The sequence below is a fragment of the Mytilus trossulus genome, chromosome 11 (assembly GCF_036588685.1).
Source record: "Mytilus trossulus isolate FHL-02 chromosome 11, PNRI_Mtr1.1.1.hap1, whole genome shotgun sequence".
Lineage (NCBI taxonomy): Eukaryota > Metazoa > Mollusca > Bivalvia > Mytilida > Mytilidae > Mytilus > Mytilus trossulus.
The window spans coordinates 42,114,310-42,186,398 of record NC_086383.1 but is presented as its reverse complement, the minus strand read 5'-3'; the positions used below and the strand labels follow the sequence as shown (position 1 = coordinate 42,186,398).

The 72,089-nt window shown below is 31.9% G+C and overlaps 4 protein-coding genes across 4 annotated transcripts; 3 read left to right on the top strand and 1 right to left on the bottom strand.

Moving 5' to 3' along the window:
- The first annotated feature begins 17,317 nt into the window (after window positions 1-17,317).
- LOC134690060 (uncharacterized) lies at window positions 17,318-19,567 on the top strand. The gene is made up of 3 exons (XM_063550033.1): window positions 17,318-17,365; window positions 18,672-18,855; window positions 19,349-19,567. Exons 1-3 carry the CDS (start codon window positions 17,346-17,348, stop codon window positions 19,565-19,567), a joined length of 423 nt encoding a protein of 140 aa, XP_063406103.1. The 5' UTR covers window positions 17,318-17,345.
- A 6,461-nt stretch (window positions 19,568-26,028) lies between these two features.
- On the bottom strand, window positions 26,029-27,653 carry LOC134690368 (uncharacterized). Its single transcript, XM_063550338.1, has 3 exons — window positions 27,582-27,653; window positions 26,724-26,907; window positions 26,029-26,248 (listed from the first exon to the last, which is right to left on the bottom strand). The coding sequence occupies exons 1-3, from the start codon at window positions 27,599-27,601 to the stop codon at window positions 26,030-26,032; spliced, it is 423 nt and encodes a 140-aa protein (XP_063406408.1). The 5' UTR covers window positions 27,602-27,653; the 3' UTR covers window position 26,029.
- A 16,967-nt stretch (window positions 27,654-44,620) lies between these two features.
- On the top strand, window positions 44,621-47,988 carry LOC134690059 (uncharacterized). The gene is made up of 2 exons (XM_063550032.1): window positions 44,621-44,739; window positions 46,866-47,988. The coding sequence occupies exon 2, from the start codon at window positions 46,888-46,890 to the stop codon at window positions 47,986-47,988; it is 1,101 nt and encodes a 366-aa protein (XP_063406102.1). The 5' UTR covers window positions 44,621-44,739; window positions 46,866-46,887.
- A 10,907-nt stretch (window positions 47,989-58,895) lies between these two features.
- LOC134690367 (SLIT and NTRK-like protein 3) lies at window positions 58,896-63,197 on the top strand. Its single transcript, XM_063550337.1, has 2 exons — window positions 58,896-59,105; window positions 61,037-63,197. The coding sequence occupies exon 2, from the start codon at window positions 61,509-61,511 to the stop codon at window positions 63,192-63,194; it is 1,686 nt and encodes a 561-aa protein (XP_063406407.1). The 5' UTR covers window positions 58,896-59,105; window positions 61,037-61,508; the 3' UTR covers window positions 63,195-63,197.
- The last annotated feature ends 8,892 nt before the right edge of the window (window positions 63,198-72,089 follow it).

Below are 72,089 nucleotides of genomic sequence, written 5' to 3'. Positions count from 1 at the left end.
TGTGGTATGAGAGCCACTGAGACAACTCTCCATCCAAGTCATAATTTGTAAGAGGAAACAATTATAGGTCATAGTACGACCTTCAACACGGAGCATGTGCTTAAACCGAATAGCAAGCTATAAAAGGCTCTTAAATTTGTTATCATTTTCTCCACAGCCGGGAATTTCTTCAACTAGCTCCTGTATTAACTGATCTTAATCTTCAACCGAAATTTTTGAAACGTTGATTTTGTTAAATTGCTTTGTCTCATTTCCCCCATAAATTGAACTTTCGCTAGCGATTGACACATATTTGATCCGGGTTAATAGTTTACAGAAGCAGATCGGAATCAGTCATGACGTAGACAGTAATCATTCTAATCGTACTCATGTTCATTGACCATAACAACGATGAAAGCACATCATATAATGACGTTTCGACATCATATAATGAAGTTAATCTAACCACATAATATAAGATTACAAGCACATAATATAATGACACAACCACATCATATAAAGATGTTTGCACGTTATATAAGGGAAACTGCACACCATATAAGGATCTTTGCACATCATATAAGTATATTTGCACAACATATAAGGATCTTTGCACATAATATAAGTACATTTGCACATCATATAATAATGTTTGCACATCATATAAGAATGTTTGCACATCATATAAGTATATTTTCTCATCATATAAGTATATTTGCACATCATATAAGTATATATGCACATCATATAAGTATGTTTGCACATAATATAATGATGTTTGCACATCATATAAGGATATTTGAACATCATATAAGGATCTTTGCACATCATGTAAGGATATTTGCACATCATATAAAGGTTGTTTCACATCATATAAAGACAAGTGCACATCATATAAAGGTAAAAGCACAGTATATAAAGGTAAATGCACATCATATAAAGGTAAAAGCACATCATATAATGAAAATGGTCATAACAAGACAGTGTTGGCGTTCCATAGCAGTGTATTTTTTACTGTTGTGATGTATCTGAAGATCTCCACGATACTTCGAAATTTAAAAATCGACAAAAATGGGACATGACTGTGCACCTGTACTACAAGACGTATTTCTTTAGCCAAAGTAAGAGCTGGAGATGTCAAATCACCAGTATCCTGCTTCATGATTGATAAAACTTGACAACATAGCAAATAAGCAGAATAAAAGACACAGAAAGAAAGTCAAGAATCTTTTATCCTTGGAGTTGTGCTTTCCAAAATAATAAAAAAGATTGACGGCACACGGTCTGGCAGAGGTATTGTACCAATCTCAAAGCTTGCAGATCACGCTAAATTGTATAATAAACGCCTGGAACAACTTGTAGTTTTAATGGAAGGAAGGACTGATACAACGCATCTAACAAAATAGGAATGTAGCTAATAAAGGATATCTGCAAGCATACAAGCAAGATAAATTAGTTCTCTTGATTTTCAACAAAGGTATTCTTGAAGCTCTGAAACAGACCTGATAATTAAAGGGTAATCTCCATAGCCATAGCAGGCAAACTATATATGCTTGATACTTAGAAAAGCTTTACAGGGACACTCAACAACAGCTATTAACACGAATCGGTTTCCTTAGTATGAATGATACAGGATGGCCAAACATCGAGACACAATCCAGTAATATCGATGAGTGGAAGACAACACTCACCATTTCTCAGCTATAATAGTTCAATTGTGCAACTTGTCACCGAGAGGGTACAACTGCAACTTATCAGTCCTCCGATAGAGAGTAAGATGTCTCAAAAAATGTGGAACGGATTCATTTTGATAGCCTACAATGAATGTCCCTGTAAACCTTTCTATAGTAGCAAGCATAACTCTTCAAACTATTATAGTTACTTTGACTATGAAGAGGCCTTCCCCATCACGACTTAAACATTTTGTAAAAGACATGGCCTGTTTCAGAACTTCCCCAACATATTCATTGAGAATCCAGAGAAAGACGCTACCTTTCATGTGTGCTTGCATATCATCTATGGAAGCTAGTATTCAATTTTTCATAAATGTTGTATTAATCATTCCTTCCATGACAACTAATATTTACTAAGGACGTTTACTGTACCATTTTTCCATATCATCAATTTCAAATATTAAAACAATATCTGTTCCAGACTGTGAGCCGTCACTGTTTTCTATTATTTTGGCAAGCCCCATTGCAATGGATAACAGATTCTTGACTTTCTTTCTGTGTCTCGAATTCTGTCTAATTGCTTGTCGTGCAGTTTTAACACAAACATTTAGCATGAGATCGGCTCCTGCAATATTAATCTTCAGCACTGAGTCTGGCTAAAAGAACAATGGTTAGTAGTTCAAGTGACAGTCACATACTCTATTGTCGATCACAATTGTTGATGCTCACGTTTACAAAATGGCCACCATTCAAGATGGCCACTAAATACTTCAATAGTCCTCAGTTTATATTCTTTGTCATAAGAAATACGAAAGTTTATCAAAATTTGTTAAGTAACATATTTTTCTTATTTTTTCTAATAATTTTAATTGACTTTTTGGACATGATTTCAAAATCGCCGCCCAGAGCCGCCATTTTGATTTTCTGAATTGGGTCCATAGCTATAAATGTTAGTTATGACCGCAACTAACACTCTGCAAAGTTTGATGCTTTTACCACAATCTGAGCAATTGTTTCACATTTCGACTGGACTATAATACTATCTACGCAGAACAACGGGTTTATACCATGGAATATACGTTTTGACCACTTTCACTGTTTTTGGCACAATGTATCAATGCAAGTAAAGGCAATATGCGAAATAGAATCTAAGATAAATCTCACTCAAGAAAAATTTCCATAGAAAACCCCGAAACCTCTATACCATTTTGAGGTTTGTGAAGATTTTGTTGACGAGAAGAAAAATAATAATTAGCGTTTTCGTAAGAACAGACCACCACTTGCATATATATGTTTATTTTCTGTGAAGTGTCTAGTATCGGGGTTAACAAATGAAAGAGTCTATAGAATAAAATGTACTTCTTTTCCCCCTACATTTGTTTGTTTCAATTAATTTGCTTATTAATCAAACACAACAGGGAAACAATGGCAGTATCACACCAATAGTCATTCCCCCCAGACATCTTAATAGACCACTTTCGAGTTCATCCGTCACCGGCAAAAACTCGTCAATTATGCACGCCTTTGTGACGTCACTTACCAGATAGAGGGGCTCGCCTGTATCCCTGCACTATTTACGTTCATCAAGCGTCTTAGTGATCGTCTTTGTCCAGGATAAACTAGAAATAATGGTTGCTCTGTAGGTACTTACTGACAATTCCCTAATGACAGCAGTGTTGATTGTCAATTTTGAGAATTCAATTTGCCGAATAATTCGTACAATATAGAATTATAGTTTTCCAACCACTCGCTCAACATTGGAAGGAAGTGACGACACCCCTAAACGCAAAAATGACGGTGATAAAGGCGCGTATAATTGACGAGTTTTTTCCGGTGACGGATGAACTCGAAAGTGGTCTATTAATTTGCAATAAAAAAAAACAATTGGAGTTATCGTCCTTTGATATGTCTATTTTAAATTTTCTGAATTATTCATCAATAGAATATTTTTAGCCAATTATATTTAAAATTTAATTAAAATGACAAATAATCATCCTGCAAATGATAGCAAACTAACTTGAAATTTCTTCAGGAAGATAAAATTGAAAGAAATCAATTGTTAAAATACCATAGTAAACAAAAAATGTGTTGAAATAAATTGTTTCACTTCTAACAATTTGGTTGCTCCTCTCCTAATGAAGTTTAACTGAACCGACCTTATTTAACTAATCACCACAAATAGTTAAACATGTCAGTGAGTGAGTAGTTCTTCACCTGGACAGACGTGTTTACATTATGTCCTGGAAACTCTCATAATGTCTGATGATGGCAGTGAAACACACCAACAACAGCCCGTATTATCTGGTGATATCTTTACCATTTTGCATTTGTTAGAACACCAAGCCGCCGACTGGGTTTTATCAGCTCGGAATGGACGTTACAAACTTATAGTAAAATGGACACCAGGAAAGATGGCGGAAAGAGAGAGGTCCACATTACCACCTAAAAAGAAGTCATCAAAGTCCCGTTCTGAAAGGAATAACCGCAGGCTGAGGGCATTTTTGGCAAAAAAGTCTGAGTCAACTGCAGAGATTGGAACTCCAGCTCAAATGTTAGAAAATGACTCCTCAAAATCTGATGAGCTAGGCAATACCGCTCAACCAATAGAGACAGTTTCGGCAATGGACACACCGGCTGAGCCAATCTCGAAGAAAGATGAAGCTCCTCCACTACCAACAGCCACATCATCGCCTAAAGGTCCCGCTTCCTCTATTAATGCCGAGGGTACATCGACAACTGATAGAGTAAGAAAGGAACGCCGCAAACACAAAAAGGGGGAGATAATAATAGGAAAAATAACTCTAGACCTTCCACAAAAGACCTACCTACTAGAAGTGGAAGGAAAAACAACAATACTAATCGCAAATTGTGAAACCTTAAAAGAACAAGGAATGATAGAGAAAGAAGTCAATGAGGCCTTTTATAAGGATGTCAAGAGAAGCCATGACCATTGGTTAGATATCAGGGATAAGAGGAACTTTCTCTACTCAGAACAGCGAGTGAAAGACATTGAAAAGCTAGCTGAACTGAATAATTTGTATTTGAAAATATTTAAATAAAGGGCGAGATAAGCCCAGGCCCTATTAGATTGTTATAAAAAAAAGAAAAAAAAAAAAAAAAAAAAAAAAAAAAAAAAAAAAAAAAAAAAAAAAAAAAAAAAAAAAAAAAAAAAAAAAAAAAAAACTGAACCGACCTTACCACGAAACTGGTAGACAGTGGTCTTCTCTTGGAAATACTGTGTTTATTCATGGCAGAGTAGAACATTCACTGTCTTAGCCAGACACTTCAGCAGTAGAGGTAGTCCTATTCACTGATGATAAGCGGAAGGTCGTAACTAAAAGTTACGACCATCCGGAGCTGGGAGACAACTATAGGGATAAGTTTTTCGTGCACTACAAGGTTCATTTGAACTAAACCGCTTGTCTCGTACATACTATCCAGCAGTCCGGTGATATTAATACCAAATTTGATGCATTAAAACATTCCAGTTTCGTAAAATAGTCATTCAAAAATTCAAGCGTGATGGTCGTAACTAAAAAAACAAAAATATTGAGGATGGTCGTAACGTAAATTTGTGATGGTCGTAACTTTGTTTTAAATAAGACCGAATAAGGCAAGTCAAGAGTTTTAAATGTGTCTTTTATTATATCCGTACTAGTATTTTTTATGATGTACTTTTGAAGATTTTTTTTCATTTTTTTACATACAATGTAAAATAAAGCCATTTCAATACGTGTAACACTTATCAATTCAATTTTTTTTTTAAGTTTTCAAATATTAGTTTTGGGGAATTTTGATTAAAGTTCGATTTAAAATTCCAAATGTTTCAAATGTCTTGAACCGAACCAGTCAAGAGTTCTAAGCGTGTCTTTTGTATTATGAATATATCATATATCATATTATATATTTGTGAAGTTGTTTTCACCAAATAATAAAAACTAAATGGAGAGAGGAATACCCGTAAAGAAGAATCGAACAAAACAATACAACATGAAATGAACAGTCATATATGCTGAAAATATAATGTATAGAATTAACAAAGAGGCAAATAGTTGAATTAATGTAAGCAGTTAAATTCATTAACAATGTAAATTTCTCGAAAGTGTAAAACAAGAAACACAGCTCTGGTTATGATAATTCTTAGTTAGAAATAAATCGCACAAAATGTATCAAATAATTGTTTTAATTACAAAATAAATGAGTTTAAGAATAGGCATTTTTAACAAAGTGGACATCACATGAAATAACAGTATCCTGATTTTTTTTCCGTTTGGAATTTGCATCGATTGAAAACATAAACTTTTTGAGGATGTACCTTCTAGTTGATTTTTTTAAAAATATTCGATTTAAAAGTGATACATTTAGTCGAGAGAGCATTAATAAGGAGTCATAATACGCTTAAAATATTGATAGGTTATGAAGGGCGTTATCGAGACTAGAGGATACCCGCGAATTCACAGGTCCGTACCTGAGTTAAGGGAGTTCGCTTCTCAGTTTCAAAGTAATTAACTTTTCAAAACACTAGTTTATATAGAAAGGGGATTAATAAAGGAATCCAAAGAGTAAAAAAATATATAGGTCACCGTGCTTGTTTTCGAGATCTTAGCCATTGAAATTTTGGCGGGAAAATATCCTCTCTTGACTTTCCATAGCTTTATCATTGACAAGGTGAAGTTCTCAAAAATTGTTAAAAAGTAATTAAAATGTTATAAGACTTTTACAGATGGGTGTTTTGAGTAAAAAAAGGCAGGATGAGACACTTGCAAAAAAAAAGTCAGGACGACAATTTAGGTAAAAAAAGTCAGGATAAACTAAGAAAAAAAGGCAGGATAAACTAAGAAAAAAAAGGCAGGACCGAACAGAGTGAAACATAAAAAGGCAGGACCGAACAGAGTGAAACATAAAAAGGCAGGACAGAGGTTGCAGTTAAAAAAAGGCAGGACAGAGGATACAGCTAAAAAAAAATGCAGGACAATATTTTTCATCCAAGCCCCCCCCCCCCCCCCCCCCCCCATAAAAATCAAATGGTAGCTCCTTAAGTCTTTGTAACATTATCCTGGCTACAAGCTTCAGCCTGGCTACAAACTAGTATTTTATTTTACTCTAAGTCTTAATTTCAGTGCATGTAGCAGTGAAAAATATATATCAACAATATTCCTACTTTCGAGGTTAACACAATGTTCAATGCGACACCATGGATTCAGTTTTCATTCCGTACCAATACTAAGAACTAATATCAATGCTATACAGCAATATATAATCGTTATGTAATCGATAAAAAAAATAACGACAGCACTACGTAGCAGCTACGATATTGAACTCAACCCTGACTCAGAAGTGCATTTAAGGATTCTATTTCCTCATGAACGACCAAAAGACGAATATTTAAAGCCTAGTTTATAAGACAAAAACAATTTAAAGTCAAGGAGTAAACAAAGACTCAAAGACTCAAAGAACTGCAATAAATGATTTAAAGAAGATTGTTCAGAGTTTCAGAATTGTACGTTTAATAATTTCATCTGCCGTCATGAATGCAGATAAAAAAAATCGTAAATAAAAAACACTAAAAACAAATATAAAGAAATACACGTGCATTTAATAATTACATGCCTTAACGTACAGTAAAAAATATATTAATTCTAAACCCTAACATACGTTTTGTCTTAATGCGAGTTGATTAGTTTTCACTGTTATATGATATGATGAGCGTTTGAAATCCATCAGAAATGTGTATGTTTAATATTTCTCTAGCTTAATTTCTGCATATCATTACCAGAGTAACAAATAATATTGTGTGTAGCAAATCATATATTACATCTGAGTCTATTACCTTTACAATTAAAATACATTAATAAAAGTTTGTCTAAATACTCGAGTTACGGTCATCTTTTAAAGTTACGACCATCTTGTGTCGGTTACGACCATCATCCAAAATACTATAGTTGAAGTTACGACCATCACACATTTAAAGTTACGACCATCATGCTTGAAGTTTTGAATGACTATTTTACGAAAATTGGAATGTTTTAATGCATCAAATTTGTTTTTAATATCACCAGACTGCCGAATAGTATGTACGAGACAAGCGGTTTGGTTCAAATGAACCTTTTAGTGCACGAAAATCGGAAAAGAAAAAACTTATCCCTAAAGTTGTCTCCCATCTCCGGATGGTCGTAACTTTTAGTTACGACCATCCGCTTACCACCAGTGCTATTGGGTTGAACATTACCCAAGAGGATGTGAACGGAAAGGTAATATTTGTGTTTTGTAAGTAAAGTAAGTAAAAGAGATATAAGAATGACCGAGAGATGGTGTATGTGAGAGCGAGAGTAACTGTATTTGTGAGCGAGATGGACTGTGTGTATGTGTGAGGGAGCGGTTGCATGTGCTTGTGTGAGGTTGCTTGTGTGTTTGTGTAAGGTTGCATGTGTTTGTGTGAGAGAAAAAAGATGAGCTAGAGGAATGGATGAATAAAAGAGTGGATAAATGAGAGAGGATAAATGAGTAAGATGGGCGAGTGAGAGAGAGAGTGGAAGAATGAGAGAGAGGATGGATGAGTGATAGAGCAGATGGATGAGTGAGAGATAAGATGGATGAGTGAATGAGAAAGAAGATGAATGAGTGAGAGAAAAGATGAATGAATGAGTGATGAGAGAGGGGATGGGTGAGAGATAGAGATAAAATATGAGTAAAAGAGAGATAATATATGAGAGAGAGAGGAAGGATGAGTATGTGTGAGAGAGAGACAGGAGGGATGAGAGAAAGGATGAATGAGAGAGAGGATGTATGGGTGAGTGAGAAGGAAGATGAATGAATGGAAGATAGACTGGATGAGTGTGATAAAGAGAGGAAGGATGAGTGAGAGAGAAAGGATGGATGAGTGAGAGAGGGTGAACGAATAAGAGAGGGACTGATAGGTGAGATACATGATGGGTGAGTGAGTAAGAGAGATGATGAATGAATATAAGACAGAATGGATGAGTGTGAGAAAAAGAGAGTGGATGAGTGAGAGAGGATAGATAAATGTTTAGGAGAGAGGGCTGGATTAGTGAGGAGTGAGTGAGAGGACGGATGAGTGAGATACAGGATGAATGAGTGAGAGTGATGAAGGGTTTGATGAGTAAATGGTTTAATGATTGAAACAGTGAATGGAAAAATGCATCAGTGAGTGGATGGACAAATGGGAGACTGGATGAATAAATAAGTGAGTAGGTGAATGAGGGAGAATGGAAAGTTGAATGCTTGAGCTAGTGACTGAAAGATCCGTATGAATTATTAGTAGTGAGAGCTGGTGCAAATTGTGGTATAGGTTTATTATTTGGCACTCTATTGTTGTCAATTAATTGTTTAAATAGCATATAGGTTTAATTTAACCATATCATATCTACATTATGTGTTGTAGACATTTCTTTTTATTATGGTATGGTCAGTTTTTCCTAGTTTTATGATTTTCTCATTTGAACAGATAGTGTTGCCTACACGGTTATATAACTGTATGATGTTATAAAAGAATATAGTTCAAATATTTCAAAGGAAAAGCATTACTTTGAAATATTAACAGACAGCCTAAATGGTCAATGACCACGGCATTCTAAAACACGTAGAAGCCCAACTTGTTCAACTATAGAAGTATAATGCTTTATGGGTTGTATTCGTACGTATAATTGTCTTCTTTTATCATACATACCTTTTATTTGTAATTAGATACTTTATTTTGCCGTTCTTTTAAAAACTAATACAAGAACTGTCCAATGCACTCTAAACAAAGACGTTTCGAAACTACAAACAACAAATATTGAAGATATTAAAATATTTCATCGTGTTCATACACATTTTCAGGGTTCAAAATTCGGTTAAACCAGATTATACTGTGATCATATTTTCTTACAGGGCATGCTGAAAGAATGTTAAAGGATGCCATATCTAAGGATAGCAAGATGCAAATCCTATGCAAGTCGTGTATACATTAAAGCTGTTCGTGTCTGATATTTTTTTTTCTTTACAAAGACACGTAAGAATGAATGCAACCAACGCTGAGTGTGCAGTTGTTTTGCATGATTTAAAAGTCATCAGGTTATACCAATAAATTATAAAAATGAATGAAAAATAGCAATATCGTGTTATCAAAATATTCAGTATATGGTAATGTCGCTGGTAAAATGGGCCACAAACTCCAAATTCTCAAACGAGGAAAGATTTGCTATGTCAGCAAATCTATTTCTATGAGAAGATGATTCAAAGGATTTTTTGCATTTTTAATTAATGCTATTGCATCTTTCATGTTAAAACAAACATTCTATTCTTTTCATTCCGTAAGGATCACATATTGTTACATTTCGAATTGTCGAATATCTAACGATAACAAAGTGTGAAGACACGAATAAAATAAAGGATTTACTCTGAAAAGAAAGTGTATGTACATGTGTTTATGGTAACACTTATAGCCATACAAGTATTTGAAACATATTTCACATTAATTTTAGTTTGAAGTATCATATGACATTAAATCTCATTCATTTAAGAATAAGAATACACAGATTCTTTTAAAGAAAACAAACCAACATTGTATAAAAGAAATTAGAGAGCTTTTGATTTTGTCATGTGATAAATGACTTTCAATTATGAGTCTCATTCGGTAGTTTTCTGATTTTACTTTTTTTTAAAGGATGAAGGGTATAGAATAACTAAAAACGGTATTATACATTGTATGATGTTTTATACATTTATTACACATCACCGAGGTTAAAGTAAAAAAGCAAAACATACCGAAATCCAAGGTAAAAGTCTCATTGGTAATCACACATCTTGTTATTTTATAGCATAGGTCTAAATGTCAACAAGTACAGCAGTAAGCTTTGTGTTATAAAACAAACGAATATGTACGCTAAGAAAAAAAAGGACCAAAAAAGCCTATGCACAAAAAAGAAAAAAACAAGCGTACACAAAATGTCCACACTATAACCACACAATGACGGGATGTATAATGACAAAAAAAATGGGCAAACAGTACAAACATAAATAAAATATTTTTTTTTTTTTATTTTTACAAATCCCTGGTTTATCAACTTCTACTCACAGAGTAATGTTAGATATAAACACATTTCTTCTCTATTGAATTTGATTTGTTGGAGTTGGTGGCCCATTTGATGTATATTTAATTTAAAAAAACAAGACAATGCAATCGTTCATGATTTATAATTGATTTTTATAGCATGTAGACTTTTTATTCATGGAAGGCAACTGTCCACCCATAATTGGTTATATTCGGACTTTGATGTCCTCTTAAAGAATAGTGAACCTGCAATGCCAACAGCCTTATAATACACTATACATGCAAAGTATATGCATTCTACTTTCTTCCATCTTGACATCCTATTACAATCTTTTAGCATGTCTCGCAAGAAAAGATCGTCACAGTAAAATCTGCTTCTGCAGAATTTTGTACCCTGAAAATATAAATAAGATATAAAACATCTGAACCCTGAGTTGTTTGTCATTCAAAAACTGTTTTTGTATATACATTTATTTTTCAAACAGAAATATAGTGTTTTATCTTATAAATGCGGTTTTATTATGAAACACCGAATACACTGATAATCGGATCAATACAGATTTTGTATAGAAGAATGTAACTTCTTTGTCTATAGTTGATTAAAGTTCTCCAGTATAGAGCTTCTATGGAGTGTTGTCCGTTTTATATATATATATTTTTATTAATCTGTCATGCAATTTAAATTGTATTTAAAAAGCTGGTTGTCTAATTTGTTCCTGATGATGACCATCACAAGACATGTGTAATTTACATTGACATCGGAAGCATACTTAGATGGTACGCCAGTTATGAAACAAAATTTAGAAATGATTAAAATTTCTTGTCGATGTCTCTATTATTACTTACACAACCATAAAAAATGTTGTGACGTTAGCAATATGGCGTGAAATATCTTTTGGAAGGGAACCTTTTAAAGAAAGGGATATTACAACTACTAGATAACCCTGTATTCGTCCGGAACAATGATAGTTCTCTGCTGATAGTATTGGCTGCAGACATGCTATGGTGACAGGTATAGCAGCACATTATCTGTAAGATAGATATGTTTGTCGTTTGTTTTGGGGAAAAGTTTCGACACAGTTTGTTTTGATAATAAAATGAAGGGAAAACGCTATCTGTAATCAACCACATTTTATTTAAAATAGCAAACTGTGGATTAATTTATTTTCGTAGGTACCAATTTTCATGGATTAAGGAATATTTCCTTATTCGTGTCTATTTAATTTCGTGGTTTTGCCAAAATCTCCATTCAAGCCTACCTAAAATTTGTTATTCGTTGAACATTTAATTTCGTTGTTGAACCAACGAAATCCACGAAAATTGACATCCCAATATCCACAGTATATATTGGCAACGCTATACAGACCTTTAATTATCTGTCATGAGGTTCTTTGAGAAACGACTTACTCTACGTCTTAATAGTTATTTCTTTCCTAATAAGCAATAATCATTTAATTAATCAATCAATTAACCAATATATACCATTGTTTACATTTACTTGCCTTGCATTTAATTTATCATCGATATGTACAAAATCAGCGCTGTGTTTTATATTATTTTTATACAATACAATATAATTTGATTAAGTACATCGCTTTAATAAAACATGGAGTTGAAAAATGGCATAGGTTCCAATAAAAACCTTAACAAATCGAAACTATAACAAAACAAATACAATAAAACAAATACATACACAAAATAAACAGCCAAATATTATTTTATCTATGAAATATTATCCAACGTGTCACTGATTAAAAATTAAAAAAAAATAACTGACATGAACTATGTTTATACAGCCTGAGTCGATTTAAAAAAAATATTTTTGTATCTTAGAATTTAATTCCAGCCATGATAGTTTATTGTTGAAAAGTTATTTATTATTTTCTGGAGTAAAGACTGAGATAAATACTGTTTTGTTTTCAAATCTTTTATATCTCACTGGTTTTGAATTATTCACTAATAAAATATATTCTAAAATTCTTGTATGTTAAGAGTACTTTAACAAAACAATACTCCCACTTACTTACATGTTTTGTCAGTATGTAAGTACTTCATAGATTAAAAGGCATTAACATTATAAAAGTACATGTTCGAATCGGCATCTGCAATAAAAATACAAGAATGTTGTTAATCGAATGTATTATTACGTATGAATATATGTACAGAAAAGTAAACATGAACTCAAATGGAAGGCGTGGAAATGATGACGTGGAGCTTATGTTTTTCTACTTGGAATAAAGCTGATGATTTATTTGAGGAAAAGAAAAACAGGAATAAAACAAATATTTACCTGATGTTTCTTCTCTTGATCTCTTTATGATGTTATTTATTCTTCTTTTGAACTTTCCACGGCCATTTTTATTTATTGACTACACATATTTATATTATTTTTGCAAATTCCAAAGTCTCATTTCAACCAGTTTAAGAAACATTTCAGCTGCAAAATATTAATTGCCTCTTTGAACTTGTGTTTCTACAGAAGGGATTACATCACAAATGCCTCCTTTCAAACTTGCTTAATGCTTACTATTATGTTTGGACTACTGTACTTTTTTAAAGGATACTCTCTAATAAATGCGCAACAAAACACATTGTACATGTTGTAGTAGAATATATTATTCGAGAAGGAAAATACCAGTAAGAAACATATTTTTTTTTTAAATGAGCTTATTGTTTTATATTTGTCATTTTAGGGACTTTTATAGTTCACTTTGCGGTATAGGCTTTGTTCATTGTTGAAGGCCGTACGGTGACCTAAAGTTTTTAAGTTCTGTGTCATTTTCTTTTTTATATTATATTCAGGAAAAACGTATTTAAGTAAAGAGGTTACTGTTAATTCAACCACTGTTTTCGATTTTGTTTATTTATTGTGAAATGGCAGTGGAATAGGTAATGCAAAACTTTGAAATATCAAATTGCATACAGTTGTTTGTTTTTGTTGATAATACATGTACAGTTGGAGATACGACGTCGTGCTTTATCTATTTATCTAGGGTTGGCGTCAGTGCAGGACATAGCCTTAGCACCTCAGAATACTTATAAGGTAAACGTCAAGCAGCATGGCTGTGTTCTTTCTATATTACGATAGTTGATTTAGTCCCGACAGTATGCATTATTTATTGTATTAAAACCGCATAACATATACTTGCATATTTTTTTTTAATTACACATAATTCAGAATTTACAGACTAGGATATGTTTTTCGTTGTTTGTTATATTAATTTTAATAAGCAAAAGTAAATATAGCAAGTTAGAATATGTTATAGGTTTCGAATGGCTTTTCAGGGCTCGGACAAAAACAATGAAAAAGGACGCACCCCCAAAAAAAGTATATATTTTAGACTTGTTCCTTCGCATAGGTGAAAGATCATAAAGAATAATTGAGTAATTTTGGTATCAAATTATAGGACTTAGATTAAATGAATAAATTTCTTAACTGATTTTTGTGAATAAGCAGAACGTCCAAGAGGAGGTTAGAGTTTACTGCTAGATATGCATCACTTTCTGCCGAACAAATCAACAGCGAGTCAACATGGCACTACTGGGAGTAGGACACTATCGGTAAAATTTCAGACTATCTGATATCTAAAGATCTTACAAGCCGTTAATGAAGGGAATCATTGATATGTCGTAGCAGTCATCCCTTTCGTTAGATTGACCGTAAGTTAAGCAAAACAAAACCAATAATGTATTCCTTGACTTGAATGACTATTACTTTATTTTGAACTATAGACAAATGAATTCTCACTGCTTGAATTTGGAGATTTTGAGATACATATAGTAAGTGAGTCATGGTAATCAATTAGTCGGTTTTATCGTATCTTTTGTAGACAATTTTCTATTACGAATGCTGGATAAAAAACATGCAGTAGGAAATGCTATTTGTACATGTTGTAAAACACAAAAAAACCACCAAATAAGCAATATATTTTGAAAAAAAATAAATACTGATGTTTCTTCCATTCCCAAAGAAGCTTAAATTCAGGGAAAATGTTATTTAGGCTAAAGAGTTACTGTAAATGCAGAATAATTTCCATACCATTTGCATGCATGTTACATTTTTTTGGAATCGCAATACATAAACTTGCCTATTTGTTTTCATTTTGAAAGGACAAACAATATTTGAATTATCATTTTCTTTGTTTGGTATAGTATTTTAGTGAAATGAAGAAATGAACATATAGCTATTTATAAAAAAAGAAGATGTGGTATGATTGCCAATGTGACAACTCTTCACAACAGACCAAATTACACAGAAATTAACAACTTTAGATCAGATAGATAAGTTTGGTTCTATTAAAGGTTAAGAACCGATTACTGCCCGGACAAAAAGAACTTACCAGAAAATAGTACATATTTTGGACATGTTCCGACACCTTGGTGTAAGATAAAGATATGTAGAATAATTTAACAATGCAAGGCACTCTTTGACACTCAACACAAATCTGGTGTTGGGAACCGGACTTTTATTTGGTTTGCCGAAAAATAATGCTTGGTTACTGTGTATCAGGTACATGTAGATTTGAATGCAAGTAGATGAATGTAATTAGAAAATATATCTTAATAGCGCAACAATTTACATACATATATTAAAACGTATATGTGTACTTTAATAGTATAATACTTTACAAAATTTACATTAGTTTTTTAATTTGCATTTGCTCACATATGGTGTAAATCAATTTGTTTTTTATATCAACCAATAAGATTTCACTTCCTCATTTTACGTTGTTGACTCTTAAAATATACTAAACACCATATACATTTACAAATAACTTTTTAAAATTACGGAAACGTTACCAACTTATTGCATTAGATTCTCATTTCTTCAATTAATTTATGTTCAGTGATATATTAAATATAAAAACCTAATAAAAACTTTGAAGAGCTGAGAACCAAAAAATCAAGAATCAGAGCTATGCATGCGGGAAATACATTTCGTAATTGCAAATGCTTTGACTTTTTTAAAATTACAAAACGGTACCAACTTATTGCATAGAGTCGCATTCTACCATTAATATCTTTTAGTGATATCCAATGCAAACATATTTCAAAGTCCAAAACCTAATAAAAACGTTTAGAGTAGAGGACCAAAATCAAGAATCAGAGCTGTGCATTCGGGAGATACATTTCGTTATTGCAAATGAATTCGAAATTTTAAATCATTAAATATCAATAGAACAATATCCATAGCGTTATGCCAATACTGAAGCTGTAAGTAGCTAGCCGTCTATTGAAAACGTCTATTTTAAATTCCCCCCTTCTTTAATAATGACGAATTTGTTCACACTAAACATGAGTATTTTTCCGTATGTTCAGACTACATTCACGTGTGTTTTAATTATAATCAATATGTTTTCGTTTATGATTGTTGTATTGAATCCATTACCATTTCCCTGTTTATTATAAATCTGTTGTATGATATATAGATATAATTTTCGTATTGAATAGTTTGCTTTGAAATGATTATCTTTCAATCCATGCGTTATTTTGAAATTCGTAAAGGACTGTTATTTTTCAGAAATAATATTTCTTATGAAAGTTAACATATTGAAATTCGATCAGCATTAAATGAAACATTTTTTGATTGTAGTGAACGCAATCAAACTTATTTTTTTTACAATAATAGTCTAATTGTGAAAATGTTAACGTGTGTTTTAATTGTTTAAAAACACTTTTTGGCTTTTATTGGGAAACCCTTATTCTGATTTTTTCCAATTCTTTTGACTATTGAATTAATGTACACTGAATTTGGTTGTTTTTTTCTTATTCATAAGTTACATACCAAGATATCATCAGCCCAGCAATCAGTACTTCGGTATTGACATGATTTATAACAAACTTTTTTACGATTATACGTTTATCAATTTAGACATTATAAAACAGGTTTTTACTCTCTCATACTAAGTTGACCTTAACAAATTTGATATTTTTTATGTCCATTTTGGTCTTCTACTGTTACAGTTCTTTTCTTTACCTAATTTTCAAATTATTGGCCTTGGGTGATATTGATAAAAGTAAATCAGAAAATGTTTCGGAAGAATAAGATGATTAAGTTTTTTTTTAATTTAATAGCACTTAGTCAATACTGTAACTGGGGATCGAATTTCATCGGTGCTGACACGATTCAAACAAACAGTTCTAAAATTGACCATTAATCAATTTAGAAATTGTAAAAAAACAAAAGTTTCATCTCCAGCAGAAAAGTTGATCGTAGAAGTTTGAGGATATTTTTGTTAGGTCCTTTTTGTTTACATAGCTTTTCTACTGTTTCGATTTTTCACCATTCATGGCTTGAAATATTGGGCTTCAAGTGTTCCAAATGAAGTTTAATTCAGAAAATTATTTCTGGCGCATGGAATGTATAAAGTTGTGTGCCTAAGGCGTACTGACATCCACTTAGACAACAACAACGTCAAACTCGAATTTCAATTTTTTATTTCTTCAGACAGAAATGAAAACAACTTTGCAAGCTGATGCATTTTGTACTGATGTTTGAAAAAAATATGTATTAATTGACATTGACTTTATTATACCTGACAAGTACATTTGGTACTTGGGGCGGGGTTAGCTAAATATGACAGGCTGTATTAAAAGGGAATAAAATCCGGAGACTGTTCATTCTGTCAATATTTTAAAAGATGGGTTTACAAGTTTTAAGGTAAGACACATTAAATTAATAAACATTAGACCAATAACTGTTATGATTGAATTTTAAATTGAAAAATAAATAAATCGAATTTGATTTAATTGATGTAGAAATTTTATTCAGATCAGTTAAAAAACAAGCTTTTTTATGCATTATTTAATAATGACGATAAGTGCATACACTAGTTATGGTTAATTTGTTTTTGTATGTTAATGTTTTGTCTTGTCCTGTCTTGTCTTGTTTAATTTTATCATATTTTATCTTTAAACTGTTTTTGTTTTCATTTTACATGGCAACACCATGTTTAAGAAAAACGTGATATTTGATGACGTATGGCATTGTTCAGGATTTAGGATAGTATTTCATAAACTAGATATTGAGTTTCTGTTTGATGTATCTATTTTTTCTTGTCTTGTCTTGTTTTTTTTGTTTCATTATATTTTAAAGTTGTTGTTTTATAAGAAATGCCACGTGGCAACTCCATGGTTAATAATAACGTTTTACTAGACGACATTATGTGTTATTGTTCGCGAAGTAAGGCTATTTCTATCCCTTTGAACATACGAGTATCTGGGTCCCCTTTGTTGTAATATCTACACATTGAAAATTATGAGGGGAGTTCGTCATGTTCTCCGAGCACATGATGATAACTGACATTTCATGTGCTTTTATCGTATGGTCTTTCAACATAACAGAAAATACCAAAGAGAATATGAAAACACACAAGTCGAAAAAAAAATCATGGCAAAAATGAGAAATGATGAAAATGACAAATATTTTTCAAAATACTATATAAAGTTACTTAAAATATACCATAAGAACCCAAACAAAAAACTGGGTCCTCCTGAATGGTATTTAGATACTGTTTCACACATGGCGCCCGTCGAATTGATTATGCAGGGCAAATACTAATCTAGTATAAAGTTTACTCGTAGATATCAAAATTAATGAAAACGGGACCTCAGAATGGCTACGATAATTGAAAAAAATATGAATGGTCATCTGTGACACAGAAGTTTCGTGACGGACATCATGATGACACTTGTTTGACTTCTGACGTGGTGACTTTACCTTAATCAATAGGAGCCTTTTGTTCAATAGCTTCCTTGTATGCATAAACTATCAATCAAGAACATCATGATAGGAAACGTAAGCTCTCAATTGCGTTGACAAGATAGACGCCATTGAAATTAATATCAATTAAAATGTGGTATATTACAGATAGTGTTTTCTCCCACACAATTACACAAATATTCTATCTACTTATTCTTTCTCTACTTTTTCTCAAAAACTAATGGAAGATATATATATGTTACAGATTATGTGCTGTTATACTTGTCATCATAGCATGTCTACAGCCAATTATAGCATATGTGAGCAACCGCTGTTTCCAGAGTAATCGAGGGTTATCTCATGGCTGTAATCTCTCTATATTACGCCGGTTTCCTTACAACAATGCCTTCGTGAAACCATGCAATCGTCATAACATTTGCTACCGTTGTGTAAGTACTAACAGAGCCTTTACGAAAAAAAAGATTAACCACTTCTTCATCACTACTGTACTATACATGTATGATTCCGATGTCAATACACATGACACGTGATTTAGGACTGGTCTTCACCAGGAACATGCAAATCATCTAGTTTTTGAAATGCAATTGATAACGCCAGTAAATAAAACAAAAATATAAACAGACAACCTAAATGGTTCAAGACCAACTATGCATACGGAATTCTCAACACGTAACGTATTCAAGTAAAGAAGTATTATGCTTTATGGAGGTAACATTATAATTAACAAAATCGATATTGTTCCGGTGAAAGATGTATGTGTCCGATTTTTGTTTCCTTTTTAATTATACATACTATTTATTTGTAATCAGACACTTTATTTTGTCGTTATTATCAAAAAGAAAACACGGACGGTCCAATGATATAAAAAAAATCTAACAACAAATGGTCCAGATACTTTTTACACTTCATATCTATTTTCAGGGTTCAAAATTTAGTAAAACCAGATTATACTGTGACCATATTTTCTTACATGACATGCTGGAAGTATGTAAAAGGATGCCATATCTAAGGATAGCAAGATGCAAATCATATGCAGGCCGTGTATACTATAAAGCTGTTCGTGTTGGAGGTTTATTCTTCTTTAGAAAGACACCAAAGTACGAATGTAGCCAACGCTGGGTGCGCAGTTGTTTTGCATGATTTCAAAGTCATCATGTTATAACAATAAATTAAAAGAAAAAAATAGAAAAAAGCCTCATCTTATCAATAAAATACTAAGTATGGTATTGTCGCTGGTAAAATGGGCCACTAATTCCAAATTCTCAAACGGGGAAAGATTTGTGGTATCAGCAAGAATCTGTTCCTTTGATTTTTGGCATGTATAGATAAGGCTATTACATCTTTCTTGTTTGAACACACATTCTATGCTTTTCATTTTGTTAGAATCACATGTTTTTACATTTCGAATGGTCGAATACCTAACCATATGGTGAGGTACGTCACTGTACACTGAAAAAGGTGTACGGAAGACAATAATTCAATAGCGTTACAAGTCTAATGATACCAATAAAATGAATTATTGACTTTGAAAAGAAAGTTTATGTACATGTGTCTAGTATACAAAACAAATTCTGCATTGATTTTAATTTGAAGTTTTATATGAATATGTCTTTAACTGATTGTACATATTTCATTCATTTAGGAAAATTGAAAGATTATTTAAGAAATTACAAACAGCAATATCAAAGAGCTGTTACAAAGCAATCTCTAATTAAACTTTGAAGTGATGAAAGTAATTTAAAAAAAGATTGAAGGATTGATTAAGAAAATTTTAACAATTCCCGAACATTCCTTTTTAATTCCATGTCATAAATCAAATTCATTTTTTTCAATTCTTGGAAGGCCGTTTTAGTGTTTATTCATATAATTATATAAATACAACTAAGTAAGCCGAACAATCTCTTAGATCAAAAAAGGGTTTTTATTATGAAACAATGACATAAATATTGCAAGTGAGACAGTTTAGGATTGAATAACAAGTGAAACGTAAAATCAATGTCATCTCTCTTTGCAGTCCTCTTTGGTTGACTAATTTATTTTTTAGCTCTAATCTTTGATGAAGGTAAAAAACTATGGATTATTAGAAGTTTTACTTCAATTTATAAAAGTATTTTCAATATTTCTCTAAATGTAGGAAATATAAATGAAAAGTCCTTTTGCATGTTATGCATGTTTTTTATACATGTTATGAATATTTGATATACATCCACTTTGCGACAGCTGGTCTGAATCTTGTATTATGTTTGTATTCAAATATACATATACATATATGCATGCATTTGCTTTATCATGTTCATTGCAAGTTGACAATACCATTGTACGCAAACAAATATCTGGAATTTTCTTTTAAATTAAATAGTATGTGCCTTTTTAATACAAAGATAATTTTAAACCGGTGAGAGTCTTGAATATGGCTTACGAGAATAAGTAGTGTTCAACAATTTTGCGAAAGAAATCATTATTTTGGATTGTTTAACAATCAACTTGTCCGCAACTGCAGGAAATGGAGATTTCTTCGAAGACGAATTCGCCGTTGTAACAGAAGAAATAAATAATATGAGACATATCAAAGTGGGAAAATCGAGAAATTACTGTTTATGAATTTCATATAGCAATCAAAAATGAAGTATTAATTATCTTATTCAAAATTCGCATTAAATTAAATCAAGTTATTTATTTACATTTTTAAGACATAGATAACATTTTGATAGCTATTATTTGTTTGTTTCTTTGTCCTGTATGTTCTCCCATTTTTTTGTATTATAATCCTGTCAAATGGTGTTGTCATTTTGGTGTTATATTCAACATTGCCATAAAAGTGGGAGGTTTTGCTAGCAACAAAACTAGGTTTAACCAACCACTTTTTCTTAAAATGTCCTGTACCAAGTCAGTAAAATGGCCATTGTTATATTATAGTTCGTTTCTGTGTGTCTTGCATTTTAGCGTTGTGTTTCTGTTGTGTCATAGTTCTCCTCTTATGTTTGATGTGTTTCCCTCAGTTTAAGTTTGTATATCGGATTTTTCTTTCTCAAGCGATTTATGAATTTCGAACATCGGTATACTACTGTTGCCTTTATTAATCAATAACAATAAACAAACTGCATTTTAGCATGAACTTATTTTCTGCGTCTTTTGATTTTTGCCATGGCGTTGTCAGTTTCCCATTGTCTAAATGAGTTTTGAATGTCTAGATGATTTAGTCTGCCTCTGCTTATTCTAATTGATGAGTTTTTCCTAAACTTTATGGATAAACATAAGCCATATGTTTCAAAAATGAGTAGCGAGACAAGATCTACATAAAGATTACTTTACTTGTAGATGAATTGATAAGTCGTCTTCTTCGAGGAGTTTCTGAGCTAAGGTTACGATTTTTTTCGTGCATCGACAAAAGCTATAGAAGATAAAGTGAAACGGTAAACAGAAAAATTACCAACAATACAGGTTTGACAAAAAAAAAAAACACTTTTGTAATGAATAATATTCTAGTCTTAAATGTTTTAAGTGTCCAGTATTGAATATGGACCTAGATGGACGACACATACTACTAACAGCATTTAGTAAATACGTTTCTCGTAATACATCGTCCACAATCGTGTTTGTATAGGGTACAAATGGCTGCTCTCGTTTCCATTGTTTTAAATTGTTTAAACGAAACATATATCAATAACTGATAAAAACATGCGCTAGTTACATAGAAAATAAATGTACAATATATAGATGTTCAAGAAAACTCACTGTTCAGTGAACAAATTTAGCTTAATAAATGTATTTTGCATAAATGTTCGGGGTATTTGTACTTGTATAAACTTTTATTTTTTAACAACTAAGTTACATACAGAAGACCAGCTGTCAGTACTATTGTTTTAATTATTTCTAAAATAAACTACATGAAAATGTACTTTTAATATAATATTCATATAATTCTAGAAAAAAACACTTAATCAAAGTTCATTCAACATGTTCAATAAACAATTCTTCAATAAACCAATGCATTAATATACATTTATCCTGCAATCGGGTGTCCTACTATACAGATACAGCCCTACAGATATCGCTATGCTGTATCTGTATACTATACAGATATCGCTTTAATGCTCCGCCCACTACCGGACTGAGTGTTATTTGAACCTTTGTGACCTCAGAATGTGTATTCCAGTTGCATTCCAATGACGATACGATGACAATTGTCGATTTCAAACTTGACTATGTGTATGATTGTGTTACAAAATCAACCATGTAATTTTGGATTTTAAACCAATAAAAATTACTTACTTACTTACTTACTTACCATGTCAATTTCAGCATGCATGTTTAGTGAATGTCAAGTCAACTCGTACACTTCTGTTTTCAAATTTGACAATGTTTTGTTATTTGTTTTTACTGTTGAAATTAGTTGTTATGTTAAAATTCATAATTATTCACCTTGAGTGTTGACCATTTGAGATTCTTTTTCAGCGTAATGTGTGATTTTGATATTACTACGCGGGCCTCAAGGGATTACACATCGAAAATAAATGTTAAATATGTTAGTTTTCGTGTCTTTCAAAACACAAACAATATACAGAATTATTTGCAGGATAAAGACAATAACTGTTTAGTGTCTTTAAATATCAGCTGTATTTGTACTCGGCTCGAAACAGGTGTAGTAGCTCGTTAAAAGCTCGCATACACCTTGTTTCCTAGCCTCGTACAAATACAGCTGATATTTAAAGACACTAAACAGTTATTGTCTATGTACCAGAAAGTTAGTCTTCCGTGCACGATTTAATCATTTTAACACACAAATATCGTATAATCGTCATTGTGTATGTCTCTTTCTGTTATGATATACAAATATTACAGCTAATTAATTGCCGTTTTTTGAAGCCGTAGTTTACCAATTGTCACCTTATAGTAAACAATCAACAAATACGCATGAATATTGAGCACATGTATAACATGTACAGTCAGATAATAGTTTATTTCAATGATAGATCAATGCTTATAGCGAACAACGGATTTTTACGAGAGGGTCACGATTAGTTAACTTGCATAAGGAAAAAATCTCGGCGAATCGCTTCCTGGAAGCAAGCAATTAAAAAAAGTAAACTTCTTCTAAAAGTGGACAAATTAAAGAATTTTCTTCAAAAAAAAGTATGTGTACATAAGAGTTATAATGAACAATCTCCACTTAGTTATAAAAATATGCATATTTAATTTTTTAATTTGAGGTTTCATATGACTTTAAATTCCTGCGTAGGGCTAACGTTTTTATTTTCTCTGAGAAATACGCAAACTACAATTTAGTAAAACATTTTAATAATTTAATAGTGATCGGCGTTATAGCCAATAGCCAATAGGGTTCCTTTGTTTCAATTTTCCATCACTAAATACAATAATTTGTTACAGAGGCACAACCACGTACTATATAATGGGGCTGGGTCATAGTATGTTATTCTGGTTCTCAATTTTTGAAGAAAAAAAATATATTTCAAAACGTTAGAGAATAAAACTATTATTATGAATAGTTAAATAGATAATCGGATATTCCGCGTAAGAAATGGCAAAATACATAGGACTCTCTTTTTATATAGTGAAAGTAATTAATCGTTGAAAACATGTAAAACGTTACTTCTATTTATCATACACCGTAACAATTCATTTTTTTCTTGCTTCATGCAATTTCAGTAATATTTGTATTGTACCTGGACAATGATTTCGATGGTCTATAATTATATTAAATAGTGAGTTTTATTTCACATTAATTAGCTCAAGGGCCTAATCAAACATAAACACAAACGAATAGAATATCTCACTTTAATGTTGGTTAAATAGGAGAAAATAACCCTGCATAATTTGATTTTTTGACGGTATATAAGGCAACTAATGCATACAGTTTTTCTTGTCATATAACATTCTAGAGTGTCAGGATTACCAAAAGAAAAACCGACGCGGTCTGTTAAACTATAAAAAAAACATTAAAATATGCATTATATATAACGGAACTAAAAATTAATGTTATGGAATAACTTTTTTTTCGAATCATTCATCTAATTGTTTTGAATTACTTTCGTCACTTCATGGTTTACATGGAGATCGTTTTGCAACAACTTTTAGATTTTGTTGTTTTCTATTTTTTTCAAATAAATCCTGTATTTTCTTAATCTTAAATGCATGAGATTTGTACAATCAGTAAACATCATATTCTTCTTCAAATTAAAATAAATGTTGAACATGATTTATTGACTTGAATGGGTAAGTTTTACTATACAGCACATGTACAGAAACTCGTTTGAAAGGACATTCTTTATCTCTTTTCCATATCTCCAGACATTTACGGCTATTGTTAAAGAGAGGCTAAAGATACCAGAAGAACATTCAAACTCATAAGTCCGCATATCTCTTCCGTATACGTTGACCTTATCACGACACCTGTTGTTAGATATTTCGACAATTTAAAATGTTTGCATCATTTTTTTTCTGTTTACTGTTTACTGTTTAGTCCATTTTTGGTTATATCCTTTTTGGCGTGGCTCGGAACTTGTGTTATTGTGTTATGGTCATTTTTTTGTATTCTTGTCTTTCATTTTTGCTTATGTGCTTTATCTATATGCCATTTAGTTTAGTTTTTTGTTGGCATATTTGTTTGTGTTTGTAGTGATTACGACTATAACACAATGTTGACTGCTTACCCCTATTTTTCGACATTTTTTCTTTTATGTCTGTTTGTTTTGTTTAAACATTGTTGTCAATATAATTGAATTTTTTGCGACTGCTATGCAAGTGAGAGGTTAAGCTAGCAATAAAACCAGGTTAAATCCACCACTTTCTACCTAAGGAAACGCCTGAACCTAGTTAGGAATATGACAGTTGCTATCCAATCGTTTACTGTGTTTGAGATTTTGATTTTGCCATTTGATAAGGGACTTCCCGTTATGAATTTTTATTAGAGCTCGGTATTTTTCTTATTTTACTTTTTTTAAAGGGATAAAGGGATAACATATTTGTTCCAACTAGAAAAGATAGTATATGATAATTTATGCGTGTAAAACACATCACCGAGGTGAAAGTAAAACAACAAAAATACCGAACTCCAAGGAGAAAAATATATAAACAAAGAAAAACAAAATGGTATATAGACAAAGCACATACGCAAAAATAAAACACAAGCGTACAAAAAAATGACCACAGCAGAACAACACAATGGCGGGATGAACAGGTACCGAGCCACGCCTAAAAGATGTTACCAAAATGGACCAAACAGTAAACATTAATAATTTACAAAGACAAATAAAAGAACACTTTAACACGTTATTAAGATGATAAACAACGTCAGTACCTAGAATTTGTACATTAAGACCATCATGTATTATTTGTGAATATTTATCAACCAGGTCTTGGTATGAACTTTTTTTTAAGAAAAAAGACAACCGTTCTTTGACAAATCCTGGTTTATCAACTTTCTGCTCAGGTAATTATGTAAGGATGAACACATTTTAACTCTATCTTTCTTTGAATTTTTTGAGTTGGTGTCCCATTTTACCTATACTTAATATCTAAATAACAAGAAGTTGCAATTGTTCATAAGTTATAATTTATTGTTATAACATGATGACCTTAAATTCACGGAAAACAACTGCGCACCCAGCTTCGGTTGCATTCGGACTTTGGGGTCCTACTAAAGAATAGTGCACCTGCAGTACGAACAGCTTTATAATACACACGACGTGCAAAATGTTTGCATCCTACTCTCTTGAGAAATGACATCCTGTTACAAACTTTCAGCATGTCTCGTAAGAAAAGATTGTCACAGTAAAATCTGCTTTTACCGAATTTTCTAGCCTGAAAATAGATATAAGATATACATGTAACACACCTGGACCATGTCATGTTTGCCATTCCTAAAATGTCGTTGTTTGTTCGCCCATTATCAAGTCTGGCGTTAAACAATGTTTTTAATTAGGAAAACAGAAATATAATGTTTTATTATATAAATATGTAATGTATGATGACACAAAAAATACATCGATCATCGGAACAATATAGATTTTGTATAGTAGAATGTGACCTTTTTTATAGTTGATAAGAGTTCTTCAGTAAAAGGCGTTTAGTGTTGTCAGTTTATGTTAATGTATTTTTTCATGCATTTTTAATTGTATTTTCAAAACAAGTTGTCTTGTATGTTCCTGATGACGACTATTCTGAATACATGTGTAATATACACTGACATCGGAATCATGAGTGTAAAGTACGATAGTGCTGAATCAAAATTTAGAAATGATTAAATATATGTTTTCGAGGCTATGTTTATACTTACACATCCGTAACAAATATCGTGACGCTGGCATGGTGGCGTGAATGATCTTTTGTAAGGAAACTTTTTAAATAAAGGGATACTACAGCCACTGGATAGCCCTCTATTTGCCCGGAAACAACGGTAGTTCTCTGCTGTTAGTATTGGCTGCAGACATGCTATGGTGACAAGTATAACAGCACATAATCTGTAAGATAGATATGTCGTCCATTGATTTTGGCGAAAAGTTTCGAAAAAGTTTATTTTGATAGAAATATGGGGGAAAACGCTATCTGTAACCAACCACATTTTATTTAAAATATCATAGATATGTATACAGACTTTTAATCATCTGTCATGAGGTTCTTACACTACGTCTTATATTAATTCGTTATTTCTTTCCTAATAATCAAGAATCAATCGATTAATTAATCAATTAACCAATCTATACCATTGTTTACATTTACTTGCCATGTATTTTATTTTAATTTATATATACAAAATAAGCTATGTGTTCTATAGTGGTAAATTTTACAGATAATATACTCTTTGAACAAAACGATATCATTTCCTCAAGTACGCCTTTATAAAACATGGAGCTGACACACGACACACGACACAGATTAAAAAAAAACCACAACAAATTGAAACTATAAGAAAGCAAACAAAATTAGACAAACATTATTTAATCTATGAAATATTACCAAAAAATGTTACTGATTCAATTTTTAAAAAAAATGTATGAACCGACACGAACAATGTTTTAAAACCTGATTAGATTAAAACAAAATATTTTTTTTGATATCTTATTAAAAAAAAAATTCAATTACATTCATGACAGTTGATGGTTAAAAGGTTAATTTTTATATTATGTTTTCTTACCTGCTAGCGTAAAAGTCCATCTTCAATTTGTTATCATGGCTCGAGTGTGCTTTCCTTTTTATACAGCATCTTCGTCCTTCAATTTAATATTCCAGATGTTACTTCCAGATATTTTGGGCTAGACTTGCGTCAACTACCAAATGTACTTTTCAGGTATTAATGAGATGTAACAATGTAAATTTTAATTAATTCATTTTTTTCCTATCAAATAATAGTACAAAAGCTTGTAAATTGATTATCTTGAAAATAAAATACAATGCATATTGAAATAGCAAGGTTAGCTCCACAACCCCCTCAAAAATTAGAATCCGTTGTGTCTTATAATCTATAAACCTTTTTTTGCGATCTGAGACTAATGTTTCGTCAGCCTATTATTTTCTACATGCATTTCTTTAACATGTTTAAAGCCATGTCTTTTATTTCAGATAGCGATATTTTGGACAACAGTATAAGTTGTTATAATTGTCTGTTTAATAGTCAAGACGCAAGAAGAAAATGATTTGACGATGTAAAAAAAAATTCTAAGCACTTAATCAAATATGTTCTTTAGTTTTATATATTTATGGTGATTAACAACTGAATCACATACACCTATTTAAGTTTTCACACAGGTTTATCGTTTTCACTGGAATTTTTGGAAAACGGCGCTATTTGTCAAAAGTATGTCATAATAATTACATATTGCGTTTGATACGTTTAATTAATATTCGTTCTAAAGGTTTTTCATATTTACTCGCATAATCTATTTACTCGCACAATCTTATACAGATGACAGAATATACAAAAATGCTGACATCTTAAAAAATAAAAATTGATCCAAACTTGCCCTTGCATCGTTATTAAACGAAAATTGCACCGTCCTTATACCGGACAAAAAAGGTAGTACCGTTAATATGCTATCGAATCGTATATCATTTAGACGTATGTTAGGTGGGTGCATTACAAAAAGTTTATGATCAATGACAGTTGTCTTGTAGTTCAAAAAACGATGAAGTTCTTATCGGTGTTGAAAGTAAAAAAAAATGACGACTGTAAAAACCTTGATTTAGATCATCAATTTCTTTTGTTTAAATTTTTCTTTATATCAAATATCATCCAGAATCATAGGAAGAAAAAGTCAAAAGTACTTTTCAATTTGCTGTGTTTTATTGTGTAATACAACATTACTCCCAGCTGACAACATATTTTAATTGATTTTTTGTATACATACACTACCACAATAGAAGGTTTATGAATATAAAATACTAGAAAAACATGAACATCTTGTTGGACTTTTAATATATAACGAAGGAATATTACTCCTTTGTTATTGATATGTTTTGTTGAAATAATTTTAACGGGGAAAGTTGGGTTCCTATTGGGTTCCTTTGACCGTTTTACAAAACAATTTAAGATAATATTTATAAACATTAAATGCATAAAAAATGTATGCAATATAAAATAAATTTTCTAACATATAACTGAACTAATATTAAAAATCAAAAAGAATTTACGAAGGCCAGAGGCTCTCTAGATAGGCGCATACATGCAGCGGGGTATTACATGTTTTGTGAAATATCAACCCTCCCCCTTTACCTCTAGCAATGAAGATATACAAACACACAGAAATACGTACAGTAAAACTCAGTTTGAAAGAAGTCTGACTCTGATGTCAGAAATGATACAGTAATTAACAAAGGAGTACTAGCAGTGACGGACATGCCAGCTCCAGACTTCAATTAATCTGATTGAACGATTATCTCTTCATCATATGAAAATCAAGCGCAATCCCTCCCGTTAGGGCTTTAGTATCATACAATCAAAAAAGATATAAGAACATAACCCGTATCAATGTCGTTTTGTATGGATTCTTTTCGTCGATGTATTTTTTTTAGGTTGCATAAATTTCATAAATTCCATGGCACAAAGAAAAAAAACCACAACACAAAGTCTCAAATTAGGTCACAATATAATCTGTAAAATATAGAATATTATTTTAACATAACAAAGCAGCTAAACAATTTCTGTTACTTGAAATAATCCTTTTATCTCTCTAACACAATATTACTGTCCTCTCGTTCTCTAACTATCTAAAAACTCTACTCACTCACCTCTCTCGCATTCCCATATATACCTAATTACAGGCGGTACCCTGACAGTTCCAAAGATGGGGTACATGGTGGTTCTAATGATTTACCGGGCGGTGAAATTGAATAATTTAGACACTGTTCAAATAAACAAAATAGCGGCCGGTACCGTGTTGAAATGTTTGTTGTTTTTTTTTTTTTAATAATTATTCAGTTTATTGCACTATTGGTTGTTAACAAATACCCTAAGAGGTACAACTATCCCAGATAGGTTTATCCCTGTGTGTGAATTATCAAATGAACCAGGGGATTCATAAGATAAACTTATTCTAAGTTTCAAAAGTGGTTAATAAATTATTACAATCTGTATAGTTTACAAAATCCGCAATAAAATCATAGCAATTCGTGTTGAAATGTAATTTATATTGAAACGTAATTTAACCCAAACGTATTAAAAAGAAAGATGTCTTACATATTAATAAATTAAACTGTCTAAACTAAAATCGCTTCAATATGTGTTTATATCCGATTCAAAGACCATATGAACGCATCATTTAAATAACAAAATAAGCCATCTAACATCTATTTTATAACAGAATATTATAAATAAAGAGTATAGATCTCGTCTAGAATAACTAAATTTTCAGGTTTTAACAATTCAGGTGAGCGGAACGAGGCGTAAAGATTGATGCCTACGGTTGAAGAAGAATTCGTCATAACATTATACCGCGGCAAATTTATAACTATATAAAATTAAATGACATTCCATTCCAAAAATGATAAAATGAACGGCCCCTTTATTTCTTTATATCCCCTCTTTCTTTTTTTTGGTCACAAGTGACCGGTTCCTTATATGAGCCATTACTCTATCAGAGTCCGATATTTTTTTAATTGTTTGTGTCTATCTTGAGAAAATAGAAAGAGAAACTCGAACAGCTAAAATGATCAGCATGGCAATATTTACATATATTAAATGAAAATAATAAAATTTGTGTATCAACTTCTTGTAGAAAAAAATGCCTACGTATTATATACCGAAATTGACAAATATAATGCCTTCCCTCGTTAAAACGATCATAGAGCGTGACATAAAAGAATTATTTCTTAAATTTAATAACCTTACCCGTATTGTAGACTCCGTATGCTTATTATTAAAGACCCGACCGTCGATTTAAACAAAACTTTGCGATTCATATATATTTTTTCCAATTTTCCAACAATATAAGATGTGATTTTTTTGCATCTGAAAACGAGGTACTAACATGCCCTTATGTTTATCTTAAGTCTCAACCATTTTCCAAACGGTAGCTACAGATATGATCCTAATTAGTAGAAACGGTTACTTCGCAGAAGCAGAGCGGAATCAGTTATGACGTAGACAGTAATCATTATAATCGTTATCATGTTCATTGACCATAACGACGATGAAAGTACATCATATAATGACGTTTAGACATCATATAATGAAGTAAATAAAACCACATAATATACGATTACAAGCACATAATATTATGACACAAACACATCATATCTAGATGTTTGCACATAATATAAGGGAAACTGCACATCATATAATAATATGTACACATCATATAAGTATATTTGCACAGCATATAAGTATATTTGCACATCATACAAGGATCTTTCAACATAATATAAGTATATTTTCACATCATATAAGAATGTTTGCACATCATATAAGTACATTTGCACATCATATAAGTATATTTGCACATCATATATGTATGTTTGCACATCATATAAGGATGTTTGCACATCATATAAGGATGTTTGCACATCATATAAGGATGTTTGCACATTATATAATGGTGTTTGCACATAATATAAGGATGTTTGCACATCATATAAGGATATTTGCACATCATATAAAGGTGTTTGCACATCATATAATGACAAGTGCACATCATATAAAGGTAAATGCACAACATATCATGAAAAATGGGCATAATAAGACAGTGTTGTCGTTCCATTGTTATCCATTAATTCGTTTGATGTGTTTGAGCTATTAGTTTTGTCGTTTGATTATGAACTTTCCGTTTTGAATTTTTCATTTATTTTTGTAGTTTTAAGACTTTCCACAAGATTATTATGATGTGATGAATAAGTAATATTATTATACTTCACGTTAAATTGCCAGATTCTGATTGGCTAACACTAGGGTGTTAATTAACTCTATCACATGGATCAGTGGGTGACAATTTTGTTTTATTGTCGCCCTCTCGTCTATACCAATCAAGAATCGACAATTTAAAGGTAAATGGATTGAATTTACATTAAGTTATTAAAAACAGTGCTTAAGTTCTACGCTTTGTCTCATGTTTTATTATTTGTCTGTCAAAAAAAAAAAAAACTTGCTTCACTTCTGTTTATTTTTCTAATAGCCAACTGTAAATAAAGGCAACAGTAGTATACGGCTGTTCGAGATTAATAAATCGATTGATAAAAAACAAGAACTATCTTTAAAAAAGATATCCGACGTATTTAGATTGGAGTATATGTTTAAAAGTATCATTCCGATAACCTTTCTGTTTACATTCACCAAAACCCCGCGGAAATCTGACATGGGTAGGTGCGTTTTAAAACTCAACTAAAACTGAGGAAACCACATCTGTAACATTTTTTTTTAAGTTGTGGCATAGAAATATAATGATGAGGAGAAAATAGTCAATCATATTCTCAAATGTCTAGTAACTGTTTTATGCAATGAATGTTATATATACCATCAGCCTCTTCGATCTTCGACAACTATATATGCTATCAGCTTTCGATGAAGACTACAAACAGCTCTAACCATGTTTTATATTGATGTGTTTGTGAGTTCTTGTTTATTCACGAGTTACCACATAGAGGCAAAAAATAATAAAAGGATATTAACATGATTAAAACAAATATCAAAAACAATTTTACGGGGCCGTTGTAAAACAAAAATATAAAACATCAACGACAGTTTATCAAAAACCAGTTGGCAAACAATTGACACTACTTGCCTCTGTGCTCAATTGGTAGATCGAATGCACATTATCATTACAACACAATATGGAATCTATATTTGTCTTGACTTCGGTTATGATTAGATTTTGATTGGTGAAGAACAGCACTGATTAGTATAACAAAGACACCAAGGATAATCAACATGCTATAACGGATATTTTGCCAATACCATACGAAGAGTGTTAACGTTGTATTGGTATTTCAAAAACCATTTAGTACCACAGTCCTTAAAATGTACATTTCAAATGTCAAATGTTATCTGCGAAAAAGACGATTTATACATTGTTATATGTTAAACATGTCCAACAATCTGGAAATATGATTGTTGATGAATAAAATGACAAAAAGCAAATCGGAAACAACAAAAGTAATGTGTCATACATATATATAGGAAGATGTGGTGTGAGTGCCAATGAGACAACTCTCCTCCTAAAAAAAACAATTTATAAAAGTAAAATATTATAGGTCAATATACGGCCTTCAACATGGAGCCCTGGCTCATACCGAACAATAAGCTATAAAGGGCCCCAAAATTACTAGTGTAAAACCATTCAAACAGGAAAACCAACGGTCTAATATATATAGAAAACGAGAAACACGTATAAATTACAAAAACAAACGACAACTACTGTACATCAGATTCCTGACTAGGGACAGGTGCAAACATTTGCAGCGGGATTAAACGTTTTAAAATGGTACCAAACTTTCTTCCTTTTTCTGATACAATAGTATAACATCACTTAGTAAAACACCTGATAAAAAAAATTAATATACATGGGTAAATGAAATATAACTTTGTCGTATTAGTTATACTACTGTTGGGTATATAAAATTTTCCAGTAATTATGAATACTAAGAAAGTTTTTTCAAATAAATAACTTATGTTATACTACATACATATGGGGTGAATATCAACAATAAACCTTATACACTTGGACCTAGATAAAACTATCTGTACAGATTTAAGGAGAATAATATTGATGTTCGTACAAATGTAGTACAAAGAAGTGATAATTAGTAGATACTAGTATTCCAAATAGTAAAGCTGGTATATAGACAAGATCCATATCAATATAGAATAACAAAAATACAAAATGAGATACCTGTTTATCTCTTCTTTAAATCAAACGCCAACCAAAATATATCAAAGATAAGTATAGTAATTGTAAAGAGGTAGAGCTGACTTGTCACAGAAGGGCCAATTTCAAAAGTGCCGACAGAATAAAATTTACTATAAAAACAAAAAACAAAAATGCTTTTTGATCAATATCTCGATTTACATATATTATGATATGTGTGACTTTGTTGCATGTTCTGTATCTCCCTCTTTCCCTCCCTCTTTTTTCACATAATTCAAAAGGCTATAATGACTGAAAATAATGTAAAGAAGAAGTGAGACAAATCTCCTTCCAAGTCGCAATGTTTTTGGATTTAACAACTATAGGTCAAGGTATGGCCTTTAGTACCGAACAGCAAGTTATGAAGGGCACCATACATATATACCTCCTATGTCGTTCAGGTCAAGAAGGGTCACCCAAGCCGTGCAGATTGAATGACATATACCAATTTGCTTGGTCAATATATATAACATAATATATAACAAGTCAAAAAGGGTACAACATCACCATAAAATAACTATAAAATATACAAATATTAGATATTTCGGATAACAGATATCCTTCTTCAATAATAGCACGATGGACATCGTGCTATTATTGAAGAAGGATATCTGTTATCCGAAATATCTAATATTTGTATATTTTATAGTTATTTTATGGTGATGTTGTACCCTTTTTGACTTGTTATATATTATATTTTGTAGTGTACAGAATCATATTACATGATCCATCGCCCTGTAAGATTGATCGTTGACTATTTATTCAGTCATTTAACATAATATATATATATATAAAAAAAAAGAGTTGTCGAGTAACCAAAAACACAACTGGGAACCAGACAACATAATAAACGAAAGACACCACACAAAAAAAAACCTATGAATCTCACTGCGCCTAAAATTTGAGTTGATGTACATGATCATGTACGGTTTATACTTATTTTGTAACCCGGAAAACATCCTTCGTCTTCAAGATTCTCTTAGGAGCGATCACATTCAAGCACTCTATTAATGTTTCGTGTGTTTTCAGATATAATATATTATACGCCAGCGCACTTGGGCATTTGTTTCATTTTAAACACTTCTTACACTTAACTACAGTTAAACAAACTTAATATTATATTTTTCATAAAGATTATGAAATACGTCTATAAAACAGAGTCCATATTTTTCAGATATCTGGCAACTCTTTTTGGAATCGGAAGCAAACGTAAAGTTTCGAAAATAGTACAACAAGCAGAATCTGTACTGTCCGAAGATTTCGTACCTTCATATATTGGCTTTCATCACATCAGCAAAGACGAAATTATCGAAAACCATACTACTAATTTCGCCACTCAACTTTTTAGTAACTTCTTATCAGACTCTATCATCACAATTATGGATATATTTATATACAGAAAAGCAATAAATTCAAATTCCAGTGTCGATGCTTTTCTATGCATAACGATAGACCTTTACTTAAACCGATGGTTGGTACGTCCACAGATGGATACATATTAAGTATATTGGGGCCGTACTTAGCTGATGACAAAAACAATGATGCTAGCATTGTGGAGCATTCAAATGATGAAAATATGATGGAAATGGTTTAAGAAAAATGATATTCTGATTCTAGATAAAGGATTTAGAGATGCATTACAGTTTTTCCATGCCATTGGGTTTCAAACCGAATCACCTGGTTTTCTTTTCTAAATCTGCTAAGCAGTTTTCGACTGAAGATGCTAACTTGTCAAGACTTGTTACTAAAATTTGATGGACGGTTGAATCAGTCAACGCGCGCATTAAAAACATGGAAGTATTTCGATAAAGTTGTTCCAAATATATAGATATCTTGAACCTTAGAGAATACTTGAGAATAGTAGGCGCTATATGCAATAAATTCAAGTCACATTTGTTGAAGTACACTGTGACATAGCTAGAAGTATGTTAGAAAAGTCTAAACCAGCAAACCTATTACAAGAAAGAGTTCTGAAAGATCAGGCATTGTGTAAGCGATCACGAGAGTGGGTTCCGTTACACGATTGTCAACATATGTTTTTTTATTTGGTCGGGTTGTTGTCTCTTTGACACATTCCCCATTTCCATTCTCAATTTTATTATGACAACTTCCCCAAACTGACAGTAGAATATTTACGATCTCTTACATTTGGCGTTTACTTATTATACCAGGCTCCTAACTATGCCGACCAGCATCTTGACAATGACGGTGATATCGATATCTTTTTGCAAACTGTTTCGTCGTCTATCGTTCAAGCCAAAATACAATCTAGACACACTAGCTGTAAACAATACTGTATTGAATGTAATAAAGATAATGATACTCATCCAGTAAACGCTTGGTTTTGTGAGTGTTAGGCGGGTGCTCGAACTGTGGGTTGTTGTGCCCATGTAGATACGATATTGTGGTACATGGGATATGCAAGACATACAGATTATAAAACAAAGACAAACAGATATTCCAATGCGTTTAAATATGCCAGTGTAGACATTGAAACAGAGACCCATCTTGAATCAGATTAGCTGATTTATATCATACAATAAGATCATTAAATGGGTTTGGTAAAAGAGATGATTTTTCATTTCCTACTGTTAATTATCCATTTTTAGATGGTCACGTTCCCTTGTCACCATCTTATGGTGTTTATATATCTCAACTTGTACGATTCGCTCGTGTATGTACCAACGTATTAGATTTTAGCGAGAGAAATTTATGTATTACTGAAAAATTATTACACCAGGGTTTTCGATATCACAAACTGATCAAAACATTTACTAAATTTTATCACCGGTATAAGGAAATAATTCGTAAATATAACTCAACATGCAGACATCTTATACGTTCAGGTATTTCACATCCAAAATTTTATGGAAATATTCTTTATGATGCACAAAAATGTCAGTATTCTCCTCATAAACTAACAAAACATTTAAATAGACTTATCAAAAGGGGATATAGTTACGATACTGTTTTCAGGTCATTAAAGATTGCATATGTTGGCTTTAACATTGATTCACTGATAGGATCTTTGCATCGGAACTAAACACATTTATTTCTAAAAAAAACAGTTGTTGGCATGAAACGGGTTATGTTCTTCTCATATATTTTATGATAGTATGATACTAAACCCCTAACGGGAGGGATTGTACCTGATATTCATATGATGAAGACATAATCTTTCAATCAGTTCAATTGAGGTCTTGAGCTGGTATGTCAGTTAACTGCTAGTAGTCTGCTGTTATTTATGTATTATTGTCATTTTATTTATTTTCTTTTGTTACATCTTTTGACATCGGACTCGGACTTCTCTTGAACTGAATTTTAATGTGCGTATTGTTATTCTTTTACTTTTCTACATTGGCTAGAGGTATAGGGGGAGGGTTGAGATCTCATAAACATGTTTAACCCCGCCGCATTTTTGCGCCTGTCCCAAGTCAGGAGCCTCTGGCCTTTGTTAGTCTTGTATGATTTTAAATTTTAGTTTCTTGTGTATAATTCGGAGTTTAGTATGACGTCCATTATCACTGTATTATTATGCATATTTTAGGGGCCAGCTGAAGGACACCTACGGGTGCGGGAATTCTCGCTACATTGAAGACCCATTGGTTGCCTTCGGCTGTTGTTTTCTATATGGTCGGGTGGTTGCCGCTTTGACATATTCACCATTTCCTTTCTCAATTTTATTGGTATTAATATTTAACCATGGCTTTTTATTATTTTGTTTGTTTGAAGTTAAACAAACCTAAAACATTATGTAAGCTACAAATCACATTACAACATTAACACGCTAACTAAGGCAACATAAAAAAGAATTAAATCTGTTATTTGATAAATCCTATTTTAATGCTCCTCACGGACGTAAACTACCAAAATCAATGTAGGATTTGATAAACCAAAAAAATCGATAGTCTTGGTCTTGTTAATTGTAAGAATACCTGTTTCAGGTATGAAAGTAGATGATGTGACGTATTTTCATGTATTTTATATACCTATATGGAGTTATTTTCTTTCAGAACGTCAGGTCATTCTTTTTTAGAATCAACCCGGACGATACCATGTTTCAATGGTATTTGCTCCAAGGCATAACATATTGACCTGTGTAAGGTCATTATTTTCCTTGATTAACATGCAATCTATGATTTACTTCAAAATTGTATTCGTCTAATAGTTTTTTAGTGCCGATTTGGATATTTATTTTCTAAAGTTCAACCGATGATAGATGTAAAAGAAACCGTCATTGTAGACCCGCAATTTAATTTTAGAAACAAATAACGTGAAGTTTTGTTGATTTATGGCTATAATAATTATAAAGAAACATTGTCATATAGGTTAGATGAATTTTAATGTAGACTTTCATAAAATAAATCCAGAAATAACATATTCGTGTGTAAGATTTTGAAAATCTTATTGAGTCAAACTGAATAGGTTGATTGCTTAACGTCCAGTGGCAAATATTTCATGCATGTTCAGAACGATACACACTGAATAGGAAATCATACTGTGACCTACATGTATTTATATTCGTCTTCGTGTCAGTTCGCAACTTTTTAAAATTTATGTATACCTTTTACTCTATCAAATGATCAACTAATAAAATAATCTTATATTCTATTGAATAACACGAAAGGGTCGGTGCGGAGGGTATATCATTTTATCCTGATTATCTAATAAAATGTATTGCTGTTCGAAAGACAATCTTTCTGAATTTTTCATTCGATTCAAGTAAAATGGTTAAATAAATAACACCTTTTCCGCGATAAAAATAACATAACAGAACGAAAAAAAAAAACATACACCTCCCCCTTTTCCATAAGCTAAGTGATACAATAAATAACTTACAATGTGTCTTGTATTTGTCATACACTGTTATCGGATGGTAACAATACATTTGTGTCTTACTTCATGCAGTTACAGTAATATTTTTATTGTGTATGGATAACAATTTTTAAAATGTTTATATCTAAATTATTTAGTGAGTTTTATTTCACATTTTAAATGAGCCGCAGGTCGTATTAAACCTGAACGCATTAGAAAGGAATATCCCACTTTAGTGTTGTCGGTAAAAAAGGATACTTAATTTTACAAATCTTTATAAAAATAATATTTTTTGACGGTATATAAGTCAGATAATGCATATTTTAAGGTTTTTCTTGTCGCAGAACACACCTCGGGGTGTCAGGATTGTTCAAAGAAAGACCTCCCTCCGGTCGGTCTTTCATTTGATCAATCCTGTCACCCCTCGGTGTGTTCTGCGACAAGAAAAACCTTAAAATATGCATTATCTATAACATAATTAGTTTCTATTTAAAACATGATTTGCCTTTATAATAAAATAAAAAAACATACGGGAAATTGGCCTTGGCTATTTCCTGCATAAACTGTATCTTCCATCTTTTTCAAATTCCTAGAAGTACAACGTGAAGTGGTGTATTGTGCAGATGTAACGAGTGTTATTGTAACTTCATCAGGTAAGGTTCATCTCGTTGCAGTAAAATCTTCATCACGTAAGGTTTATCTCATTACAGCATCAGGTATACTTAAGTTCATCTCATATTAATAAAAGCTTCATCAGGTAAAGGTAAGGTTTATCTCATTACAGCATCAGGTATACTTAAGTTCATCTCATGTTAATAAAAGCTTCATCAGGTAAAGGTAAGGTTTATCTCATTGCAGCATAAGATAAGGCTTATTTCATTGCAGTAAAAGATATAATATATCGTATAAATGCATTACAGATTAACATTATCTTCATTCAGATCAATTAACATATCCGTTTCACAGTTGATATCAGATATTTTCCTTATGTCATAACAACAATCCTGTTCTATTTTACGAAAATGACTTACCGAATTTGACTATTCACCGGGTTGATCCTGAAAGCTCTTCAACTTTGTACTTGTCTGGCTTTATAACAATTTTGATCTGAGCGTCAATGATGAGTCCTATGCAGACGAAGCGCGTGTCTGGCGTATTAAATAAACTATTTGTAATATCATGAGCAACACAACGGGTGACACATGTGGAGGAGGATCTGCTTACCCTTCCGAATCACCTGAGATCACCACAAGTTTTTGGTTGATTATTTTTTAGTTTTCTATGTTGTTTCATGTATACTATTGTTTGTCTATTTGTCTTAATCGTTTTTATGGCCATGGCGTAATCAGTTTGTTTTCGGTGTGTTGATTTGAATGCCACTCTGGTGTCTTTCGTCACTCTTTAACATGTGAGGAATTATGCAAAGGGTTTGTTTTTATCTCAGAAGAGACTATGTATGTGGTGTACGTCATTATTGAAGTAAGATACGACTGCCAGTTACAACAGTCTGCACTCATACAAAAGGTTGTCTTTAGATGAATTTGGCTATTTATTTTTCACGTATAGCTCTTTAGAGGTTTCATTACTTATACATCTTTGGATTTCAAATGTTTGGCTTTGAGCGTTCCTGATGAAGGTGAATCCAGAAAAGCGCTTCGGACAAAAGAAACTATTAAACGTGTTGTTTTCAATTTTTTCAACGAATTAGGAATTTTTTAAGTTAGTTTTTTGGTACAAATACATATTATGATTCTTACTTTTACACCGGTAATGGCTGTATTACAGAAACGTGAAGTGTTAGATTTAATTACTGAGAATGAGTTTCGTTTCACTTTTATGTACATTTCTTCAAAGGTTTAAAACTTATGATTGTTAATTTCGATCGTACTGATTATATGCCTACAAAATGGTGTTTCTTAGAAAAACTAGTTTATAATTTTTGTGTGAATAATTTTGTCTCTCTTTTTTTTTTAATTTTCAAAATATTTTCTTTATATAATCATTCGTTTAGAAAGCACACAGAATCAGCGAATAAAACAATTCTTAAAACTTTCAAATTTCTAATTTCTACTCCTTAGAAAATTTTTAAAAAATATATATATTATTGATTCATACATTGCCGCTATAATGATGTAAAATAAAGATATGGTCACTGACTTCGTTTAAACGGTAAACACCTTTCAAAGTTGTGTCTTTTTGAACACATCCAATACGGCGGGAAAATATTCGTAACGTCACCACGGTTCAGGTCGTAAAAGTTAGATTCTTGATGTGTTTCACTACAAACACGGTAACACATTGATTATTAGACTAAAAATGAAGTCGGTAAACATATGATTATCTTATATCATTAAAACAGGCATTTATGTGTCAACAACATATAATTATTTAGGAAAAATTTATAGAGTTGATCTGCGACATAGACCGTTAACTGTTCCTTGACCTTAATTTGTCCTTCACGTCGTACAATTGATTTTTTTTATAACCTACGTTTTCCGAAACATAATCATAATGTTAAAATAATTCACTTGTGCAGCCGGGTGTACGAGTGCTGCTGATGTCAGAATGAAGAATGAACAATTAGAAATAAGTATTACAAATTATACAACTTCATTTAGTAATAAAAACAAACACATATTTTTGGTAAAGTTTTTGAACGAAACATCTGATCAATTTTAGAGAAATGGATGTGTCTGCATTAGTACATATCATAACGAATATCTAAGTGGGAGGCGTGGCATAACGCAATATATCGTAAGTGACTTGATTCTTTAACTGATAAATAAGTTTTCATAAGCATTCAATATGTTTGATAAAGTAGGATCATCAGTTTATATTTCCTCTAAAACGATTCTTTTATACTTGAATGAAACGTTTACTGAGCTTTTGTAAAAAATATATTAAAAAGTTTGAGCCATTGTACTATTTTTAATGATATAAGTCGTGCAGAAGTGCCAAGATTTGCAGGTTGTTCTTCAAAAAACACATTTTTGTGAAAAAAAAGAGAGATCTATGAGATAAAATAAATATATGAATTATGAGAAGATACGTTTTTTAATATGCTTAAAAAAAAATTAATAAGATAAAACGGTGTCATTAAACTTGTTTTCTTGTTACAAGTAATAGAACGAATAGTTTCCCCACCATTTTCAACATGAGAAAATGCGTCCTCCAAGTCAGGAATATGACAGGTAGTATCCATTCGTTTGGTGCGTTTGTGCTTTTTATTTGCCTTTGATGAGGGACTTTCCCTTATGAACTTTTGCGGATTTCATTATTTCTGTGATTTTACTTTAAACATTGCAGTTAGTGTTTGAACTCCAAAATGAGTGCAACTGGTAATTTCGGTTCACATGCATACTCCATCAACATTTCCTGTTAAAACAATATAAATACTTGTAGTTATGATATCTGATTTTGATGGTATCAAAACAAGGATGTTAGGATACATAAGTATGACTCACTCGTATAGATATAATAACAAGGAAATCGAAACACAATTGATTTTGATCATAACTCGAAAACCTTTTCAATTGTTATTTCTGACAGCTTCCAATGATCATATGATAACACGTCCAATGCATTTAAGCCATTGGTGGATCAATTAGTAGAGTTAGCATAAGTTAGAGCCCACGGACTGTCTATATAATCAACCAAATAAATCCTACATAAATGCGGGAGCACCCTCCCCTCTCCTTCCCTTCTCTAAATCCTCCTCTGTTAGTGTTGCTGTTGATGTTGTATCTAATAATATCTTAAATGATAACATCAAGACTATAGTTCAAGTTAGCTCAAGTCTTCTGCTACATGTAATAACACGGTACGTTCATTTGATAATTAATGATATGTGAATTTTGTCGTCCGGCTATCCTCTCTAAATATTGTGGACTAACTTCTACCTAATGTGCAGTTATAGTTCTGATGACAGTTTTGCTTTTACTTTACATCGATGAGTATGGTATGGTGTATCTAGCCGTTTCAAGATCGATAGTGCTTTTGTAACTGTCTTTGGAGAGGGCATTATTAGTGGCAATGTATGTGGTGGTGTCCGGCGTTACTCGGGATAATCTAGGTCATATCCCTCGTCGAAGTCAATCCGACACCGTTTGCCTTAGTCGCTTATTGGTTGTAGATAATATTGGCGATGGCATGCCTTCCTGGAGTTGGACGGACTGATGACGATGTCCGTTTTGATGACGATCCCCTCAGGTTCACCTTGATATTGTATAGGAATTAATACCCGGTTTCCCTCTAGCAATGATTTGGCTTCTGTTTGTCGTTTCTGGTGTACCCTGGTTGTTGATAGTATAACCTCAGCCGAAGTTGCAGCAGAGCTATTGGCCTGCACCCACTGGTAATTTTTATCGTTTTGTAGTTGTGAAATGCCTTCTTTCAGGCGTTCAATCTAACAATATAAGAGTGCTATATGGGTTTTATAAAATATAATTTTACTCTGTTTCTGAGCATAAAAATGTAAATATAGTACTAATTATACTTTTCTTTTTAATATATATAACATTTGAATTAATGACTAAACTTCATACCAGATGGTGTTTAAAAATACATTAAAATTTAAATATTAGCCCTCTCTAATACATGAAAAAAGTACATCACTACTACCTGTGTTTTAAGATTCTGGAATGCAAATATTTTTCTTAATTCAAAACTTGACACTGACATATAAACTTTTTCAGACTCACATGATATACGATACAGTAAAACATCTCTAGTTAATGATTGCTATCTAAAATAGCTTTATAAATTACGTTTGAATATAGTGAAACTTCGTTTCGTATAAAACAACTAAGCAAAAAAGCAAAATTAAAATCAAACCTGAAGGCGATGCAATGTTTGTGAAATGATAAAACTACTTCTAACAAAAAGCCATAGATAAGTTCTGTTCGAATAAAAATTCTTCCAGGAAAAATAAAAACCATTGATTTATTTCTTACAATTTTTAAATAACATTTTTTTTGTTAGACATTACATACAATATGCAAAAGAAATCATTGAATGCCCGTTAGGTCATTGTGTAGCTTTTTATAGTAAACGTAGATTTATTTTGATAATTGATGCTAAGGATAACATTTCCTTTTTTGTCGAAAAATTACATCGTCACAATGAATACATTATCGTCCTGCAGCCATTTATGTAGTAGATCAGAAAGATAAACAGTTAACAATCAAACAATTTTTTTTGGCACCTAACTAACGGCTCTTGGATTTGTTGGGGTTCGTGTTGTTTATTCTTTAGTTTTCTTTGTTGTGTCATGTGTACTATTGTTTGTCTGTTTGTCCTTTCCATTTTTAGACATGGCGTTGTCAGTTTATTTTCGATTTTTGATATTAACTGTTGCTCTGGTATCCCTCTTTTGTCTATTTGGGTATCATACTACATTTTCTAATGTTTATATTTGAGTTTTTTTGGTCATTGACTCAAGACGAAAAAAAAATTGTCAGCCTCATGGTTTTTATAAAAATAAAAAAATAAAAATCTATCGTTGTATGGGTTCGCCCTTAGAATTGATATGATTATATTAGATTTTTTATACAAATTACCAGTAGAACTATTTTCACATTCATACAGTTTTTTTGGCACTTCAAATGCACATAATTATACAATTATGTGATGAGATTGTCGTACAAGTGAGAGGTTTAGCGCTATAAAACAAGGTTCAATCCACCATTTTCTACCTTTGAAAACTTATACCAGGTCAGGAAAGACAGTTGTTGTCCATTCGTTTGACGTGTTTTGTCATTTGAGTTTGCCAAGTTATTATGAACTTTTCGATTTAATTTTCCTCGGAGTTCAGTATTTTTGTGATTTTAATTTTCATTATTGTTACAACATTCCTACAATACATCGTTAAAATTTGCAGTGAATAAATTACAGCATTAAATTGTTGATACAGGGTTCATTGGCCTTGAATTAAACATATTCTATATAATTTACCTGTAATAACTTTTTACGCTTTAAAAGACAGCATTGCGTATTTCGTTATTTCACCTACTTTACCTTCAGTTTTTAATGATGAGGATGAATATTTTGAAACACTCCACTGCTCAAATGCACATATTTTAAAATAACCTATAGATTATGGGAAACTTGTTTATGTACTAAAATATTTTGACAGAATCCAAAATCCTGGTAAGTTAAATTATCTAAGGACATATTTTTTTACTGATGTTCTGTTTTTGTATTTTACGCTTTACGATTGAAACATTAATTATACTAGTTTTTCTTAAAACATAATTCAATATTTAAAAATTTAAATCATCCACTTTGCGTTGCTAAGTCCCTTCTGCAATGCGTACAAGTCATACTTTGTTTTCATATTGTTTAATTATATCTACGCAGCTGCTAATAAAACAGCGTATTTATGCATAACTGGCTTTTAAACTTTTCTGTTAGGAATTTCCGGCCTGCAGACATTTTGAAAGAACAAATTTATAAAGCATTTATTTTATTTACTGGCACTGGATATATATACATATTGCTAAAGCTGAAAAATTTATCCAATATGGTATCATAAGCACATAATGTGTAATGATACTGACATAATTTATAAAATGCTAATTTATCTTTAATATTTTCCCCCTTAATCAATTTATAAATTATGTTATATAATTCCTAACATACATTGTATTCACTGTGTATATTTCTGTCATTGTTAGTTCATTATTCTTGTGTATCATTGTTCTATTTCTAATCGTTCGCATATTATCTGAATTTCCTATGATGTTTTACAAATTTAATAGATTCCAACTAACGTCCAATAATGTTGCACTTTTGATTCTCGATTTCCATTAAAAAATCAGCAGTAGCAAACTTTAACATCAAATAACAAATTTGAACATCTTTGTAATATTAAACATTTCAGTTCTTCTCGTTTGGTCACTCAGGTATTTCACTAGTAACAAACTATAACATCAAATAACAAATTTTAACAACTTTGTAATATTAAACATTTAGGTTCTTCTCGCTTGATCGCTCAGGTATTTCATTTTAAAATCCATTTATTTTTATAGATTTTTTTCGTGCGTGGTTTATATTGTATATCATGTATCTTATTAAAAATAATTATATATGCTTGCAAAGAGGATAACTTAAGGGATAAGTATTTAATTATATAGTGATGTTTGGATCGATATTAACGCAATGGAACATGAAGAAAAATCTATAGTCATACGTTTTAAAACTTAGTTTGGTTTTACAATTATTTTTCAATTGGATTTATTGTGCTTTTCTATAAGAAACTTTATCTAAACTAAACTTTTTTTGATATAATGTAAAAACATGTCACACATACGCACTTCGGATTAAAAAAAATCAAAACCACATGCAGTCATCATTTTTGTAAACAAGGACTTTTATTAAAAAGGATTTAAAAATATTTCACAGATACGCACTTCTGGACAACAGAGATAAAATTCCCTCTATTAAATTTCTTCATCTGGATTTTGAGACACGAAACTTTCCGAAATCAACATTATTGATTTGTTATTCGTGTACCTGTATATATTACTTACAGTAAATTAAACTAGATGAATATTTCCTAAGGTAATATATGTAAAAAGTGAAAAGAAATAACATGAATATTCCGCCTAGTGAAATAGGCGTTGATATGTTTTAGAATTATACATTTCCATTGTAAAACTATAATTTCATAAATTTTAAACTGAAACTTATATTAACAGTGTTGAGCTCGCTAACAGAATTCTGAACCTGGTATATATAATGTGTCTTATACAACTAGGTTGATGCCGATACTGGTACAGTTTCTTCTTTCAATGGTATCAGCAGTCCGAAAGTCAGCATCAAGATCAAACTCCGAAACAGCGGTTACGTCCTCTTTACTACGCTACGTTGACTTTAACCACGATGATAGTTTAGCGAAGCAACGTCACCACTGTTTCGGAGTTTGCATCAAGATAATACAATCTTAAGATAAAAAAAATTATAATTTCACTTTTGTTTTTATTTATTTTATTATGTTCGGTGCCTTTGAATAAACGAGGGTGTACTACACGACATGGACATATAATTCGCCTATTCATAATCTTATGTTTTCTGGGTAATATTTTCAAAACTTTTAACCAATTCGTTCTAATTGGTTAAAAACGTTCTAAACAATGGAAATTCATCAAATGATGTAACGTTATTTTCATTATGGTGTACGAAAAATGATATTACCTATAGTCCTTAAGATCCTGAAAAGGCGAACTATCTTGATATGATTGACTTTTGATACGAAGATCATTTTTAATTCACAGTTGAAAGCCAGTCGTCATTCCAATGGTACCAAAAAAGATTATGTACCAGGCGACCATCGCTATTGTATTATACTGTTCCCTCTACATATTCTTCTTGCTGAAACCATTTTACCAACATCATAGAAATGCATTTAATACATTTACATTATCAAGAGGAGCAGTTCATCTTGAGCATAGAGATGACAAACAAGTTATTCCAAAGAAAAAACCTCTTCTTACTATTTTTACAACATGGATTTCGGACAAGAAAAAACATATTTGCCGAAATAATACTGTTCAAAACTGGAATCTTTTGCAGAAAAATGTTGTTAGAATCTTATTTACTAATGAGTCTGATTTGAACTTGAGAGTGAAGTCGATGGGTTGGAAGGTTCTACCAGTTAAAAAAGTAGCAAGCGTTACTAAGGTACCGGTGCTAAAAGATCTGTTTTACTCAAGTTTCAAGGCTGAAGATTCTACATTTTATGCATATGCTAACGGTGATATTCTGTTTACAGATGACCTCATAAAAACATTGGAAACCTTTTTGGAATCGAATCTGAGCAATTCGGAAGATGTGTTGCTGATAGGTAGACGTACAGACGTACGGAATGTTACGCTCGAAGAAGCAACAAATCACGTGACCCTGAAACTTGCAGCTTATAACAGAGGATCTTTACATACGCCATATGGTATTGACTTCCTCATAATAAAAAAGTCATATCCACTTTTTGACTTTCCTGACCTGGTTATAGGGAGACCTTATGTAGATTCATTTATTGTGTTGGAAGCAGTTAATCGTGTACCTGGTCACGTGATTGACATTACTGTGACCTCATTGGCTGTACATCAGGTCACATTACCTGGAAAGGAAGGGGTCGACGAAGGTAGTACGCATCCGGATAAAAATTACAATTATGATTTATTGAAGTCCAGGAAACCGAATTACTCAAGAGGAAATACAAATTGTGCTCACTATTATACTAATCATACTTTGTTGAACAACAAAATAGCAATTACAATTGAAAAAAGGAGGCATCTTATAGACAAGAGATGTGTACCATTAATAGGTGACATTTTGAAAGGAGCAAGTGTTTTGCGAGGATTAAAAATGTTTACAAACTATATACATTTTATTATTTAAAACGAAACTAAGCATATGTCAAAAGTTTGCAAAAAATAAGTAAAATCTCAAAAATACTGAACTCCGAGGAAAATTCAATCGGAACGTCCATAATCACATGGCAAAATCAAATGACAAAACACATCAAAAACTAATGGACAACAACTATCATATTCCTGACTTGCTACAAGCATTTTCGAATGTAGAAAATAGTGGATTGAACCTCGTTTTAAAGCGCCTCTCACTTGTGAGACAGTCTCCTCAAATTCCGTAATATTTACGGCAGACAAAATAAATTAAATAGTCAACATATGGGTACAGCACACACAAAAAATATCAGCCGTTGGACAAAGAACCTGAACAAATTATTTGAAAAGCCTCCTTTCAACCGTTACCTTACAGCAAAACAATAGGAAAATATAAAAACCCGTTGACATTATACTTGACTAGAACACACCCGCGAAATTCCGGGCATTCAGAGCAAAGTTTAAAGTATGTAAAGTGTTGTTGGAAGAATTTTGTAAAATATTGAATGACTGGAGAATTTCAGCAAAAGTATCATAAGTCATAGGTTATTGGGGACAGGAAAATGTTTTTTTTTTACCCCTCCTCCTTTATTTCCAATATTCCTATTTTTTGGTTTTCTATCAATTTCAATATGAACATACATTTAGTATGTTATGAACATTCAAGTAAGGAGCCTGTAATTCAGTGGTTGTTGTTTGTTTATGTGTTAGATATTTGTTTTTCGTTCATTTTTTTGTACATAAATAAGGCCGCTATTTTTCTGGTTTGAATTGTTTATCATTGTCAGTTCGGGGCCATTTAAAGCAGAGTATGCGGTATGGGCTTTGCTCGTTGTTGAAGGTCGTACGGTATCCTATAATTGTTAATATCTGTCATATTGGTCTCTTGTGGAGAGTTGTCTTAACATGGCAATCATACCACATCTTCTTTTTTTTGTAATCAATGAATTTTGTAAAAGATTTAATGACTGGAGAATTTCAGAAAGGTATCAAAAGTTCACATGAATATTTTTAGCGCTAATCTGTATATTATGAACATTCATTACTATATAAATATAGTGTATTTACTTTCAATTCTTAGTTTACTAATCGATACATAGTGGTCATTGATATAGTATACAGACCCTCTCTATTTAATAAAATATGTGACTGCCGTGGATAGTTAACTTGAAAATGATAGCAGATATAATTCTGAAAATACACTTTATTCTTTGTATATGTATGTTCAAAGTATACAGAAAAACGCAAACCGGAAGTCTAATTTGACTTAAAATTTCGTCCAATGACGGGACAATATCTGGATGTCTTTATTCTCGTTTTTCTCCAAAAATAACTCAATCTGAATAATCATATGAATGGATGACAAATGGCACTATGCACTGTACCTATATATAGGACACAGAGGCGTGTTGATCAATTAATTGTGGAAAGAAGAGAAGCGACACCCAAAATGAGGTCTTCTCGTTTAAAAGTGTAGATATACAAGTTGGATTAAATCAAAAACAAAAAATACAACTTACGAAACAGAGTACCTATCTTAGATTACTCACAGTCTTTTAAGTTAGGGAATGAACTATATTTTACACAAAATTATTTTAGAGGGTACACCCTAAATAGATGATGGGTAGAGAAGTTATAGACAGTCTGATAAATTCGTGTGTGTCTGCAAAACATAGAATATTAACAATATCAAACTGAAAGGAAAATTCAAAACAAAAATTATCTTATTGAATGACCAAATCAAAGCCTCAAACTCATCAAACGAATAGAAATCAAATGCCATATTCCTGACTTGGTACAGGTATAACTTTATGTGGAAAAATTGTGGATAAATCCTTAGTTTTATTGTGACACACAACATAATGTAGGACCATGAAGGATAAGCAAATAAAATCTTAATGTATGCATTTAGTTGTAGAGGCATAGTAAATATATAAATTATGTAGGTTTGGAAAAAACTACAATATCAATCAATTATTTCTTGTATTCTTCTTTGATATTTAATCACCTTTTTTCGGGGGTCAGTGTCGTTAAGTCTTAAGTTTTCTTTTAAGTTACTTGTGAATTGTGTATCTTTTTGTCTTTTTTGAGAGGGGGTTGTCGTCCTTTTGTCGATTTTTCATCAACTTATTATACCTTCCTCTTTTGTATAACACCTTGTTCTATTTGTATTAAATAATCTTTAATAGAAAATTCAATATTTTAAAAAATATCTTATTGTTCAAAAAGGACAATAATATACAAGAACACATTTTTTTCGAGTGAGCATTGTCTTCTCCGACAAAATGAAAATGCAACGAGATTTGATACATTACAGGAATAAATTGATATGCGAGATATCAAAGTTGATTACGTATATTCATATTACCAAAGGATAAGATATGATAGGAGATCTGTTTATCCCATTTAATTACACAGATAGATACGAATTATTCTAATCTTTCAAATCATGATCGTACAAATTTTATATTTTGCCAAAAAATAAATACCAAGTCCAAAAATATTTAACACACATTATCATCTTTACAAAATGATTTGGTAGTTAAATATTTTGATGCGTTAAGCTTTCTTCTTTCTTAGTGATAAATGACCAGATCTCAAAATGAGCATTATTTCAGTACTGCATTTTTCCATTTTATGCAAATCACATAACACAAATGTATCTTAAGTTAGTGGCCGGTTCCTTATTCGGTATTCGATATCCAATTTAGTTGAAAATCATAAAAAATTAAAATGTTTGATAAAAAAGAAGCATGATTTTTTTAATTAAAAGCAGTGAAAAGATACGAAGGCTATTAAAAGACAAAGGTGTTTCGCCGTCATTTAAGCGGTCGGTTTTCACTATTAATTTTGAATAACCAACTGGCACTTTGGACCCTCCGTTAACATAGCACACAGGATATATACCTAAGTTCATGTTAGTTACGTTTGTTCTTACATATAAACTTAAAGGTAAAACTCTGAACTTAAAGGAAAATCAGATCGGAAAGTCCCTAATCATGTCAAAGTTAAATGACAAAACACATCAAAACGAATGGACAACAAATGTCATATTCCTGACTTGGTATAGGCATTTTCAAATGTAGAAAATGGTGGATTAAACCTGGTTTTAATTGTCTGCATTATATTAGAAAGATTCAGAGATCAGGGGGTCTCGCCATTGCCCCGTGCCATTTGTATTGACAGTTTCACAATTTCTTGCTGAAAAGTGACAAACTTAGCAAGCCGTAGATATCGAAGATGACATTATTTGGGGAAATCCTTTTGATACAATCTTTAAACAAAATGTAATCCTGATATCTATGGGGAGTGTATTTACAATCACCAGGTCGATTCCACTGCTGATGGAATTTTAATTTTCTGAGGGTATCACCAGCACAGTAGTCATGAATAATAATTGATATGGTCTAATTTGTAATTAACTGTTCACAAAACTTTTGAATTTTTGAAATACTAAGGAATAGATTACCTTAGCTGTGTTTGGAAACACGTTTACGAATTTTGGTTCTCAATGCTCTTCAACTTCTTACTTTATTTAGCCTTTTTAACATTTTTGGATTCAAGCGTCACTGATGAGTCTTTTGTAGAAGAAATGCGCGTCTGACGTTAATACGAAATTTAATCCTGGGATCAATGATGTGTTTATTAATTTATACAGAGACTATAATTTCGTCGAATTTTAGGGGCATTCAAAGACCAAGGGGGTCTCATCGTCATTAAAGCGGTCTCCGGTAGGTTTTCACAATACATTTTGAATATCAAACTAGCAAATTAGGCCCTCAGTAAACATAGATGATTAAGAGTTCATGGGAGTTATCACCATTGCCCCGTTCCCTTTGCCCTCAAAATTTTTGTTGAAAAATGACTATCTAAGCACTCGGTAGATATCGAAGATGACGTTATTCTGGTTAATCCCTTTGATACAACCTTTACATATACAAAATCTATAATTTTGTAGAATTTTAGGGACATTTAACACCAAGGGAGGGGGGTCTCATCGTCATGTAAGCAGTCTCTGGTAGGTTTTCACTATACATTTTAAATATCCAACTGGCACTTTACACAGAAGACAAGAAGTCTAACCAAATTACTTTTGTTCAAGTTTGTTTTCACATATTAACTAACTGTCTGCATAATATAAAGACGATGATTGAAAGATCGGGCGATGTCTGCCCATTGTCCCGTGTCCTTTGTTCTGACATTCTAACCATTTACATCTAAAAAGTGACAATCTAAGCACTCCGTAGATATTGCAGATGGTGTTATTCTGAGAAATCCTTTTGATACAACATTTGTATATACAGAGTCGGGTAATGTTATGGACATTGAAATAACAATGCAAGGGATTATCATCATCATTTAAGCGGTCTACGGAAGGTCTTCACTATACATTTCGAATTTATTAAAAAAAAAATGGTGGGGGGATGGCAATCCATCACATGAGAATTTAAATTTACAACAGCTTAAAGGGGTCATAAATCGATTTCCTTCGTATCTTTTCACGCCTCTTTACTATGAAAACCATGCTTTAAACTTATGATGATTTTGAACAGATTGATCATGTTATGGATGGGTATTTGCGAAAAATACCAGTGAAGGAACTGTAAAAGGAGTAGGGCCCGTAAGAGCCGATTTTGTACTTAAATTTAAGGTCCATTTAATGAAAGATGTTGGACACTTTTGGAACACCTAAGTGTCTATTTCAATTGATTCGATTAGTTTATATGAAAGATTTTAACTTAATCAGTTATCAAAAACACCCCGATTCAAGCTTAAATATAAAAAATCTATCAAATATGCCAAAACACGTCACTTTTCAGATGGTTTTTGTCAAAAATAAAAGTGGTCGCATCCGTGTTCATCCTCAATCTTTGTATAGTTATCATAGGTACCAGGGTTTTGATTAAGTACGCCAGACGCGCGTTTCGTCTACATAAGACTCATCAGTGACGCTCATATCAAAATAGTTATTATGCCAATCAAGTACAAAGTTGAAGAGCATTGAGAATCCAAACTTCCAAAAAGTTGTGCCAAATACGGCTCAAGTAATCCTTTATATATATTATGCATCATCATCAAATACAAATTACATTTCAATATTATGAATGAACACGAATGCAGCCACTTTCATTTAAGACGGACCCGTCTAAAATTTATCTAAAATGCTACAATTGTGAAGATTTCAGTAGTCTAGCATGACTAGTTTAGCTAGTACACGATATCTGTGCATTGTATTGTCAAAAACAGCCCATAGATATGTAGCAGAGGCATTTTACTTTTCGATAAATAGCTAAAAATTAACATTTTCACAATTTATAAAAAATGCGAAATTTTGGAGCCAAAACGGGGTCTTACTGAACCTACTCCTTCGGTCCTAAGACTGGTTATTTTCGCAAATGCCCGTCCATAACATTTTATATTTGTATACTTTAATTGAAGAAACTGTTTGTACATGTAACAAATCATAGTACCGCGGGAAATATACATGTACGTAAACGCGTGAGTGTTGTCTTTTTGTAACATCATGGTATCTTTATGTGTAAACGTCATTGTTATTCCAACATTAAGGCGTTCAATTGTAAAGACGTTTTTCCCCCTTTTTACATAAATATATCAGCCAGTTTTTTATTTAACTCAATCAATAGTGCTTAACCATATTGTCTCAATAAGCGGGGTAAACTGGGAAAGGTCCCGAATAATTTTGGCGGAAACAGGCTCCTGAAGGTAAAAGGGGATTCTCCAAAATAGCAAATACCATGGTATTTGAGTCAAATTCACCGGCAGTGGTTAAACATTCGTTTGAAATGAAGAAAACAAATATTAGAATTTGCGATAAAATACACTGGCAACCACCCGATAAAATCTGGCATTCTTATATAAGGTGTGATTATCCCTACAATTTGAATATCGAACCGTCTGCTAACTTCACATATATGAGACACAACGTAAAACAATTATTTTTGATGATTGGCCTTTTTATTACTGATGAGCATCTTATTATTCAAAACCCTGATTGATAAGACATAATATTTTCCTTAATCTTCGGTAGTTTAGTTCTTTGAAAACAGCCGTCTCATGTCGTTCATTTGTGTACAGTAACATCTTATACATAATTAATTGGGAGTGTTACATATACATGTTATTTGTTTTCTGTCCGGAATTGACTAATTTGTTCAGGATTACCAGTCACAGGATATATTTAATTGTGACGAAACCAGATTATTGTTGAGCGCTTCAATATGATATTTCTTTACAAAAGAAATCTGCGTGTAAGGGTGGTAAAATAGCAAACAAAAACGATAACTTTAATGTTCTGTTGTAGTACGTTGGACGACTAACTAAAACCAATGGTTTTGGGAAGGCTAGAAAACTCAGATGCTTTCAAAACCTCAATTTCACAAATCTCCCTTTTATTTGGCGGTATAATAGGAAAAGTAAGATGACAGAAACAATGTTCATAGACTTGATTAAAAGTATGATTTAAATAGTGAGACGGAGAAAGATAAACAATATTTTGACATAGACAACGAAACATGTCTTTCTAATGAAATCAGACTTTGTAAAGTTGAGATTTTGCCTCTGAACACAAGTTGAGCTTTTGCTTCTGAACACAAGTTGAGTTTTTGCCTCTGAACACAAGTTGAGTTTTTGTCTCTGAACACAACTTTGTAAAGTTGAGTTTTTGCCTTTGAACACAACTTTGTAAAGTTGAGTTTTTGTCTCTGAAAACAACTTTGTAAAGTTGAATTTTTGCCTCCGAATACAACTTTGTAAAGTTGAGTTTTTGTATTTGAACACAACTTTCAAACTACTGCCACTTGATTTAAGAATCATACATGCCTTTTAAAGCACGCTACAGGAAAAAAAAAGCATGTCAAGCCATCGTCTATTAAACATTGAAAATTATGTAACTGTTACGGAACTACCAAAACAAATTTCCGTCTTGGACGCATTAAACTGGATCAATAAATCGTGGAACGATACAAAGACACCAGCAATTTTGTAATGTTGATGCGATGCAGGTTTCCCATTGGTTCTCTCGATGTTCCTTATGCTAAAGTTGACGACAACATAGATGATGACATCCCACTGATTAAGCAACAAAAACGAATTCATTCTGAACATGTGGATAAGACACAAGTCAAACAGACTTATGAATTCTTCTCCATTTAACATTTATAGCAATATGATAATTTTGTATTATATTGCTATAAATGTTAAATGGAGAAGACTTCATAAGTCTGTTTGACTTGTGTCTTATCCAATTTGTACTTCAACAAATAAAATATGTTTAAACTAACAAATGAACCGGAACTTAAGAATCCGATCCCACAGAGGAAAGTTATGATGTTGACTTGGAAAAAACATGATGAACAGTGGTGTGGTAAAAAATCCATTGAAAATTGTAAGGAGAATGAATCGGATGAGGATGATGAACAGCTGCCTGAGGTGACAAAAACAAATCACACATACAAAACTTTGATGTGTTCACGGAAGTAAGATAATTTGCACTAGTTAAAGTTGACAAGTAACTAGATCCAATACAACATTTAATAACTATGACAGAAAAAAAATATTGTATTACAGAAAATTTTGATGATTTCATTGAAAAAAAATAACTTTTACCTGACATTTAGTTTAAAATATTTATTGTGGTAAAGTTATGATAAACGTATTTCATCCTATAAATTATCACATTGTTGTCCAAACGTGAAACCTGAGTATTCCGACACCCTGTATAATTCGACACAATTCTCTTGTCCTTAAGTAGTGTGTCTGCTTATACGGGTTTAACTGTATGTATATCTACTATTTTCTTGTATTTGTACGACATGCATTTTTAAAATCTTGCTGGTCCGTTGTGGTTTTGTCCCTTCTTTTCGGATTTAGTTTACAGATTTGTCAGAATGTGTGTATAAGGGTACACAAATACACACAGACACACATGGATCTATTATACAAACAGACGCTAATTGTTGAAGGCCGTACGGTGACCTATAATTGTTAATGTTTGTGTCATTTTGGTCTTTTGTGGATAGTTGTTTCATTTGGCAATCATACCACATCTTCTTTTTTATAGTAACACGATGATGACTGCTGTATTCACATTATTTAGTATGTCTGCTTAGTTCACACATCATTGTAAAGGAGTAGGTCCGGTAAGAGCCCTTATTGGCCCCAAAATATAGCAGTTTTACAAAATTGTTAAAATGTAAACTTTTAGTTTTTTATTGGATAGTAGAATGGTTCTGCTAAATAAATATTGGCTGTTTTTGACAATACAATTGCACATATATTGAGTACTAGCACCATTAAGTCATGCTAAATTACTGAAATCTTCACAATTCCAGCATTTTAGTTAAATTTTAGACGGTTTCCGTGTAAAACGAAAGTGGCCGCATTCGTGTTCATCCAAAATAATGAAATGGAAGTTGTATTTGATGATAATACATAACATATATAAAGATTTAGGATGAACACGGATGCGGCCACTTTCATTTTTGACAAAAACTATCTGAAAAGTGACATTTTTTCGCATATTTGGTAGATTTTTCTAATTTTAGCTTAAATCGGATCGTTTTAATGACTAAAAGAGTTAAAATCTTTCACAAACAATAATTGAATCAAATGAAATAGACACTTAAGTGTTTAAAAAGTGGTCAAAATCTTTCGTCAGATGAAACTGAAATTTGAGGCCAAAATCGATCCTTACCGGACCTACTCCTTTAACGGCATTTGATGAGACTGTCGTACAAAGTGAGAGGATTAGCGCTATAAAACCAGGTTTAATCCAACTTTTTCTATATTTTAATATGCCCGTACCAAATCAGTAATAGGATAATTGTTGTCCATTCGTTTTTTATTAGTTTTGTCATTTGATTTTGTCATGTGATTAGGGACTTTCCGATTTGATTTCCCTCTGAGTTCAGTATTTTTATGATTTTACTTTATACTACGAAGGCCAACTGCATTACAACAACAAAAAAGACCTCTGTAGATCCAATGGTCCATAAATATATTCTAAATATGGCTAGACAATACCATGAGAGTAGTAACCACAAAAAAAGAGGCGAAAGATATTCAAACTCAGTCGAACATAATGTTTGTATATATGTTAAAACCGGAGGATTTGCCACCGCTTCAACTCTAATATTCAGATAGATACACATGATCTAATTATCTCATTGGTCAATCTTTAGCTGTGATGCAAGCAGGAAATATGTATGCCATGACGAAAAACGTGCATAAGACGCCAAACAACACTAAAAATATCAATTAATAAAAATAGTGCAACACAAAACCTACAAAAAACGGCATAGTATCAGGCGTTTAATTTAATATACCACACGCGCGTTTCGGCTACATAAGACTCATCATTGACGCTCAGATAAAATTAATTAGAAACACAAAACAACAAAGATGGAGAGCATTGATGACCACAAAGTTGAACCAAATCAGCTAAGGTTATCTATGCCTGGGATAAGAAATTCCTCATTTTATCGAATAATTCATACCTTTGCAAACAGTAAATTTATGGAAAATGACTATATAATTGATATTAATGTCAACACCGAAGTGCTTAATTTTGAGCTGGTGATACCCTTGAGCACTAGACCCAGAGAGGTAAATCAAAGGTACCAGACATAAAATTTAATACGCCAGACGCGCGTTTCGTCTTCATAAGACTCATCAGTGAAGCTCGGAATAGAAAGCCAAAAAAGTGCAACGTTGAAGAGCATTTAAGACCAAAATTCCAAACAGTTGTGCCAAATACGACTAAGGTTATCTATACAAGGTATGAGAAAATCCTTAGTATTTCGTTCAATTCATAATTTTGCAAACAGTAAATTTATAAAAATTACCATAAAATTGATAATTCATAGTACTGACTACTGGACTGGTCTAAGGTGCCGTTGAAAGGTACTCAGATCCTAATCATGAAATCATTTCCAACGAAAGTACAATATTTTATAATACATAAAAACCAATACCAATACATCTTATCAATTTAGCATGTAAACGTCTCTAATGCTACCGCTAAGACTATAAAACATACAGCGTAATACATAAATATCTATTTGCATAGGGGAGCAACTATTTAACTTCTAGATGGGTTATGATTTTTCTGTCAAAATTTTTATCGCACGTTTGTTTTTAAGTTTTTCGACGCTATCAAGCACATTATTGTTTTTAAATTTAATACTATATAACATCTTAAAGTTATAAGGTAATATGGATTAAGAATATTTTTTTAATTATATTGGTGATTAAAACATTTTTTTAATCATCATAACACCCCCATCCCCTTTTGAAGTTAAATGGTTTTTCCCTTAATAAACAGTAAAATTTAAGAAGTTTGAAGGCTTGAATCGTAATTAAGACAAAACTCAAAATTATTTTTTATTAGTAACACCTGGACAAATGTTTTTCGGTATCATATTTTGTCGATAAGACTTGGAAGTATTTGAGACCAAATTTTGATTTAACCATACCTTATATCTGGTATTTATAAATAAATTAATGTAGTACTACTTTAAAAATTGACACAATCAACAATTCTTCCTTATTTTGAAAAGGTTAAAATCATTCACTGTCATTTGCGGACTTCATTGATTTGATTAAATGTTACTAAACATTCATGTAAATGAGGTATACTTGGGAAAATTCCTTTTATCACTATAGAACTCACTGATATTTCTGTTAAGATGAAGCGCTGTATATACACTAATTATATTCTTTTAAGGATAAGTCAGAAGTTATTTGACATTTGTGTATTCAAAACTTTTCACATTTCTCTTTTGAAATATATCTGTATTATTGTACCTTAGTTAACTAACACACATGACTGACTTATATCATCTAATTGAAGTTTAAACTATTTTCGATCATTTGAAAATGACAGAAAAAAATAAGGAAGTAGAACGGTTTAGGAATAGTTCGACACAACTTACAAGTTCCTAACATATATAGGTGAACAAATCTCCACCATAATAACAACAAGATTTTGTTTCCAAAAGCACATATAAAAGACAGAATGACTAATCAAAAGTGTTCATAGTAATGAAATTATTATACATGGAACATCAATTGTTTTAAGAATCGTTAGTTAAGGTAAGTTCTTCTATACCTTAAAAGAGTTAAAAAAATATTTATGCAGGAAGATATTCATACCGATATGATACATGTAAATACAAAATGCTACATTGTAGTACTAGTCTATGTAATTCAGTAAAGTCAGTATTGAATTTTGTAATTTGTTTGTACAAAAACATATTTTGTCAGCGGTGCTATATTAGGACCATATAAAATTACAATATTTGTCAAAATTACCTCATTAAACAGATTAATTTAGTACGCCAATAGACACAGCCACGTTCCGTCTCATTGTCTCATTAATTGAGCTCAAATCAAAGCAGTTCGGTAGCAAATTAAATTAAATAATTGAAGAGCATCAAAACCAAAATCCACGAGTTGTGTCAACTCTTGGTAGGCAAATCAACAACATAAAGTTAAGAATTCGAAAATATATATATAACTGCTTATTGAATAAATGCACATTTATACCCAAAGGGGGTTGAAGGCATACATAAATCAACACAATACATCATACAAAAAGAACAACAAAAGAACAAAACATACAACAAAAGAAAAACATACAACAAAAGAACAAAACATACAACAAAAGAACAAAACATACAACAAAAGAACAAAACATACAACAAACGAATATACATATATACGAATCATTGTGATAATTCTTGTTCATAAAACAATGTTATATGACACACAAGTTTAAACAAACGATTGATATACTTCCTTATTTTCAAATTGTATTTTTTAATAGATAAAAACGTTATCACATTATCTACTGCTTGACCAAGTTCTGTCTCAAAGTTTAAAAATATTTATTTAACAATGTATAAATGTGGTCAAATATTGTAGAAAATGTTTTTACATTTACCTGTCTGCAACGTTTGTATTGCCTTTTTCACATTTTTTATTGCTCAGTGTCGTCATTATGGAAACGAAACATTAATTACTGATTGTCGGATAAAATAATCAAATGCGTACCAAGTGTAGTCAAAATTATCTCAAAAGGCTAAAGCAAAGATTTTGTTATAAATAAAAGAATATTTGAAATAAAGAAAGGCAACTTATCTTAATACTGCAAAAGCAATTAACTGGCCATATCAAATTATTTGAAAGAATCGTCAGAATAAGGTAAGTCAGAAGTATGAGATATTTTGCTTATCCTTCTGGAGCACCTGAGATCACCACTAGCTTTTGGTGGGGTTCGTGTTGCTTAGTCTTTAGCTTTAGTTTTCTATGTTGTTTCTTGTGTACTATTGTTTTTCTGTTTGTCTTTTTCATGTTTATCCATTGCGTTGTCAGTAATATATTTTTTGATCTATGAATTTGGATATCCCTCTGGTATCTTTCGATCCTCTTTTAGAAAGAATATTTGTTAAATTGCATTTTAAGATAATTAAAATATCTATAATTTCCCTGTGAGAAAGCTGTTTTCTTGCATTTGAATTTTAAACATGTTTTAAAAATGTTCCATTGTTAAAGTTTATATTTTTTGGGGTGTAATTCGTTATCCGTTGACGCGGTATGTTATTCTTGGTTACAGTATCACATGTTAAAAGAAAGTAAACAGATATAAGAGAGGGACGAAAGATACAAAAGGGACAGTCACACTCGTAAATCGATAATAAACTGACAACGCCATGGCTAAAAATGAAAAAGACAAACAGACAAACAATAGTACACATGACACAAAATAGAAAACTGTAGAATAAACAACACGAAAGGGACACAACATAGAAAACTAAAAAATAAACAATACAAAATGAACATTCAAACTCACAGTCGAAAACAAACTGATAAAGCCATGGTAAAAACGAAAAACCACTAAAATCAACTGTGCACATAATACAACATTACAAAAACTACAAACTGAGTAAACCGGGGAGATTTCGAGTAACGTTCAACTAAGAAATGATCAAAAAGTAATAATTATATTGTATTTGTAATTACAGGAATAATACTTCTACGATGCACTTGTACGCCAATTGCAGTTGTATACTTGTTCTACTATCAGCTGTTAGATGTGCACAGAGTATAGACTGCCCGAAAAATTGCAAATGTTCCTTTCAACAGTCAAATAATCATGAGGCCGTTTGCACTAGACGCGACTTGCATTATATTCCGTTATTTTCTGAAAATATACACGTCGTAAGAATGAACGGAACAAATTTGACGTACATTGATGAAAATGGCTTTGATAATTTGACTAAGATCACTTTAAAAAAGTTGTTTTTAACTGACAATTTGATATCGTACATTCACCCAATTTCGCTTGCCAAATTGGTATTTCTTGCTTAGCTGTACATTTCAGACGAGCCAAGACTGAATGTGGATGTTCTGAAAGTAGCACTCGGTTTCTCTGCCAAACAAAAGCTGCTGCGCTTAATATTTGAAAATAACAGTTGGTCTCATTTACCGTTGGATATGTTTTCAAATTTTACAACCAATAAGGTGCTACAGCTGCGAGTCACGGGTAATATAATTTCGGATATTAAATGTCATGTGTTTTTTCCACTCAACAATATGTTAGAATTGTCTCTTTCAAATAATCTGATTGAAAATATAAATATCACCGGAATACCTAGTAGTATGAAGAGATTACATCTAGATATCAATCTGCTTCTAGCAGTCCCTGAATTGTGTGTTCATAGACAAGGAGATACAATCGCCGTTGAAAGCCTAGCATATCTGGATCTGAGTTACAATAGCATTGCCCTTATTCATGATAATGCATTTGTATGTTTGCCAAAATTGAAAATTTTAATCTTAAATGGGAATCCCATCGGCCGAATTCATAATAACATGTTTTTACATAATCCTCTTATATTTTCGGTTCAACTTTCTAATCTAGGTAATTTTTTGAAAAAGATTGACGACTTTGCATTCAACAGTTCATCGTTGTCTCGAATTAATTTGCAACAGACGAACTTTCATTTTGATCAGGAAAACTTTAACCCCAAAACTATTTTTTCTCTTTCTCCAAATCTGACATTCCTGAAACTTGATCAGAGTTATCTTCCACGGACAGAGATTTGGATGCAGCAAATGTTTTCATCTTTAATCAACCTCAAAGTTTTACGTCTTTGCTCCGGAAAACTTAAGTTTCTTCCCAAAAACGTCTTTCCATATTTGAAATCTTTGGAAATATTGTGGTTGGATGCAAATAAATGTTCTACTTGGCATGACGGAAATGCTATTTTTCGTAATATGACATCGCTAAGAAAGCTTCACATGGCAAACAACTTTATAAGAATAATTAACGAAACATCATTTCCGCTGGAAGTACTGAATTCATTAGAAGAATTAGATCTTAGCCGAAACCCATATGCCTGTACTTGTGATCAGCTCTGGTTCACCGAATGGATAACGGCAACCAAAGTCAGAATGATTAGGTATCCGTTATTTTATAGATGTCGACAACCTACCCATCTTGACAATGTTATACTTCAAAACTATATTGAATCTAAAATGCAGTGTCCACCATGGAATCCGTTATACAGCATGGCAATAGTACTATCCTGTTCAGGATTCTTTTTGGTGACCTTGATAATTCTAGGCTTGAAATGTCAAACAAATATTAAGAATTATATATACTTATGGAGAGTTAAATACAATAGAAAGAAAGGTTATTTCCCTTTAACAAATGCAGACGATTTTGAATATCACGCGTTTGTTGTATATTGTGACACAGATCGTAACTGGGTGCACCAGACGTTTTTGCCAAAAATAGAACAAGACGAAGGTATAAAGCTATGTATTCACCATAGAGATTTTGAAGTCGGAGAATCTATCACTGCAAACATCAATAAATGTTTAGAGAAATCATGGAAAGTCGTAGTAATATTATCAAATGAGTTTGCAAAAAGTGAGTGGTGCCAATGGGAAGTTGATGTAGTACAGGAGCGACGTAGAAGGTATGGACGAGACGTGTTTCTTTTAATAATGTTGAAAACTATCGACTCTAATCACATGACTAATCAATTAAGAGCCCTATTGGACAGTGCATCTAGTCTTCGGTATCAAACTGGTATCGGCGAGGATCTTTTTTGGGCAGCCGCGATTGAGACTTTGCAGAAACCACTAGAACAGATTCAAACCGCACTTTTATAATATTTTCGATGAATATCATATGTACTTATGTAAATAAAGGTTGCTTTAATTATAGTTTTTTTTTTTTAAAACCAGCTGCGCAATGATCATTTTAAAATTTTGTTGAATGTTCAATACTTGTGCAAATATGTTGCATCGCAAGCTAATCAGCTTATTTTCCTTATTACTGATTGGGATGACAGGTCCGTACAATTTTAGAGCAGACAAGTCTTTTTTTGTTTTATATCAGATCTCTTTCCTATATGTAGAAATATCAATTTTGCAATTTTTGACACAAAATCAACTTTACAAAACTTATTGAAAACGGTATTTCACATCCTTATTTTTACGGTAGTTTTGTACTAAAAAGGCAGAAATCACTATGTGATCCGTGGAAAACTCGTCGAACCATTGATTAAACTTATTAGTAAAGGTTTCTATCTTACAAATATTGTAATTAAATACAGTTTATATTGTCACAAATATTGATTTTGTCATCAGCAAATTAATACATAACTCAAATTATTGTACTTTTTTCAAGCGGGATGTATAAATACACATCCATGTTCATTTGGTCTATATAGAAAACAGTAAAATCTCAAAAATACTGAACTCCGAGAAAAATTCAAAAAGGAAAGTCCTTAATCAAATGGCAAGATCGAAAGCTCAAACACATAAAACGAATTGATAACAAATATCATATTCCTGACTTGGTACAGGCATATTCTTATGTACAGTGGTTTAAACCTTGTTTTATAGCTAGCTAAACCTCTCACGTGTATGTCAGTCAATTAAATTTCATTATATTGACAACGATGTATGAATAAAACAAACAGACATAGATAAAAATGTCAAAAATAGGGGTACAGCAGTCAACTTTGTATTATAATCTTAATCACTATAAAACAAACAAATATGTAACAAAGAAGCACAAAATGAGGTAAACTCCTACTATCCCACAGCCTGTCGATACTTTTATTTTTGGCATTGCACAAGTCATGTCTTCTTTGACTGTCCATGATGTTGACATACTAAATCACTGGGAAGTGTTTTAGTTGAATTTTTGTCTCTGATGCATGATTTTTTTCTGCGAGTACTCTCAAATCGTACTTTCGTGTTAATTTGATAAAATTGCAAGGTATTTTGTTATTTAATGTTTACTCTATTTTTAATGTATAACATTTTTTAATAAATGTTTGGTATGGCTATACATTTTAACATCTGTTTCTCGTACTATGAACAACAACACTATTTATTTTGTAAAAATAAATCTCCATGTATCATGTTTATACTGTATACCTTACAACAATCTTATTTTCTTCTCCCTGTGTACATTATTCTATTTGGCGGCAAGGATATTTGTTCAAGGTTATTGGTAATATTCTGAAATTATTTAACATCTAACAGCGGTATTCTACTGTTGTCGTTATTTATTCACCCCTTATTTTAGTTTATTGATTTTGTATTAACTTTGTGTCATAGATCAAATTTGTTCGTTCAGTGTATGTTCACTTAAATGCTAATAAGTCTTTAGATTGAGTTAAGCCAATTCCAGTGATATTTAATAGTGTGTCTTTCTATGTTGTGATAGTACACTATTTTTTCGAGTAAGGGTGAAGGCGAGTACCTTCAAACGTTTAAACCCGCTGCATTTGTTTGTACCTGTCCTAAGTCAGGAACCTGATCATCAGTAGTTGCCGTTGAGTATGTGGTTCATTATAAACTCATCATAGATACCAGGATTGAAATTTTGAATTTACGCCAGACGCGAGTTCCGTCTACAAAAAACTCATCAAAATGGACTGCAGCATCCTAACAACATACACATATAATATTAAGATCTAACACTATGCCAAGTTTCATTTAGACTCGAAAAAAAGTGAAGACGGAATTAGAAGGCCGAGGTCGGTTATGAAAAGGGCCAAAATTCCTAAGTGAAACGGGCATAATTATAGATAACCTCAAGAGAATAAAATGTTTCTCACCAAGTGATGTTGACGTATCAGTATGAATTATTCTACAAAGTTTAGAGTAAATTATTCAAGAGTGAAACAACTTGGAACACGAGTATTTCCCATTCCAAACTAAAAGACAATTGTTTCATAAAAAAATAAAACCCGAGGTTATAGTATCTTGTCTCAAGGTGGATACATCGTTCTTTGTTAAGAATCGCTCTGATTCAAAGAAGACATTCTCTGAAATTAACGTTATCAAGATTTTTGATTTTTTGATTGACAACATATTTGTTTGTTCTGAAGACGTGTTTTTTCAACAAACAATTTACATGGTAACCAGCTGTGTTCTTCTTCTTGCCGACTTGTTCTTTTATTCATGATAGCGAAGTGTATTCGAAATCAGCTATTTTCTTACTATAGTACTTATAAGTTGTATATACTCTAAAACAAAACAACGTGTCTGCAGAAAAAGTGCACGAATGAATTTTTCATTTTATTTTATTTTGTAATTATTTGTTATTGATGTGTTGAATCATTAACTATTGATCTTTCTGAGAAAGTAGTTATTGTAAAATTATTGTAAAATTATTGTAAAATTATTGTGAATGTCATCTGTTCTTTGAAATTTCTTTATTATGTTTAATAATTGATAATTGTGTGTGTGGGGGGGGTGCTTACATTGTCCCTTGAACTCTTTTTATCAAAGTTAATACTTCCGCTTCGTTGAAAGCCTCGAGCAACATAGGAAGAAATACTTTTTAAATAATTTTCAAAATTATTCTTATAAATGTTATGCAAGAAAAACCTGAGGATGTAAGATATGATACACAAGATAGAAATCAAAGCCAAAGAATAGTAAAAGCCTTATATATCTATGAAAGATAAACATGATAAAGTCATGCTTTTGTATTACAACAGTTATATATTCCTGATTAGTTAATGCTTAGAACGTCATGAATTATGTATTTGGTGGTTCTTCAGTTCTTTAGAATGTTATTATGTTATTCCCTTGAATTCTTGTTAAATCATTATTTTTTAATCAACATAAAGTGAAGAGATCAACGGAGAACAATTAAAAACAAATACATCGAAGAGATAGACACCATCATTTGCCATTCAAAGCGTAATACCAAAATACTACAAAAAACACCAAAAAATTATCAAAACGGACGCCACCGAAAACCGTCGGTATGTGGCCCAACAATTGAAAGGCAAGTGAAATCTAAGATTTGAGTCAAACAATCTTTTTACATCTCAAAAGTACATCAGTAGAACATTAATGTTTGCTAACAATACCTTTTACTTCATATGATATTATAAATAAGAAGATGTAGCATGTGTGCCAATGAGACAAGACACAATGTATAAAACGTTAACAACTAGGTCAAGGTTCGACCTTTAACCCGGAGCCTTGACCTACACCGAACAGCAAGCTGTAAAGGGCCCTAAAATTACAAGTGTAAAACGATTCAAACAGGAAAACCAATGGTCTAATTTATATAAGAAACGAGAAAGGAGAAACACTTATGAACCTCGCCAACAAACGACAACCACTGAACAACAGGCTTCTGACTTAAGACAGGTGCATAAAAATTGAGCGGGTTTAAAAATTTAAAGTTCAACCTAACCTGCGACGGAAGTGTAGCATTACAACATAAAAAGACACACTATAAAATATCAATTGAAATGGCTTAACTCGCTAAAAAAGACATGTAAGCAAAAACAAGTAAACATACACTGAACAAAAAAGTTTGGCACAACTTTTTGACATTTTTGGTTCTCAATGCCCTTCAACTTTGTTCTTGTTTCGCTTTATAACTATTTTGATCTAAACGCCACTGATGAGTCTTGTGTAGACGAAACGCGCGTCTGGCGTATTAAATGATAATCCTGGTACCTTTGATTACTATTTGATCTATGACACAATATAAACACAATATTAGAAAGTAAGTTTGCTTTCATTCTCTTTACCGTAGTGTATTAAAAAGGTCTCAAATAATTGCAATGTGTTTATTTCGTGACTGTTGATGGATTTTTAATGTGACTATATTTAAAAAAAATAGATAAAAAATAATAAGGTTCAGGAAACGGAGAAATTTGACGACACAAAAAGACTTTCAACTACAATTCAAAACTTAATGGTTGTAAATAAAGGTAACAGTAGTATACCGCTGTTCGAAACTCATAAGTCGATTGAGAGAAACACAAATCCAGGTTACAAACTAAAACTGAGAGACACGCATCAAATATATGAGGAGAACAACGACGCAACAGAAACACAACATTAAAATGTAACACACAAAAAAGCAGTATAAACAGTAATTGCTTATGATAGGCAAAGTTTTGAAAGATAGATAGAAATGACCAATCATTTAATATGCCAAGTATAGAGTAGGATCGTGCCATTTTTCTTCTGTTTACTGAAAGTATCTAATAGTAAGAGCTTTGTCTTTTTGCTATTATTTTGTGTAATATTATTGTATATGTCTATGCTTTACTATTAATATGATTAAGGTTTCAATTATCATGATAATTTTCACATTGTTTTTTTTATTTATTCAGGATATTACAACAGAATATGAGAGTTTTTGAGTCAATCATCAGTATTCACAAATATAGCTACACACATTGTAATTTTTAGGGACTGTCCATCCGTTGTGTGCAAACCGAAACATCATGATGACGTTCGATAATCCTTTTGGTTCATCTTTAATCCATCTGTTAAACCTAATTGGAGAACCATCATTGTATATCCACCCTGCTCCTGTGTTTTTGCCTTGTATGCAAATTGCAGCATCATACACTAACCCTATATGAGCTGCAATGAATGTATTTCTATAATAATTATAAAAGGTAAACAGACAAACTTTGCAACAACGTTTAAATGTGATAATCACTAAAATACTGAACTCCGAGGAAATTCAAAACAAAAAGTCCCTAATCAAATAGCAAATCACAAGCTCAAACAGATCAAACGAATGGATAACAACTGTTATATTCCTGACTTGGAACAGGCATCTTCATGTAGAAAACGGTGGATTGAACCTGGTTTATTACCTTACTTAACCTCTCACTTGTATGACAGTCACATCAAATTCCAGTATATTAACAACGATGCGTGGACAAAACAAACAGAAATAATAGGTAAAAATGTCAAAAATAGGGGACAGCTGTCAAGATTGTGTTACAATCTTAATCACTAAAAAACCAAACAAATATGTTACACAGAAGCACAAAAACTAAGACAATAATACAGAAATTAACATAGTACAATAACACAATGACGGGATGTATAAGTATTAAGCCACGTCATATATGTAGCAAAGAAACATAAACTTATATAATTCATTGCTTTCTTATTTTTAAATTTTAATTACAGGTTGAATCCAATATACAACCAACAATTTTGTCATCTAAATTTTTGATTTATTTTGTAACTAATCTATTGGGAGAAAAAAGGCATTAAAATGTGCCTTCAGGATAACGATTCTTCCTTACCTGTTACAAGTCGAATGTACTGGTGTCTTTCTATTGAGTTAATACGAATAAGATAACTTGTTAGGCACATTGAATCATTCTGTTGAACTATAGGACCAAACTGATAACAAAGGTCAAGCTCTCTGAAGTAAACAAAATCAACCAAACAGCGACCACTACCTGCAAAATATGATGGACAAACACGTTGTACAAATTATTTTAGATCAAAAGGGAAGCTCTCCATTTAGGCTTGTCATGCACTTAGTAAAAATAGAAATGCAAAAATATCTAAAATCATGTGTTTTTTAGAAGATACTGATAATGGCTGACATAAACGTGCTTATAGAAAGTGAAGCTTATTTTAACCCAAGTACCGCCTCCACATATTTTAGTTCTGTAAAAAATTATCATAAAAGCTCAGATCCTTTATTTCCTACTTTTGGCAGACCGTTTCAACATCATATTTCTAAACCCCTTCATAGTTTCTATGAGAATACTTAAAACTTTGAATAGAGATAGGGTACTTAAATTCTCGTGTGACTTAAAACTTGAAATCATATTCCCGTGTTAGGTAACATTTGAACTTAAATTCCCGTGTAAGGTAAAACTTAAACTTACGATCCCTTGTGAGGTAAAACTTAAACTTACGATCCCTTGTGAGGTAAAACTTAAACTTACGATCCCTTGTGAGGTAAAACTTCCATCCATTCTCTCTCAATGACATAACAGTATAAGTAAATGGATCTTGGTGAAGGATGCATTCTCTTGTCAGATTATTGTAAAAAAACGACAAACAACGCTCATCTGAAGAACATTTCATAGCGCATTCCAAGAAGGAACTTTCTTGGTATATTCCAACGGAATTCATTTCTTCATAGTTGTTATCATGCTCGGGTATATAGTCTGCAGAGATCGGCTTGATTCTAGATTCTCCAATCGCCAGTGTGGATGCCGTTTGGATGTAGAGAATACAAAATAGTACATACTTTTTCATCATGTAATGCTGAATGTGTACATTATCTGTTATTTCATCTCTATCGTTCTTTGGGCGTGAAGTGAGGCATGGACTTATCACGTGTTTTTGTCAATACTGATAGGTCAGAAGTGAGACATTGACTTACAGAATCACGTGTTTGTGTCAATACTGATTGGTCAGTCGTGTTACATTGATCAATTAATGTTGAATATCTTGTCAAGCGTTATTTGTTGCCTACTCGTTCTATCATTGTCGCGTCATTTTTTTCTCATTAAACATTTAAACTTATAGAATAATATTTCAAATAAAGTAACAATAGGACACTTTTAAGAAGAAAAATATGTTTACTGTGCAAATTTTAAAAGTTTTATATTGTCATTCGATACTTAAATTGTGACTTTTTTAGTTCTTTTCTTGACAATAATACATATCAAATTACCCATTTCTTGATATGTTAGCTTTCTAGCTCATATCGTTTTACATTTGTCCTGTCGGGGTTTTTTTCATATCCTGTAATATTGTATGAGTTTTTGTTTAAAATTGAAGGACGTACGTTGGCATATCGTTGCTAACGTACACTTTCTGTTATCAAAATGGCTATTATGACGCATTTCTTTATCTTAAGACGTTGGCATAATGTATGGCGAAATCTAATGCGTGTATTATCAGGGAAAACACGAAAGAAATGGTAACACGGTTCGATGGGGTCTACAAAGTTTTGACAAGAGGGATGAAGGGGATAGTTATATTTCATTACTTGAAAGTAATTTAAACAATAGACAACTCCTTTTTGTTCAACAGTTTGAGTTTAGTGAAAATGCTACATGCTTTTTGTGGGTTTTTGCCTATGGATACCACATATTCTTTGTTTGTTCTATCATACTAGTTTTTATTGGTACCACTCTATACTTGAGATTAATATACAAGTAAAAGGTTTAGCTAGCTATAAAACCAGTTTTAATCCACCAATTTATGCATAAGAAAACTTCTGTACCGAGTCAGAAATATGACAGTTGTTAACCATTAGTTTGATGTGTTTTAGGTTTTGATTTTGCCGTTTGATAACAGACTTTCTGTTTTGAAATTTCCTCGGGGTTCGATATTTTTTTTATCTTTCTTCTACTTTTTAGACGATAAAGCAAATGACATAAAGACTTGTATCTATAGAAGTTATCAAAGGTACCAAGATTATAATTTAGTGCGCCAGACGCACGTTTCGTCTAAATAAGACTCGCTCATATCAAAATAATTATAAAGCCAAATAAGTACAAAGTTGAAGAGCATTGAATATCCAAAATTCCTGAAGTTGTGCCAAATACGGCTTAGGTAATCTATGCCTGGGATAAGAAAATCTTTAGTTTTTCGGAAAATTCAGATCCTCAAATATCAGTATCATACATTAGCATTACATTTTCAGTTTGATATCTAATATAAAGACTGGCATTTTCTTTTGTTTCAAATGACCTCATAACTTTTATGCCTACACGACGAGAGTCAACTTTTGGTTAAATCTATTCGTTCTTAGTCATTAATATCTACAGGTACAAAATGTACACAGTCAACACATTTTATTTAAAGACGAACGTTAGTCTCCAGTGGATAATCGTCTAATTTTGCAGTTATGCTACATTTCAAAATTTTATAAAGACCCTCGTAGTTATATGGAATATTCAAGTATGGTTCATTAAAGGCAGGTGAGTGAAAACCCTTTGTACATTTGTGTATAAAGTGTTATATTTCTAATTGTTCTATCATCTTTGTTAAGGAATGTTTTCTTTAGAAATGGTTTGGCATGCTACAAGTCAGGAAAATAGCCATTCTTATATTATAGTTCGTTTCTGTGTGTGTTACATTTTAATGTTGTGTTTCAATTGTGTCGTAGTTCTCCTCTTATATTTGATGCGTTTCCCTCAGTTTTAGTTTGTAACCCGGATTTGGGTTTTTTTCTAAATCGATTTATGAATTTCGAACAGCGGTATACTACTGTTGCCTTTATTCTTCATCTTGTCATTTCTCATTAGCCTTAGATGTACAACGTGATGGATATTGGACAAAGAGGCATAACTAACTGTATGAGTTTTACGTGACTTGGTTATTTTGATTTTCAAGTATGGTTCATTCCATGCATGTGAGTGAAGACTCTTTGTACCAATATTCGTAAACTAAGTGTTTAATTTCTAATTGTGCTATCCTGTTTCTTAAGATAAGCATTATTCATCGTGTTCATTTTGCCCCAATGCGAATTGTTATTTCTCATAAGCCTTAGATGTACAAAGTGATGGCTATTGGACAAAGAGGCATAACTAACTGTATGAGTTTTACGTGACTTGGTTATTTTGATTTTTCTTACCACACAAAACAAAAATGGATATTCTGAAAAAGATGGGGTTTTTTTTAAATATTGAAAGCAATGGAAAAGTTTTGTTGCTTTCATATGTCAGATAACTGCTCTTAAATTTACTCAGATTTAGATTGTGTATATACCATACACAAATATGCCACATTTTG

What these genes read in the sequence shown, in the direction of transcription:
- LOC134690059 (XM_063550032.1), top strand. Translation starts at nt 46,888, where the DNA reads ATGGTACCAAAAAAGATTATGTACCAGGCGACCATCGCTATTGTATTA.
- LOC134690368 (XM_063550338.1), bottom strand. Translation starts at nt 27,601, where the DNA reads ATGGACTTTTACGCTAGCAG. An exon ending in ATGGACTTTTACGCTAGCAG is followed by an intron (nt 26,908 to 27,581) that starts GTAAGAAAACAT and finishes TCTATCTTACAG; the next exon opens with ATTATGTGCTGTTATACTTG. An exon ending in ACGATATTTGTTACGGATGT is followed by an intron (nt 26,249 to 26,723) that starts GTAAGTATAAAC and finishes ATCTATTTTCAG; the next exon opens with GCTAGAAAATTCGGTAAAAG.
- LOC134690060 (XM_063550033.1), top strand. Translation starts at nt 17,346, where the DNA reads ATGGGTTTACAAGTTTTAAG. An exon ending in ATGGGTTTACAAGTTTTAAG is followed by an intron (nt 17,366 to 18,671) that starts GTAAGACACATT and finishes TATATGTTACAG; the next exon opens with ATTATGTGCTGTTATACTTG. An exon ending in ATAACATTTGCTACCGTTGT is followed by an intron (nt 18,856 to 19,348) that starts GTAAGTACTAAC and finishes ATCTATTTTCAG; the next exon opens with GGTTCAAAATTTAGTAAAAC.
- LOC134690367 (XM_063550337.1), top strand. Translation starts at nt 61,509, where the DNA reads ATGTTTTCAAATTTTACAACCAATAAGGTGCTACAGCTGCGAGTCACG.